This window comes from Equus asinus, chromosome 15 (assembly GCF_041296235.1).
Source record: "Equus asinus isolate D_3611 breed Donkey chromosome 15, EquAss-T2T_v2, whole genome shotgun sequence".
NCBI lineage: Eukaryota > Metazoa > Chordata > Mammalia > Perissodactyla > Equidae > Equus > Equus asinus.
In genome coordinates this window covers 21,787,095-21,859,183 of record NC_091804.1, presented here as the reverse complement: position 1 = coordinate 21,859,183, position 72,089 = coordinate 21,787,095, and the positions used below count along the sequence as shown (strand labels likewise).

The following is a 72,089-nucleotide window of genomic DNA, read 5'->3' as shown; positions in this document are numbered from 1 at the left end:
GAGAGACCCAGGACTAACTTCTGGTCTGTCATTTCCATGCTGTGTGACCTTGGGCAAATGGCTCCACCTCTCTGAACCTCAGTTTCTTCATCTGTGAAATAGAGTTAATGGGATCCCCTATCTCCCCACGGGGGAGGCAGGAGGATGAAATGAGATCAACCACATAAAGCAAGCAGCTCAGTGCTTAGTGCTAAGGTAGGTGCTTGGTGAACTGGTACCTATTATTGTTATTGTTATCAATTATTTTAGCACAAGCCTGTTGTTGTGGAGTTGAGGAGGCTGTTGTCCAGACGTCAGGCCATGGAAAATCAGTGGGCAGGTTTCTTATTATACCTCTCCAGAGGGCAACCTTAATGAAATGCAAAACGAAATTCTGGGGAGCAGTCAGTCAATCATTGTCCTTTCCATTTCCATGTAAACGAGGGTCCCCGAGAAAGTGGTACCTTGAGCGCAGGGGGAGAAGATGCCTGCGCCCTTAGCTCCTTTATCAGAAGCTCAAGCCTAGTGGGGGAGGGGAGGTCGGTGCCTGTCCCCCCAGGACAGACAGAGGTGGCCGGGATTCCAAGCTGCCCTCCACACTTCCTGGCTTCTGCGGTTTAATCGAGCCCCATTAGTCCCTGCCAGTCTCAGAGCGCAGCGCAGGAACCGCAGACTCCCACGGCCTCTGCCGGGAACCGTGTGGCTAAGCCAAGGGGAAGTCTTTGAAAGGTAATTAGTGTCCTTTGAATCCAGGGCCCTTTGATTTTGCTTCCTGACTCTAAACAGTCACAGGAGATTTTGCAGCAAGAGGGAAAGACCAAAGGCGGCAGGAAGAGCCCCTTCCCCTGGGCCTCCTGCCGCGTCTCAGGCCGAGCCATGGCTGGAGGACCCCTGAGTGGTGGCAGAGGGTGGAGGGGTCACTGAGTGGTACCAGGGGCCACGCGTTCGGGCCTTCATCCCGGCTCACTCACTCTGGACCAGGCACCCTGCTAAGCAGCGGGTGGACAGTTTCCATTGATCATTCATTGAACCGTTTACTAACACATTTACTAACATCTCTGTGTCAGACACCAAGCTGGGCCCCAGGGCTGTAAGCTCTAAGCGTATCGTTTAGTGGGACAGGCAGACAGCAAACAAGAAAATAAATAAAAATAATTGCTGCTGTGAATCAAGTACCAAGAGCTAAATAAACCGGATATTCAATCAGAGAAGAGCAGAGGCATCGTCTTTACCACTGGCAGTTAGGAAAGGCCACTCAGAGCAGGGAACAGTATCAGAGGGCGCCACAATGCACAGAAGCCAGTTGTTTAATGCAGGGCAGTAGGGGGTAATGTATTGAGAGAGGCGTGTACTGGTTGCCATGGCAACCCATGGCCGAGACCAGCTCTGTTTGGGAGGATTAAGGAGAGAGCCGATGTGAGCCAGTATAGGGTAGGTCGTGCTATTGTTAACAGTCCTACAGTCTTCAACCACAAGGTGGGTTTGTTGCTCCACTTCTCTAACACGGCCTGTCTGTGGCTCTGCTAGCATCAATGTCAGCCTTGTTCCAGGGCCCAGCGGCCGTGGCAAAGGGAAGACAGAATTCTGGAGAATCTTGAACCTGCTGTTAAATGCTCCAGCCTGGAAGACACGTGTTACTCGTACACACAACTCATTGGCCAGATCTTGTCACAAGGCCCCAACCCAACCACCAGGGGACCAAGAAGTACCGTCCCACGTCATGCCCAAGAGAACCAGGCATGTCTGGTGAACAGCGTTAGACAACCTCAGTGGGGAACTGTGGACTAAGCCTTGCAGGAGAGAAGCAGGGCATGTGAATTGCAGACAGAGGAAGCAGAATGTGCAAAGGCACAGAGGCCTAAAATAGTCTGGAGAGTACAGGTAGCTAGAGTGCTGGCAGGCCGAGAGACAGAGCTGGAAAGGTAGTCACAAAACCCTATGTGATGAGTACTTTTATCATCTTCATTTTTGAGATGAGAAAATTGAAGACACAACTGGTGACTGGTAGGGCTGGTATTTGAACCCATGTGGTCTGATCCCAGAGTCTGAACTCTTAATCTCTATGCCATACTGTCATTAAGGTAGGGAGGGGCCAGATTACAAAAAATCTTCAATGCCAAGCCAAGGAGGTTGGCCTCCATAGTCCAGGCAGTATCATTTATAAACTACAGTGGTTATGGTTGTTTAAAATACATATACTTTATATGCATGTTAAATATCCAGGAATATTCTTCTCTCCTAATAAGAAATATGATCCCCCTGGTTTTTCTTAAAATGGGGGTACCTTTTGGTCTGTCTTTTCTTTGTCCTCTTTTAATATAGATGAGTTTGCAGAGAAGTACTTCTCTGCAGTAAGGAAACAGCCCAAGGATAATTATTAATGATCACTAAAATCTGTTTCCCTATCAAGGATCCATAAGGAATGGTGGGAACTGTGGTAAACTAGAAAGAATCATGCCCCCTGCAAAGAGGGACAGCTGTTGTTCACCTCCGTCCTGTTGTTATATGTGGAAATGTGGGATAATTTAAATATTTTAGATATTTTGTGAAATCTCCCCATTTAAAATATTGGCTTAAAGCATGGTGCAAACCTCGGAAACAACATCTGTAGATCAAAGTGCCCACGGGAGCATGAGTTTGCATCCTCCATCCACGTGGTGCCCAGCCTCTAAGATGGCCCCAGTGATGCCACCTCCAGGTGCTTATTCTCTTGTGTCATCTTTTCTTACGCGGAATCGGTGCTGGCCTGTGTGATCAGTGGAAGATGGCAGAAGCGCCAGTGTATGGCTTCTGAATCTGGCTCTTAAAGGCATCGAGATGCCATCTGTTCTCTTAAATCACTCACTCTGCGGACAGCAGCCACCATGCCATGAGGACACTCAAGCTATCCTGTATTGTGACCCATGTCAAGAGGAACTGAGGCCCCCAGCCTACAGCCAGCACCAGCTGGCCAGCCATGCGAGTGAGCCTTCTTGATAAGAAGCCTTCAGATGAATGCAGCCCCAGCCAACACCTAACTGGAACCTCATGAAAGGTCCTGCGCCAGAACCACCCAGCCGAGCTGCTCCCGAATTCCGGAGCCATAGAAACCATAAGAGAATAAATTATTATTGTTGGGTTAAGCCCGAGGTTGACAAGCTTTTTCTGTATAGGGCCAGATAGTAAATATTTAGTCTTTTGTGGATCATATAGTCTCTGTTAGAACTATTCAACTCTGCAAAAGCAGCCATAGACTATACATAAATGAATGGGTGTGGCTGTGTTCCAATAAAACTTTATTTACACACACAAGCTGCAGGCCACATTTGGCCTGAGGACTACAGTTTGCCCATCTCTATTTTAAGCCACAGTTCTGTGATTTGGTGTGCAGGAATGTAGAAGTTAGCCACTCCCTGAATTTGTGAGCTGAGCTGAATGCCTCACATTTCCAACAAAGCCCCCTGTCGGTGATTTGGAGGCTGGAGGAGAAGCTGCTTGCAGGGCGGGCATCAAAAGGTGATGGTCCCAGCAGGGGATGATGAACCCAGGCTTGGACGTGGTAATGTGTGGATCTAGGTGCTTCCTGCCGATCAGCATCACAAGAATGATGTTAAAGTGGTGATGGAGATGATTCCCTTTCAATCTCCCTGCACTGTCTGGTGCTGACCTTGAACTGTTGTGATAATGAGCAAGTGGGGCAGACAGCCAGGAAGTCTTTTCCCCCACGGTGCTGTGAAGAGCTGGCCTGGGATAAGCCCCTAAGCTGGTAACAAAGCTGCTGACGCCAACTGAGCCAGGAGCCCAGAGTAAAGAAACTCCCTGTGGAGGGTTCTAGGAACACTGCCTGTTACCCGGTCTCTCTGCCCCTTCCATGTGCCCTCTGCAGCCTGTGCCTTACAGCCCCGCTGAGGACCCCATTCCCACCCCTGCTGGGGTCAAGGCTGCAGCTGGGTCAGGGCACGACGCGGGACAGACCTGAGCCTGAAACATCTGCAGATGTGATGGGGAAGGCAGCAGAGGGGGCAAGATGCTCTGGGGCTGGGGGAGGTGGGTGGGAGACGAGAGAGGCATGAGAGGCAGAGGAAGGAGAAATTAAGGAGAGGAGGAGAAACAGGAGGGAGGGGAGGGAAGAGAACATCAAGTAGTCCAGGAGAGGCTGGATGCAAGTTTCAAACAGGGTCATCAGAATCTGGCTCTCTCTTGATCCATCGGTGTGGATCCCATTCCCAGCTGCCGCTTTGGGGTTCCAGAGCCGCTCAGAGCAGTGACAATCTCCCAGCAAGCCCAGCAGCAGCTTTGCGATTCACTCTAGTGGGCTCTCAGCTCACATGCCTGGAGCCTAGACCAATCACTGGTGAGGGAATACCTGAGTCAGGTTGGCTTGAGTCCCGTGCTCCACCCCAGCCCTCCTGGACCGAAGGAAGCGGGGCTGGATCCCCCAAAGGAAACCAGGACATTTGCCAGAAGAAAGGGGAGCATTTAAAGTTAGGGCAGGGTGGAGTCATGAACCATAAACACCCCGTTTATGGTTTACTGGCTGATCAAAAATTTCCTTTCTAATCCCTTCCTTGTACAAAAGGGAAGATTGGGCTCAGAGACGGAGAGGATGTGCCTGTCACCACACAGCTTGTCAGTGGTGCTATGGACTAAATGTTTGTGTCTCCCAGAAATTCACATGTTGAAGCCTAACCCCCAGTGTGATGGTACTGGGGGGGCAGGCCTTTGGGAGGTGATTACATTTAGATGAATCATGAGGGTGCAGCCCCCACAGGGGGATTAGTGTCCTTGTAAGAAGAGGAAGAGACCAGAGTCCTCTGTCTGGGCTGAGTGACGATACAGCAAGACGGCGGCCATCTGCAAACCCAGAAGAGGGTCCTCAGCAGACAGTGAACCTGCCAGCACCTTGATCTTGGACTCCCCAGCTTTCAGAACCGTGAGAAATAACCATTTGTTGTTTAAGCCCCCAGTCTGGGGTCTTTTGTTGCAGCAGCCAAGTGGGCTGAGACGGTGACAAAGCCCAGGCCCGATTCTGGGCCTTCTCCACAGCTGCCTCCTCAGGGGAAAGACACGTGAGCCAGGCCCCAAGGGAGCCGGTAGGCTTCTGAGGCCACCACGGAAGATCTGCAGGGCGGGGGGCGCGGTGTAGAGGGCTTCGAGCAGGGGCTTGAAGCGGGGGCAGAGTTTGCGTGGACAGCAGAGAGGAGGACAGGGCTTCCCTCAAAGGGAGTTCTCTCTCTGGCTGGCTCTTCCTCTGTGGACCCAACAGTCTGGTGCGGGGGACGGACGGACAGATGGACAGGCAGTAGCCACAGAGTGTGGCCAGGGCGTTACAGGAGAAGCATTATAGAAGGGGATAGGGGCCCTTGCCCAGCTTGGGGAGGTCAAGGAGGCATCCTGGTGGCAGTGACGCTTGAGCCGAATTTTGAAAGATGAGCACCAGTTAGCTAGGAAAAGAGGAAAGGCCTTTCCAGGGATGGAAACATCATGTGCCAAAGCACAGAAGCCCAGTAGTTCATGACACGCTTGGAGAAGAGTAAATAGCTCTGCGTAACTGGATGCACCAGAGAAAGGTAAGTGATGAGGCCGGGGATGTCAGCAGGCCAGGGGCACACAGCCCTGTGTCTGAAGCTGACCAGAGCCCCGAGGACCCCCCCAGCTCTGGGGGAACAGGGGAGGGCAGGGGAGGATGGTAATCTGGGCAGTGACCATTTGTAAATGTGCAGGTGGCTTTGATCTTGGGAGGGCTGGGGCCCGTGAACCAGGACTGCTGGTCGGGGGGGCCGAAGCCGACCAACTCAAATCACCTTGGCCCAAAGCGCAGTCGGGAAGGATCCTGGCGTGACTCGTGTTATCAATCCAAGTTAAGTGAAACGTCTGTGGGGAGGCGACTGCAACTCGGTACTTTCTTTCTGGAAGACAGCTGTGCAGCATGAGCTAAAGCCGAGAACATATATATTCTTCAACCTGGAAATTCCACCTCCAGGAGCTCTCCCAAGAAAATTAATAAAGATGAGGGCAAAGATTCAGCTTCGATGATGCTCATTGCAACACTGTTTATATAGAAATAACTGGAAATGGTCTGAATGTCCAACAGTAGGAGGCCAGTCCACCTAATGACTGGAAGTCTGGTGACGGACTGTCCTTCAGTCATTTGATGTGCTGCTGTGGTAAAGAATGACAATTCCCAGACATTTGTCCACAGGCCAAGGCTGCTCTGTGACAAAGTTGTCCCCCGTCTATGGCAAAATCAGAAAAATAGAGACAACAAGAAGATGTTCACAAGACTTTTTTTTTCTGTGACATTATCTTCGCTCCACTTCTTTGGCTTGACGATGATGATGGTTGTTAACTTTTTTCTTCTTTCCAAGCTGCAAATAACAAAAAGTCCAATTAACAGTGGCATAAACAAATAGGGGCTCATTTTTCACATAAAAAGGAGTCTGGAGATAGCCACTGCTGAGGAAGTTTCAGTGCTCACCAATGCAGGGCGGGCAGGGGTCTGTGTGATTCTTTTGTCCTTTCCCTCGTGGTCCCAAGAGGGCTACCACTGCTCTTGGCGTGGTATTCATGTTCAAGATAGGAAGAAGGGGGATGAGATAGTGCCAATGACATTTTCCCTTTTGCAGGAAGGTGAAAGCTTTCCCAGAAGTCCCGGCAGACTGCCTCTTAGGTCTCATTAGCTAAATTAGGTCACAGGGCCATGCTTAGCTGCAAAGGAGTCTAGGAAATCAAGAATCTGGCAAACGGAAATGGGATCACCATGTTGGGTTTACTAATGATGACTAATTGCCCGGGACAGGGTACACTGTCCCCTCAAATAAAACCAAGAACAAAGCGGGGAGAGTAGTAAGAAGTGGCTAGTGAGAGGGCAGCCAGCCATGCCTGCCACACCTGATGGGAAGAAGGCTGGCACCCCTAGGTCAGCCCCCTGAAGTTTTAGAAGGTGGAATTTACTGGTCCATGAACTGCTGAAGACTAAGAACCACTGGAATAGATGACCAGTTTTTAAACCGGATTCCTAGTGGCCCCGAGTTACATAGCGGCTGCTGTTAGGGTGAGAAGGTAGGGGGAAAGGGGAAGTCCCAGCCCCCAATCTTCCTCAACCTAAGCACTTCCTCTTTTATCGGAATATCTCATTGAGCATCCACATAAAATTATGCTCGATGTATTTGTAGGTATGTGTGTTGATTTGTATATATGTGTGTGTATACATGTGTGTATATCTTTATATATACATATTCATACATATACATATATATGTATTTTGCATAGATTAGAGAGAGGGAGAGACTTAGAAAGATACACAGCAGAGGTTTTAAACTGGTGAGCCCTGGAGCCTAAGCCAGTATTTAAAATCTCTGACTTTTCAGTGTCTTTATACTGGCTGCATACTCTCTGTTAATCAACAGATTCAAACATTCCTAATATTTTTGAATATCACAAGTCGCATATTTATATTAATTTTCATATAAATTAATTCACCCTACTCACACATTTATGTTAATTTTAGTACCATCCAATTCACATTTACATTAACCGCCTGGCGTTTAGTTTGTGACCCCCGAATACACCAGGGCGTTAACAATGGCTCCCTCTGGGTCATGGGTCGTTTTTAATTTTTTCTTTTTCCTGGTCTGGCCTGTCTAATTTTGCTAAAATAAACAGACGTGGCTTTTGTAATAAGGGGAAAAGACGCCATTTTAATTAAAAAGTAATAACAATGTGGCCTAGGATCCTGTGGGCTGTTTGGGCCACGCTCCATCGGCCCCCACGGAGCCTGGCTCTTCTGGGCTGCTGCCCCCGCCTCCCCATCCTGCCTCAAATGTGTCGCCAACCGAGTGACTGGGGTCCCGGCCTTGGCCTGGGCGGGAGGCTCTCCCCAGAGGTATGAGTGGGAGGTGGGGGCTGGACAACCTCTGAAGAACGGGCCCTGCCTGGAGGAGTTTGGAAGCCTGGTCGGGGTCTGAGGCCCTTTCAAATGCTGAACTCAAGCGTGGGGAACACGGTTCCTGCAGATGCCCGCTGCTTCACTCTGGCGGGGCTGTTGATAGATATGTTGCTTCAAGCGAATGTGGTATCATCACAACACAGTCCCACCCGGCTACTGCAAGTCACAGGACAGCATCTGGTTTGAATCTTTTCTCCTTATGCTCTACAAAAATAAAAGCTGAAATCTAAGCCACCCGTGGAACGCTCTGTATCTCTTCCCTCTTTGTTCTTCTCCCTTGCTTTTCTTCCTTCTCTTTCTCTTTTTCTCTTGCACTCCAGAAACTTCAAACCAGGTGTAAGAGTTTAGAAATTGCCCAACCTAAGGGCCCTTCTGCCCATGTTACAGATGGGGACACTGGGGCTGCAGGAAGAGCAGCGACTATATCACAAACCTTCTTACTGACCTGCTAAGTCACCTGCAGCAAGCTGCTCGAGCCCCTTGGTTTCCTAACCTCTAAGGCAGGATGGTGCTGACACCCCCTTGCCACCTCTGAGGGACTCCTGCAAGGAGCAGACAGGAGAGTGGGCAGGAAGCATCAGGCGATCAGCAAGACTATTGCTACTCAAGAGTTTCTGGTTAATTGGTGGCAGAATTTGGTCTTTCTGGAACTTGAATCCCCTGATTTCTAATTGTAGCATCCTCTACAATTTATTTGGGAGGAAGGACTGGGCAGATGATAACAGTAATGTCTTCTAACATAGGACATGCAGTGCTTCAGGAACAGTGCCACGTCATAGATAAGAGCATCATTCTGCAGTAAAGCTATGACCTCGAGCAAGCACATCACTCTCTCAGTCTCAGGTTCCATGTGTGAAAAATAGGGATGAGGATAGTGCCTCCCTGGTAAGCTTGTTATGAGGAGGAAATGAGAGCGTGCGTATGGGGCTAGAACTTACCATGGCGAGCAGATGCGCACAAACACTGCAGTCTTTGCTTTCTCCAGGTGATCCTGATCTCTTTGTCTCTCTGGACACGTGACAGCAGCCCACTTGCAGTACACAAGTGTGTGTGTGTGTGTGTGTGTAAAGGAAGCTCCCAGCGATCCTGCTTCCTCTCTCTACCTCTTATTCCCTGACTTCTCTCTCTCTTCCCTGATCTTCTTTCCTAGGCAGACAGGACATCGTTAACAACTTATCCAACTTATCTCAGATATTTTTCTACCTGTGGCTTATGGTCAAGATCCATCTTCCTGTCCCCCAGGCCAGGCTCTTCCTGTACTGATGGAACCCTAGGAATTGAGAAAATTTGTTTCTCCCTAAATAACACAGGCTTTCAAGACCATTTCCTGATGAGGGACTCAAAATTGCGATTTTAAGAGTCAAAGGCTGAACAACAACTTTTCCTTTGAGCTTCTGCTGTAACAATCCTGATCCCTCAGAAGGCAATGGATACCTCATTATACCCATGTTTAAAAATATTATACCCATTATACTCAAATTTAAAAAATGGTTTCCTTGAGCCATTTCACTCAAGTATAACGTATACAGAAAGATGCACTAACCCTAAGTGTGCATCTTACTATCACAAAGTGAACACACAGTGGAACTGTCATGCCCCGCGCTCCCTCCCAGCCATTTCTCCTCCCTCCTCCAAAAAGCAGCCCCCATCATAACTTCCAAAACCATGGATTAGCTTTGCCTTGGTTTTAAGCTTGATGTACATGGAATCATACAGCATGTGTCTACTGTGTCTGGCTTCTTTCATTCAAAATTATGCTTGTGGGATTCATCCATCTTGTCACATGAATTAGGAACTCACTTATTTTTATCGTTCTTTAGTTTTCTGTTGTACGAATATACCACAATTTATTCATTCATCCCACTGGCGATGGACGTTTGAACTGTTCCCAGTTTGGGGCTATGACAGATAATAATTCTATGAACACTTTGTATATATCTTCTGGCCCTCATGTGGACTAATTTCTATTGGGTATAACCCTAGGAGTGGAATTGCTGGCCATACGTTGTGCATACATTTGGCTTTACTAGACACTGTCAGTTTTCCAAAGTATCTGTACCAATTTAAGCCAAGATGCCTAGAAGGTTCAGTTGCTCCATATCCTTGTCTGCATGTGGTATTGTCAGACTTTCTCTTTTTAGCCATTTTAGCGAGTATGTGAAGTTATCTCATTGAGGCTGACGTCTTCATTTTCCTGATGACCAGTGAGGTTGGGTGTCTTTTCACGTGCTCTATTGGTCATTTGGGTATTCTCTTTTGTAAAATGTTTGTCTGTGTGTGTTGTCTCTTTTGAAATCGATTTGTCTTTTTCTTAGTGAGTGGACTCTTTATTTGAGAGATTCTGTATATATAACTCTTTATATGAGATACTCTTTATAATGAGGCTCTCGTTGTATGTTCTGGTTAACAAATCTTTTGTAGGTTGTTCATACAGCAAGTATCTTTTCTTGCTCTCTGGCTTACCTTTTCGTTGTCTTAGTAGTGTCTTTGGATAAACAGATATTCCTAATTTTAATAAAGTCCAATTTGTCAATCTTTTCCTTTATGGTTCGTGTTTTTCTGAACTGTTTAAGGAATATTTGTCTAACCTGAAGTCATGAAGAGATTGACCTATTATTCTATTTATCATTTTAACATTCACATTTAATTTTTTATTTTCACAAACCACTTGGAATTTTTTGGTATGGTGTGAGGTAGGGAAGCAAGATTCATTTTTTTCTTCCAACTTGATATTCACTTGGTCTATCATCATTTATTAAAAAGTTTATCCTTTGCTCAGTGCACCACACTGTCAGTTTTGTCCTCAATCAAACATCGCATACGTGTTCCAGCCTCTCTACATTCCATTGGCCTCTTTCTGCCAATACTACATGATCTTAATTACTGGTTTTATAATACATTCTGATATCTGCTAGAGTAAATTTTCCTAACTTTCTTCTTCAAGATTTTATCGGTTATTCTTGGCTGTTTAGATTTTCATGTAAATTTTAGAATGAGCTTGACATTTTTCACCAAGAAAAAAAAAAACAAAAGAAAAATTTGTTGCGTTTTGATTGAGATTGCCTTGAATTTGTAGATCAGATCGGGGAGAACTGACCTCATTGCAGCACTGCCCAAACATGAGCGTGGATTGTGCCCATTTTAGAGAGGAGAAAATTGTGTTTCAGTTCAGTAATGGAGAAGCGTGACCCAGTCGTCTCTGAAACAAGAGGATCACATGCACCTGAGGGGACACACTGTCGGGAATAACTCTTTGGGGGTCACGGAGGGGCTGAGGACTTGGCAAGAGTCGTCCTACACTCTGTCAGTTTGGGAAAAGAAACAGCCCTGAGGGCAGAGGGAGGTGGACTTACCACATACCTAAACCTGCACAGAGCAGGAGTGCCTTAGGCTCATCACCGGCCTCGCTGAGCCTCAGTTTCCTAACTCTGCGGAGCTAATGAACCTGGTCTAACCTCACAGCGTTAGTTTGCAGTTCAAGCGAGATCACAGGGGTGTTCATCCATTCATTCGTCCATTCGTGCAACAAATAGACATATTGAGCACCTGCTGGATGCCAAAAGTGCCAGGTGAATTAGACCAAGTATCTGCTCACCTAGAGAGGGAAAGAGACAAAATAATGAGGTGAATAAATAACCACGGTCATGATCAAGGGTCATAACTGCCTTGTGGTGGATGGGGCGGCTTCTCTAGAAAAACGTTCAAGAATGCTTTGTAAATTAAAAGGGCTGTGCACACTTGAGAGTCATTCTTATTGTGCTGCTTTTTTCCCTGCTTTTTCTTCTCTAGTAAATAAAGGTCAGCATAAGACAAATGGTAGTTCATTTATTCCCCCACCCTAGTAAGCCTAGTCAAATAAATAACTAACTAACAACAGCTAATGTTTGATGAGCTTGTCCTGTGTCTGGCACTGTTCTAAATCTTTTTTTATTAAGAGATAATTCACATACCATAAAATTCACCCTTTTTGAAGTGCACAACTCAGTGGTCTGTGCAAGCATTTTCACTATCTAATCCCGGAACATTTTTATCACTCTAAAAAGAAACCCTTCACCAAGAGTCAACCCTAATGTAAACTGTGACCTTTGGGTGATAACGATGTGTCAATGTAGGTTCATTGATTGTAACAAATGTACCACTCTGGCGTGGGGTTTTGATAGTGGGAGAGCCTGTGCATTTGTGGGGGCATGGGGCATGTGGGAAATCGCTGTACCTTCTGCTCAATTCTGCTGTGGACCTAATACTGCTCCAAAAAATAAAGTCTATTTTTAAAAGGGAAAAAGAAAGAAACCTTATGTTCATTAACAGTCACTCCCTATTCCCTCTTTTTCTAGTCCCTGGCAACCACTAATCTACTTTCTGTTTCTAAAGATATGACTATTCTTGACATTTCATGTAAATAGAATCATATGATATGTGGCCGTTTCCGTCTGGCTTCTTTCACTTACCATAATATTTTTAAAGCTTACCCATGGTGTAGCATGTGCCAGTACTTCACTCTTTTTTATGGCTGAATAATATTCTATAGTATGGATATAACACTTTTTTATCCGCTTATCAGTTGATGGACATTTGGGTTGTTTCCACTTTTTGGTAATTATGCATAATGCTGCTATGGACATTCACATACAAGTTTTAGTGTGAATATGTTTTCAGTTCTTTTGAGTGTATGCGTAGGATTGGAATTCATGGGTTATATGGTGACCCTACATTTAACTCTTGAAGAACTGCCAAATCATTTTCAAAGGGGCTGCATCATTTTACATTTCCATCAGCAATATAGGAGAGTTCCAATTTCTCCACACTTTTGCCAACAATTGTTACCCTCCACCTTTTTTATTTTACCCATCCTAGTGGGTGTGAAGTGCTATCTCATTGTAGTTTTGATTTGTATTGTCCTAATGACTAATGATGTTGAATATCTTTTCATGTGCTTATCGGCCATTTGTATATCTTCTTTAGAAAAATGTCTATGTAAATCCTTTGCCCATTTTTAAATTGAGCTATTTGGGTTTTTTATTGTTGAGTTATAAGAGTCCTATATATGTTCTGGATATTATACCCTCATCAGATAAATGATTTGCAAATATTTTCTCCCATTTTGTGAGTTGTCTTTTCACTTTCTTGACGGTGTTCTTTGAATTACAAAAGTTTTCAATTTTTTCTTTGGTTGCTTGTGCTCTAGGTGTCACATCTGAGAAAGCATTGCCTAATCCAACTTACTCCTAAATCTTAGCCTAAGAGTTTTATAGTGCTAGCTCTTAGATTTAAGTCTTTGATCCATGTTTAATTAATTTATATATATGGATCAAGATAGAGGTCCACCTTCATTCTTTTGCATGTGGATATCCTGTTATTCCAGTACCATTTGTTGAAAAAACTATTCTTTCCCTATTGCATTATCTTGGCACTTTTGTCAAAAATCGATTTCCTGTAAATGTACGAATTTGTTTCTGGACCATCAGTTCTATTCCAGTGATCTACATGTCTATCCTTATGCCAGTACCACATAGTCTTGATTGTTATAGCACTGTAGTAGATTTTGAAATAGGGAAGTGTAGGTCTTCCAATACTGTCCTTCTTTTTAAGATTGTTTTAACTATTCTGGGTCTCTTGCGTTTCCATTTGAATTTTAGGATCATCTTCTCAAGATCTTCAATATCTTCAGCTAAGATTTTGATAGGGATTTCAGTGTATCTGTAGACCAATTTGGGGGATGTTGCCAATATCATATCTTCTAATCTATGAACACAGCCTGTCTTTCCATTTGCTTAGGTCTTCTTTAATTTCGTTCAATGATGTCTTATAGTTTTCAATGTATAAGTATTTCTTGAAGGGCAGGTTTGCTAACAACAAACTGTCTGAGTTTTTGAGTACTGGGAATGTCTTAGTTTCTCTTTCACTTTTTAAGGAGAGCTGGATGTAGAATTCTTGGTTGGCGGTCTTTTTCTTTCAGCGCTTTGAATATGTCAGCTCCCTGTCTTCTGGCCTCCATGGTTTCTAAGGAGAAATCAGCTGTTAATCTTATCGAGGATGCCTTGCACCTGACGAGTCACTTCCCTCTTGCTGTTTTCAAGACTCTTTCTTTGTCTTGGACTTTCAGCAGTTTGAGTACGATGTGTCTAGGTGTGGCTCTCTGAGTTCATCCTACCTGCAGTTTGTTGAACAGCTTGGATGCGTAAAGTTTTGCATCAAATAATTTCTTCAAATATTTTGACTCTTTTCCTTCTTGGATTCTCGTTATGCATACAACGTTATACTTGATGATGCCCCACAAATCCTTGAGCTCTGTTTATTCCACTTTATCCTTTTTTTCTTCCTATTCTTTAGACTGGATAGTGTCAATTGACCTAAGCCCAAGTTCACCAATTCTGTTTCTACCTGCTACTATTTCTTTTTGAGGAAGATTAGCCCTGAGCTAACATCTGCCGCCAATCCTCCTCTTTTTGCTGGGGAAGACTGGCCCTGAGCTAACATCCATGCCCATCTTCCTCTACTTTATATGTGGGACGCCTACCACAGCAAGGCTTGCCAAGCAGTGCCATGTCTGCACCCGGGATATGAACTGGTGAACCCTAGGCTGCTGAAGCGGAACATATGAACTTAACTGCTGTGCCACCAGGCCAGCCCCTCTGCCTGCTACTATTTGCTGAGCCCTCTAGTGAATTTTTCATTTTTGTTACTGTACTTTTCAACTCCAAAATTTCCATTGGTTCTTTTTATATAATTTCTATCTCTATTGTAATTCTCTATTTGGTGAGACATCATTCTCACTTTACTTCATGAGACGTACTTTCCTTTAGTTCTTTGAATGCATTTAAAATAGCATATTTAAAGTCTTTGTCTAGTAAGCCTAACGTCTGGGCTTCCTCAGGGACAGTTTCTTTCTTTTTTTTTTTTTAAAGATTGGCACCTGGGCTGACAACTGTTGCCAATCTTCCTTTTTTTTTTTTAAGGATTGGCACCTGGGCTAACAACTATTGCCAATCTTTTTTTTTTTTTTCTGCTTTATCTCCCCAAACCCTCCTTGTACACAGTTGTATATCTTCGTTGCAGGTCCTTCTAGTTGTGGGATGTGGGACACTGCCTCAGTGTGGCCTGACGAGCAGTGCCATGTCCGCACCCACGATCCAAACCCTGGACAGCTGCAGCGGAGCTTGCGAACTTAACCACTCTGCCACGGAGCCTGCCCGTCAAGGGACAGTTTCTATTGATTGCTTTTCTCCTGTGTAGGGACAATAGTTTCTTATTTCTTTTCATGTCCCATCTTTTTTTTGTTGAAAAATAGACATTTTGCATAATATAGTGTGGGGACTCTGGAAATCAGATTTACCCCCATCCCCAGGGTTTGTTATTGTTGCTGTTTGCTGTTGTTATTTGTTTTAGTGACTTTTCTGCAGTAATTCTGTAAAGTCTGTGTTCTTGTGTGTGTGGCACTGAAATTTCTGTTCAGTTACCTAGTGGTCAGGTAGCAGCTGGGCAGAGATTTCCTTAAGTGCCTGGGGTAATGTCTCCCAGTCTTTGCTGAGGGGCTCTCTGTGCGTGTTGGGGCACACGCTGAACACTCAGCCTGGCAGTTGATAACTCTGCTATAGCCTTCACTTTCTGTTTGTGCAGAGCCCTAAGGTTAGCCAGAGGTGAGGGCTTAGCACCTTCTCAGACCTTTCCTGCGCATTTGCACAGCCCTGGGCATGCATACAGCCCTACACACGCACATGGCCTTCTAGATCTCCAGGAGTCTGTCAGAGATTTTCATGGCCCCTATGCACACCTCATTCTCCAGCTATTCCTTCTAAGCCTATTGTTTTCCTCAAATGTTATCCACCACCTCAGGCAGCCCCAAAGTTAAACAATTGCCTCTGAATGTTTTTGACAAATATCCCCAGGGAAAGGCTTTTTGCACTGGGTGAGCTCCTAGTCAGGACAAATAAAGACACCTTGCAACTGGGTCTTCCAGGGAACCACCAGACATGCCAGATAATGACAAATCCCCTCTGGGGATGAGGCTTTGAAGGAAATTCAGCCTATTTTGTCCCCTCTGGTGGCTTCTGGGCAGCTGGATGTCAAGTCTACAAAGGAGCTGAGGGTGGGAAGAGAGCAAGTTAAAATGCCACAAAGGCCACTATTTTTAATAAGATTTAGCCCTTTTCTTGAATAAATGCTCCCTTTATTGCTGCAAGCCTTTGATTAACTTCAAGAATTCTAAAAATGTTGATTCTGACCATTATATTGCCCATGTTGTCATTGCTTTTATAGAAGAGAGAATTTTCAGAAGTCCTATCCTACCGTCTTCTCTTTTCTAAACCTTTTATAGATATCACCCTATCGAATTTTTGCCATAAGCTTGCGAGGCAGGTTTTGTTCTTATCATTACCTCTGTCCTACAGATAAGGCTTCTGAGGCACAGAGAGGTGAAGTGACTTGCTCGAAGTCACACGACAACAACTGGTGGAGCCTGGATTCAAACGTGGAGGTTCACGCTAGGACTTGTGTGCTCTCTGAGCTCTTTTGTCTCCCCAGGATTGAGAAACGAGCATTGACTTTGGAGTCAGGGAGTCTGAATTCAAGTCTCAGCTTTGCTGCTACCCAACCGTGTGACCCTGGGTGCACCGGTTCTTCGCTCTCTGCCTCAGTTTCCCCATATGTAAAACGAAGCATTTGGCTGATATCTCCTATTCTCTCTGGCTTCCCGAGAGCCAAGAGTGCCCACTAGACACTCTCCCACAAAGTTATGGAACCTGGATGGGGGCCAGGCCTGGGTACTCCTGCTACAGAGAGTGCCCTGTGCACCCGGAGCTGTCACAGACTGCTCTGGTCCAGCCTGGTTGCCTGGGCGGTTAGGTGACTCCAGAGGAAGCTTTTGCCTGCCGGGGCTGTTACTGATGACAGGATCCCTTATCAGCGGTGCTATGGAGCCCAGGCCACAAATTCCCCTTCCAGCTCCTTGTCTGGGCCTCCCAAGGCCAAGGAGGGCCAGGCTGGGAAGGGGTGGTCTTGCTTCATTTCCCTCTCTCCTCATTTCTCCTCCCACCCTATTCCCCCTCCTCACCAAAGCCCGCAGGAACCTGACTCTTCTGTTAGGCCATGGGATAAAGAGCTTTTTAAAAATAACTTTCTAAGTCTTTTCCTAATATTTGGCTTTAGGTGAGCTCTCTGATCTCATCTCCCAACTCTCCCTTCCCTCCTTGGGCTCTGGACACATATGCCAGGCGCACTCCCACCTCAGGGCCTTTGCACTTGCTGTTCCATCTGTCTAGGACATCCACCTGGCTCACTGGCTTACCTCTTTCAGGTCTTTTCTCTCATGTCCCTTGTCAGTGAGACCCTCCCTGTCCTCCCTAGTTAAAATATGCCCACCTCACTCCTACCCCTCTTTCCTCTCCCATTTCACTTTTTTCCTTAGGACAGACTATTTTGTTACATAAGTGAATAAATTGCGCTTTTTTTTGCCCCAACTAGTTTGAATTGAGTTTTCCCTCCTTTGCAAACCAAGCATTCCTAAGCGTTACAGCCCTTGATGAAGACTTGACAACTGAACCCCCTGAAGACAAAGGCCCTTCCTTTAGCCCCACCAAATGACTTGGCATAGAGCTTGGTGCTTTGGAGACCCTGACCTAGAGGACACCCTACCTTGTGGCTGCAGTCAGTACAGGGGTGCTCTAAGATGACGGCTGTGTGCAGGATGACAGATGGGCCACGGGTAAGGCAGAGGGAAAACACTGATTCAGACAGAGCTGGCCTGTGCCCGCTCTTTCCCATTCGTGCCAGCCTGGGGTTTGACCCAGCAATTGGGAAACTCCCTTTCCTTTTTCCTCGTTAAAGTCCAGCTGGGGCCGGCCCTTTCCAGCAGGCCATGTGAGTGAGGTGGAAAGAATGGCAGTTCTGGATGGGCTGAGGTTTGCACCCCAAGGCTGGACCTCATCCCTGCCACGTCCCTGGCAGCCAGTCTCCTTGACCTGCCACTCCCATGCCACCTGCCCACCAGGCCACTCCCAGAGTTGCTCTGGCCTGGCCAGCTGGGTAGCTGTGGAGCACCCCACAGAGCGGACGGGATGAGAGACGTCATTCAGAGGTCGGCCGATCCAGCCCTCCTGGAGAGATGGGCAGACAGAGGCCAGCCCAAGGTCACACAGGCGCTCAACAAAATCACACAGTCTGCGTGTCCAGACCGACTGGGTTTTAACTCAGTTTGCGCTTATTTTCAGAGTGGCTTTGGGCAAGTGCCACCATCTTTGTGAGCCTCAATTCTCTAGTCAAAGGCAATAACAGCCTCTCCTGCATGGGGTTGTGAGGAGGATGAAATGAGACAACGCACACAAACAACAAGGGCCTGACCCACGCGGTCCCTCAGCACGGGTGACTCCCCTGAGAACAGTTCTGGAACAACAGAGATAACAGCTTGCTCTCTGCAAGGCCCCATGCTAAGCGCTCCACTCTAACGGCTTCTTTCCTCCTCACAACAACCCCGGGAGAGGATACAATTAGTAACCCCATTTTACAAATGAAGAAACTGAAACCCAGGAAAGCTAAGAAGATGAGAAGCACTTCTCCAAGACGAGAAGCCTGGCATCTCGGGGCCAGAATGGGCTGCAGAGAAAACTACAGCGTACCCTTCTGCTGTCTGATTCTAGCCCTGCCCCCCATCTTTGAGCTATTTTGCATCTTTTTTAGGTAACTGATTGATATGCAAACTCTGTCTTGTCTGGTAGAATTGGCTTCCATCCGCTTCATAGAAAAACTAGTTCTGCTTCCATTTATAGTTCAGTTTCTTTACTCCATACAAATTTGTGCTTTTTATACTGTTCCTTTGAACCAGTTATAATATCGGTCTGATTTCCTCACTGTTCAACAAGTAAAATAAAATCTTTAACACATATTCACTTTTAGATTTATATGAGAATCATGAATTTACGTTTTTCTGTCTTTTAACAGGACCTTAGAAGTCAATGCCTGATCCTTATGGCAGTTGTCCTGCAAACCAATGCTCCTGTTGCCCCTTGCTTACCTCCAGTGCTGGGACTCAGCCCTTCCATGTGCATTTTCTGGAAAATTCTCATACGGAATACTACTTATCACCCTTCAGTTTACAAGTGAGGATTAGGGCTCAGAGAGGCAAAGCAACTTAGCCAAGGTTACACAGCTAAAGCCCACACTTTTTCCTTCTGGAGCTCTGTGTGTATGTGTATGCGTGTGTCCTACCTCCTTGACTAGAGTGTGTTTCCAGGTCACATGTAGTCCAACGAATACATTTGAGAACAGTCTGGTGCGTGATGGGCAGCCAGGTTAAAGGGCAGACCCAGAGGCCTCAGCAGGTGGCTCAATTTCAAGGGAATGAGGCTGCAGCATTACAGTTTGTTGTGTCTTTGACCCCTCTAAATCCTAAAGAACAGGACAGCCCTGTGTGGCGGTCTGCCTCTGTCCCTGCCTACATCTTCCCACTGGGAAACCTGCCCAAGGCCCAACTGCTTGCAAGTGATGGAGCCAGGACTCGACCCCAGGAAGTCTGACCTTGCGTGCTATCGTCTTCAAGACCTGGACTTGAACCCAAGTCTGTTCTTCTCAACTGTGTGAACCTGGGCAAGTAAGTGATCTAACCTCGCTGAGCTACTTAACCTCTTATGAAGTAGTTAAGAAAATTGAATTAGCTAATGTAAGCCAAGTGCCAGACACACAGTAAATCTTCAATAAAGAGCCACTGCTTTCCAAGGCCTCATTATCTCAAATAATGAGCCACACATAGGAGCCCCTGCCATGTGCCAGACACTGTGGGAGGCACTTTGGTGACATCATCTCCAGCAATCCTCCCAATCACCCTTGGGGAGATGCCATTATAATCCCTATTTGACAATTCGATAATCCATTTGCTGAAGTTGCACAGAGAGTAAGCAATGAGGCCAAGATGTAAACCAGGTTGCTTGACTCCATGACCTAGACACTGTTCTATGCATTCCTTAATTTATTCAATTCAACAAATATTTACTGGGCATCTTCTATATATGCCAGGCACTGTTCTAGGAGCTAGAGGCACAGCAGTGAGCCAAACAGACACAAATCCCTCACGAAACTGATGTTCTAGTTAGGGGAGCATCAGACAAAGCTTCTGGCCTTTCCTGGTGAGGCTGGTCACCCACCCTACCTGCCTGACAAAGGTGGGGCAAGTGCCTGATGGGGCTTTGGGGCTGAAGCTGGACATGGCTGGGAGAGAGGGCAGAGGAAGGGACGAATGGCCTTTCAAGGCCGAGTCAATGAAACGATGGAGACGAAGATGTCTGCTGACATCTGAGGGAAGTGGGGGATGCGGGAAGGAAAATGGCCTCAGAAACGAGCACAGCAGACCCTCTGTGCCCCATGGGACTTGGGTTCTCTGACAACTGTCTCTCTCTCAGGTCAACAACACCCGGAGCTAAAAGCAGGCATGTCCATGTGTGAAGACTCTGGCTGCACTGTGGACACAATCTGCTGTGGGGCCCCCAGTCAAGGGCTCCCCTCATCCTCCTGGTAGAAAAAGTCAAGATAAAGGAAACAGGCACCTCATCCTGCATGGCCGCCCTCCGTGGGTCTTTGGGTGGGCCCTGGCGCCCTCTTGTGGTTTCCCTTGTCTCTGCAGGGACCCTCGATGCCTCACTGTGGTTGAACATGCTGCCCATACCTAGGCTATTTCTCTGTCCCCAGACTGGACCCTTTTCCCTGTTCCCAGCCTTTCCTGCCTCTAGCTGAGGCCTGAAAATCTCAGTCACATCTCTCTCACCTTTTCCTACGTAGACCTTGGAACAGAAAGCCCGGGTGCCTGCAAGCCCTTCTGATGCTCTCAGGGGGCACAGCCATGCCATAGTGTAGCATGCAGATGTACCATCTGGTTCAAATCCTGACTGTGTCACTTAGGGGCAGTTGTATGGCCTTGCTGTGCCTTAGTTTTCTCGTTTTAAATATGAGGGCCATGGAGCTGGCCCGGTGGCATAGTGGTTAAGTTTGCACTATGCTTTGGCAGCCCAGGGTTCCCAGGTTTGGATCCTGGGTGCAGATATAGCACCATTTACCAAGCCAAGCTGTGGTGGCATCTCACATAAAATAGAGGAAGACTGGCAACAGATGTTAGCTCAGGACCAATCTTCCTTACAAAAATAAAAATAAAAAGGAGAGTTATAATAGTTACTACCTTAAAGAGTTATGGGAATTAAATGAGATAATACTCATTGGCCAATTTGTCTGTTAAAGCCTCAACACCATCCCTGGCCTTCACCCCTCTACACACATCTTCTCTGCCCCTCCCCTGTAATGCAGGGGGCTGAGGCTTGACATTTTCTAGAATGACTTGCCAGCAGAGTTCTTAGTTAGAGTCAGCCAATGGGAGCAACAAAGGCACGTTATTCCTCCTCCGACAGCAGTGGATCCAGTTTCATGGTTCAGTTTAGCAGCCGCCTCTGCAGGTTTTTCTACAGAACGCTGCCTCAGATCATTGCTGGCACTTTCCTGCAGTTCCTGAAACTTCCAGACTCACTGAAAGCTGGTGGCAGCTTTCCGTAATCTTTCTATTCCAACCCATCCAATGGTGTGTAAACACCAAATTTTTCATATTAAACCCATTTCTGCTGGATGTGGAGCAACCAGGGCTTTCATTCATCGTTCATGGGAGTATAAAGTGATACAACCACTTTGGAAATCCCTGTGGCAGTTTCTTATAAACACACACTACAACCATATGACCCAGCAGTCCTGCTCTAGGAATTTATCCAACACTGGTGAAAACATATGTCCAAACCAAGCCCTATACATGAATCTTATAGTAGCATCATTCATAATCACCTGAACCTGGAAATGACCCAAGTGTCCATCAATCAGGGAAGGGAAAAACTGTGGTACATCCATACGATGGAATATTACTCAGAAATTAAAAGGAAGGAACTGATACACACAACAACATGGATGAACCTCAGACACGATGATGAATGAAAAAAAACCAGGTACAATAGAGTATATACTTTGATGCCAGCCATGGAGGGAGGCCAGTCTCTCCTCAAGAAAGAAACTGTGAATCAGCTGTGAGGCGGGAAGGTTGTCAACAGCCCCCAGCTGTAGCTCCTTTGGGATAATGCTGAGGCTGTGCTCTTCACGGCAGCCCACCCAGTGACGGGCACAGAGGGAGTACAGAGGGACACCTGGTCATTTCTGCCCATCATGGGGCTCTATGGGAATCTTTGTTCTAGGGCTCCATGTTGGCTGGCTGAGACCTTCTCAGAACTTCACTGAAGCCTCAGGCTCTTCCCGTCTAATCCTCATTCCTTGTCCCCTTCCTTCACAGGTGTCAGACCTGCATCATGGTGTGAAGGTTCTCCCTACCGACTCCTGTTTCTGCTCCCCTTTTTCTTTCACAAGCCTTATCTGAAATAAGTCTCTAGCACTGCTAACTCCATTCTGACATCTGCTTCCTGGGGCCCCCAACTGACATATAGATTTCATTTTTATGAAATTTTAAGAGAGGCCAAATGAATCTACAGAGACAGAAAACACATCAGTGGTTGCCTGGGCCAGAGGTTGGGAAGATTGACTGCAGAGGGAAATGAGGACATTTTTCTGAGTGATGTAAATGCTCTCTGTCTTGACTGTCATGGTGGTTACACTGGTTTATACATTTGTCAAAACTCACTACAGTGTACAATTAAAATGAGTGATTTTATTATATGTAAATTATACTTCAATAAAGATGATTTTTTAAAAATCTCTGCCTTCTGGAAATATCCAGAGCATCTGGTGGTTACAGGACTGTGTATATTTGGTGAAACACAGAATTGTACACTAAAAAGGAAGATGTGTACTATGTATAAGTTATACCTTCATGAAAAAAGAATAAATCAGGAAAATAGTTTATACTGATTATCACATGGCTGTTACTTAAAATAATTTTGTCATACAGATGGGGCAATGCTCCATTAGAGGACTCACACTTCCTGGTTTCAAAACTTACTAAAAAGCTACAATAGTCAAAAGAGCATAGCACTGGAATAAAGACAGACACATAGACCAGCAGGACAGAATAGAGAGCACAGAAATAAACTCTCACATATATGGTCAAATGATTTGAAACAAGGATGCCAAGACCATTCTTGGGGAAAGGACAGTCTTTACAATAAATGGTGCTGGGAAACTATTTATCCACATGCAAAAGAAAAAAGGTTGGACCCCCTACGTCACACCATACACAAAAGTTAACTCAAAATGGATCAAGGTCCTAAACATAAGACCTAAAACTATAAAATTCTTTGAAAAAAACAGACAGTAAAACTTCACAACATTGGATTTGGCAATGATTTCCTGGGTCTGTCATCAAAAGCACAGGAAACAAAAGGAAAAAAAAACAAATTGGGCCTCATGAAAATTAAAAGCTTTTATACTTCCAAAGACATTGTCAACAGAGTAAAAAGGCAGTCCTCAGAATGAGAGAAAATATTTGCAAATCATATATCTGATAAGGGATTAATGTACACAATATATGGAGAACTCTTAAAACTCAACCAAAAAAAACCTCAATTCAATATCTATATAAGGAAAACTCTATATGAGGAAAACTATAAAACTCTGGTGAAAGAAATCAAACAAGAACTAACTAAATAGAGAGATATTCCATGTTCATGGATAGAAAGACTCAATATTGTTAAAATGTCTGGTCTTCCAAACTTGATCTATAGATTCAGTGCAATCCCAAACAAAATCCCAATAAGTTATTTCGTAGATATTGACAAACTTATTCTAAAGTTTATGTGGAGAGGCAACGGACTCAGAATAGTGAACACTACATTGAATGAGAATAAAGTTGGAGAACTAACATTGCCTGACTTCAAGACTTAATATAAAGCTACAGTAATCAAAGCAGTGTGGTATTGGTGAAAGGATAGGCAAACCGATCAATGGAACAGAAAAGAGAGATTAGAAATAGATCCAAATAAATATAGTTAACGTATCTTTCACAAAGGAGCAAAGGCAATATCATGGAAAAATGATAGTCTTTTCAGGAAATGGTGCTGGAACAGATGGACATCCATATGCAAAACAAAAACAAAAACAAAAACAGAACCTAGACACAGACCTTACATCCTTCACAAAAATTAACACAAAATGAATTACAGACCTAAATGTAAAATTCAAAACTATAAAACTCCCGGAAGATAACACAGGAGAAAATCTAGATGACCTAGGGTTTGGCAATGACTTTTTAGATACAACACCAAAGGCACAATCCATGAAAGAAAAAATCAATAAGCTAGACTTCATTAAAATTAAAAATTCTGCTCTGTGAAAGACACTGCCAACAGAACAAAATGAGAAGCCAGCGACCGAGAGAAAATATTTGCAAAAGACATATCTGATAAAGGACTTTACTCCAAAATATACAAAGAATTCTTAACAACAATAAGAGTTGTTCAACAATAAGAAAACAAACAAACCAACTAAAAATTGGGCCAGAGAGCTGAACAGACAGCTCATCAAAGGAGATACACAGATGGCAAATAAGCATATGAAAAGATGCTCCACATCATACAGCATCAGGGAAATGCAAACTAAACCAACAGTGAGATACCACTACATACCTATTAGAATGGCCAAAATCCAGAACACTGGTGCAGCAACACCAAATGCTGGTGAGAATGTCGTGCACCAGGAACTCTCACCCATTGCTGGTGAGAATGAAAAGTGGTACTGCCACTGTGGAAGACATTTGGCAATTTCTTATAAAATTAAACATATCTTACCACACAGTCCAACAGTTGCGCTCCTTGGTATTTACCCAAAGGAGTTGAAAACTTATGTTCACACAAAACCCTGTACATATATGTTTATAGCAGCTTTTTCATAACTGTGAAAACTTGGAAGAAGCTGAGATGTCCTTCAGTAGGTGAGTAGACAAACTGTGGCACATCCAGACAATGAAATGTAATTCAGCACCAAAAAAATGAGCCATCAAGCCATGAAAACACATGGAAGAATCTTAAATGCATATTACTAACTGAAAGAAGCCAGTCTGAAAATACTACATACTGTACAATTCCAACTATATGATATTCTGGAAAAGGCAAAACTGTGGAGATGGTGAAAAGATTGGTGGCTGGTAGGGGTTGGGGGGAGGAAGGGATGAATAGTTGGGGCATAGGGGATTTTTAGGCCAGTGAAATCACTCTGTATGCAACTATAATGGTGTAAACACGTCATTATTCATGTCCAAACCCATAGAATGTACAATACCAAGAATAGACCCTAGTGTAAACTATGAACTGTGGTGATAAAGATGTGTCAATGTAGGTTCATCAGTTGTAACAAATGTACCACTCTGTGGGGGAATGTTGATAAAGGCAGAGGCTGTGCACATGTTGGGGCAGGGGGTATAAGGGAAAACTCTGTACCTTCTGCTTAGTTTTCCTGTGAACCTGAAACTGCTCTGAAAAATAATGTCTACAAAACCCTCTCCAAAAATGGGCAAAGGACTTGAATCAACATTTAATCAAAGGAGAAATACAAATGGCCAATAAGCCCATCAATAGATGCTCAACACTGATATCATTAGGGAAATGCAAAGCAAAACCACAATGAGATACCACCTCATACCCATTAGGATGGCCACTGTCAAAAAACCAGAAAATAAACCAGTGTGGGTGAGGATGCAGAGAAATTGGAACCCTTGTGTGCTGTTGGTGGGAATGTAAAATGGTACAGCTGCTATGGAAAACAGTATGGCAATTCCTCAAAAAATTAACAATAGAATTATCACTGATCAGCAATTATATTTCTGTGTATATATCCAAAAAAATTGAAATTAGGGTCTTGAATAAATATTTATACATCCACATTTATAGCAGCATTATTCACAGTAGCCAAAAGGTGGAAACAACCCAAGTGTCCATCTACAGATGAGTGGATGAGCAAAATGTGATATAGATATAGACATTCTATTGTGTATATATATGGATGAGTATAGATAGAGATACAAATAGAGAGAGATATACACAATGGAACATTATTTTTTTAATGAGATTCACAATAGTTTACATCATTGTGAAATTTCAGTTGTACATTATTTCTTGTCTGTCACCACATAAGTGCTCCCCTTCACCCCCTGTGGCAACCCCCCACCCCCCTTCCCCTGGTAACCACTGAACTATTTTCTTTGTTCATGTGTTGGTTTATATTCCGCATATAAGTGAACTCGTATGGTGTTTGTCTTTCTCAGTTTGGCTTATTTCACTTAGCGTAGTATCCTCCAGGTCTATCCATGTTGCTGCAAATGGATGATTTTGTCTATTTTTATGGCTGAGTAGTACTCCATTGTGTATATATATATACACCACATCTTCTTTATCCAATCATCAGTCACTGGGCACTTGGATAGTTTCCGTGTCTTGGCTATTGTGAATAGTGCTGCGATGAACATAGGGGTGCATATGTTACTTTGGATTGTTGATTTCAAGTTGTTTGGGTAGATACCCAGTAGTGGGATAGCTGGGTCATAAGGTATTTCTATTTTTAGCTTTTTGAGGAATCTCCATACTGTTTTCCACAGTGGCTGCACCAGTTTGCATTCCCACCAGTGGTGTATGAGTGTTCCCTTTTCTCCACATCCTCTCCAACATTTACTGTTTTTTGTCTTGGTAATTACAGCCATTCTGACTGGTGTAAGGTGATATCTCATTGTAGCTTTGATTTGCATTACAATGGAATATTATTAAGGCTTTAAAAGGAAAGAAATTCTGACACATGCTACAACATAGACGAACCTTGAGGACATTATGCTGTGAAATAAGCTAGTCACAAAATGACAAATACTGTGTGATTCCACTTAAATGAGGTGCCTAGAGTAGTCAGATTGCTAAGAGACAGAAAGTAGACTGGGAGTTTCCAGGGACTGGGAGGAGCGGGGAATGGGGAGTTATTATTTAATGGGTACAGAGTTTCAGTTTTGCAAAATGAAGAGTTCTGAAGATGAGAAGATTGAACAACAATGTGCATGTACTTAATACCACTGAATTGTACACTTTAAAATGGTGAAGAGGGTTAAATTTTGTGTTACGTGTATTTTGCCACAATAAAAAAAAATCTTTCAAAAAACTAATAGAGCTATATTAAAATTATAGTATTTTTTTAAAAAAAGAGTTCTCTCCTCCAAGTGTCAAATATGTCGGGCACCCCAGTGACAAGGGGAATGGGAAGTCTTGGGTTCGGGTAGTAATGAACACTATTAGTCACAGAGGACTTCCTGGAGGAAGTGAGGTGGTTGGAGGTGATGCTAGGCTAAAAGAGCAGAAGGACTCCAGTGGCTAATGATTCCACCTCAGCGCCTATCTGGGCTCTGCCTCTCAGCTCACATCTTCACAGTTTCCAGGGAGACAGTCTCCAGGGAGCTTGGAATGCCCACATTGCTGTCACTTGGCAACCAGGACCTGGCGGCTGCACCTGCCTACCATGTTCTTTCCACCATCCTGGGCCCTCATCTCTGGCATGGGCTCTGAGCTGCCCAGCCAGTGGGGGCCCAGCTAGGGAGGCATCTTCCATCTGCTTCCCTCCTTAGCCACTCACAGGCCTCACAAGGACAACTGAACTCTTGTTGATGGAGGTAAGTCCACAGAAAGTGCTAGATGGAGTAGGGGCAGGACTCAGACAACTTCCAGCCCCAGGGGACTTTCCCATTTGTCCCCATCTATGGAGGACCCTGGGGCCCAGGGCGGATGGAACACTGTCCTGCTCTCAGGGGACTTACAACCTACTGCAAGAGACAGAGCTCACCTTGTTCTTTCAATATACAGATGCTGGTGCCTACTCCATGCTGGCTCTCAGCCACAGACTTGCAAAGGAGTGACAGTGTAGTGCCCCACTCACTCCTCAGCAGTCACCTCTAAGCACCAAAGGCTACTTTCTCTAAACCCTGCAGTTCTCTGCCTGAGGGCTTTTCATGCCTCCAGAAGCAGCCCTCAACCAGAGAGCGAGTGAAAGAACACCCTCAACTGGGACAGCTCTCAGACATATGTCTCCCAGAGTTGCCAGACAAACCCGAGCTCCAGGTGCCCAGAAGTAACTGGTTTGATCACATACCAACTCTTGCCTGCCTTCCCTTCCCAGTCACACTCCCCCACTCCCTTGCTGCCATTTCCTGGAATCGGCTCCCAAATAAACCGCTCAAATCCTTGTCTCACGGTGACTGCTGAGGGAACCCAAGCTAACACAGGGAGGATGCTGTATAACAGCATGGTGTATAATGGTATAATAGGGAGCCAATGTTCTGTGAGATTCTGGCCATAAGTGATTGCATGAAAAGCAATGGCTGAACCAAAGGGGTGGGGATGGGGGAGCTGTCAGCCCAGGTGCAGGCAATGAGGGGTGCATTGTCGGTAAAAAACTTGAAAGTGATACCGAACCTGAAGTGAGTTCGCTCACCCGTTGCGCAGCAAGCCAATCTCTGACACTGGGTGTGGTGGAAGAAAGTAGGAATTTTATTTTTGCACAGCGCTGAGCAAGGAGAGAGGGCAGCTAACGCTGAAATCCCAAACTCCCTGAAAAGCTAAGAGGAAGGGTTTTTATTTGGGGTTTTAGGTAGGGGAGGGGGAGCATATGGCCTTGCTGGTCAGCAGCTTTCCCACCAGCCTGTATCTCTTTTCCGGGAGGAGAGAATCCGGGTGCTTGTCCTTGGCAGTGTCTGTCTCCATGGAGGATAGTGGACTCTGGAGCCAGGAAGCCGGAGAGTAAGCAGGGAATGAGTGTTTTGGTTTTAACCCCATATATGCTGGGTTTAATGTGGGGAAACTGATATCAGGGTCTGGATCAAAAGCACAACTAAAACTGACCAACAGCCAGTCTTCTTTTTATTATCACCATGAACCAGCCATTTTAATTGTCTTCAATGGTAACATTCTCCTCTGCACTGAGGCTGAGAGCTCTTGCTGCTGCATGCCCACCCCTTGGCTCCCCACTAACACCAACTGCACTCCATGGAGGAGAGAATAATTGCTTGTGAGCAGAGGAAATGGGGGAAAGCCTCAGGAGGTGGCAGGAAGTAGTCAGATTCAGAATACATTTTGAGGGTAAAGTTGACTGGTTTTGCTGTTGGATTAGACATGGGTGTGAGAGAAGAGAGGAGTCAAGATTATTGCAGTCAAGAGTGCTGGGGCTGAAGGGAGAGTTGGAGGAGATGATGTCAGAGAAAGGTGAGGGGTGGGGGAAGGCGGGCACAGACCTTATGCAGACTACAGGGAGGACTTGACTCTTCCTTTGAGTGTGATGGGAGCCCCGGGAGGGTTTCGAGCAGAGGAGGGATGTGATCTGGCATGCGTTCTAACAGAATCTCCAGTTGCAGAGTATGGAACAGACTTTAGGAGACAGAGATGCAGTAGAGCAGTTCAGAGCCTGGTGCAGACATGCAAGTGAGAGAGGGATAAGGGTGGCTTGTGTGTGTGTGTGGGCGGGGGGGGGGGGGGGTTGACTGGGATGGGAAAACTAAATTTGAGTAAAAACAATAAGTGGATTTCAAAAAAACTTGTTGAAGAAACAATAGGTGGCAAAAATCATGAAGGAGACAGGCAAATAAATGCTTGAAATTTGGTAGTGGATCAGGAGCTCCAACTCTGTGGACAGCAGCTGTGCCTTCTTGATGGAAGTGGCTTCAGTTCTCTGAGCTGGTTTTGTCACCTGCAAAATGAGGATGAAAATGGAACGTAACTCACAGAGTTGTTGACAGGGTGATGTAAAGATTTTGGCACAGGATCTAACACACAATAAACATTTAATAAATGTTATCCTAGGAGCCATACTGCTGGGTTCCAGTATCATCTCTGCCATTCACTGGCTGACTGTCATTTTGGTCAAATCTACCCCGTCCCTCTGTTTGCCCATCTGAAAAATGGGGCTATCATTAGTACCAACTTCACAGGGTCAGGTCGTGAGAATTAAATAAATGACTACACTATAGCATTTAGAACAACGTGACACGTAGCAAGCACTGCATAAGTCCCAACTATTATGATCAATATGCTTTAGCCATATTTCATAACCAGCATAAGCCCATTCCAGTCTGCAAACGGCAAGTCTGTGGCTCAGAACAAGGTGGCCTCGTCTCGAAGACCCAACACCCTGCGCGCAGCAGTCCTCCTATCTCCTGGGGAAAATGTGCGATTCCGGCTTTGAACGGCCGCGACCCTCCACTCCCTTGCGCTGCCTGTCGGAACCTTTAAGCGCGGTGCTCGGGTTTCCGGCCGGGCGCGCTCCTCAGCTGCGCCACCGCTTGGAATTAATTCCGGCGACCGCGCCCCCACCCCTGGGCGTCTCCATTTTGGCGGCTGGTGGAGGCGCGGCCAGGACGAGTCGGGTAGCTGAGCGGAGGCTTCAGTACGCTGAAGGCCGATCGGCTCACTGCCGTCTCTCCCTTCCTTCCTCCGCCCGCAGAGGCCGGGGGCGCGCATGGCGGGCTTGGAGGTGCTGTTCGCGTCGGCGGCGCCGGCCATCACCTGCGCGCAGGACGCGCTCGTCTGCTTCCTGCACTGGGAGGTGGTGACGCACGGCTACTACGGCTTGGGAGCCGGCGACCAGGTACGCCTCGGAGCCGGGCCTGGGCGGGGGGCGAGGTGTCAGCTGCGCAAACCCAGGTCCGGTCCAGGCGCCTGGCCTTCCCTCCACGTCCAGGCCCCGGGGCTTCTGACCCCGTTGGGTCTGTGGGTCTGGGGGGTGCCCTACTGCCCCAGCCCAGCGCCCCCGCAGCTCGGCGGACGCAACACGATGGGAAAGCCCAAGGACCGAAACTCGCCCCAACACAGCCTGGGGGCCGCCCCGGCCAGCATCGTGCAGACCGGGCACTCCTCACCTAGCTGAAAGTCCACACGGCGGGGGTGGGCTGGGCTCCGTACTGCCCTCGAACCTCCCCCGGCTGTCAGGATCCAAGCACGGGGGTGAACTTTGACTCTAGCGCCAGCCCAGGTCCTTTCTGCGCTCCTCAGCCTGAGCCCGGAGAGCTCACGCACCCTTTACCGAATGCGTGCACCCGTGCAGACCACTCGCCTCTGTCATCCCCGCCTCGGGCTCTGGGAAACCGCCGCCTCCCAGACGTACACATACACCCTGGGTGTGAGGGCCGGGTAAGGGTTCCTCCCCAGCAGCTGTCCCTACAGGGCTAGCCCCTCATGCTCTCCCATCCTCACGCTCTGCCTCTTACAGCTGGAGGTCTTGTCGTCATCCCCACAGAGCCCCAGGACTGCCGAGCCCGGCCCACCTCACTGATTCTTTGCTGTAGCATTCTCCCATCTTCCCTACCCCTACCCTGTGACTATCACCCTACATGTGAGCTTCCTGGGAGAACTGGGCTTGGCCCCTTACTGCCCCTTCATTTGCCTTCTCCTCCATCGGAGAACATATCCTCCCAGCCGCGCTCACCGCATACACACACTCGGCACTCCAGGCTGCCGCTCACGGTGTCTCTCAGAACCTAGACCAGCTCTGGGGAACAGGGCACCTCACCCCTCGCATCTTACAGTGAGTTTTAACCTTCCTCTCATTTCGAATTGCTTCAGTTCTCGAATTCCATGATCCTTTTTCAGTTTCTCAGATATGTATCCAGAGTCTTAACTTTTCCTGTCTTGACAGAGAGCTTTAGGATCCCTCCTCAAACATCCTGAGCCCTTAGAACTAGGTAATCCTCCCACCCCCGGCTGCCCCACTCCTCTGTCCCTGAGAACTACTGATCAAGACCACTACACCTCTCACGCTTTGCCCCCACCAGCAGGAGTCAAGACAGGAACTGTCACGGGTTTCTGGTTCGTTTATTTTCCAGACCTCAAGTATCTCCCTGGGACCGCAGATACACACTTAGCATCCCCTCCAGGCTCACCATACTTTATCCCTCCTATGGACTCTAGGACTGGAGATAAGGCTGGGAAAGAAGGGCCAGCCTTTCGCACACACCTGGAAGCAGGAACTGTTTCTTCCCCACAGATGCTTCTGTTCCTGGCCCCCCTGTTCAGCCCACACTTGGTTCCACTTCCCTTGCCTTTCAGGACTTCAGACCTTCGCACCAGGTGGACTGAGCTCCACTCACAAGTGTCCAGCTTCCCCTTTCAGAGCAGAGTCTCTGCAGTGGAGGCCTTGCGTCTCCTCACTTGCCTACTGCAGCTTTCCAGTGTTCAACAGCTCTTTCACTTGCCCCAGTCATTTCATTTCAACTCTTCCTTGGAATTTCTCCCAGGAAGCTGAGGTGTCGGATGGTGTTTGGTGGGGTTGGGGGGATGGGGTTGGAGAGGCGAGTAAGACCTGGTCCTGACCTTGGGGCTCCCCCATCGGCCCTCAGCTCCCCCGCCCCTTGCCCTGTCCTTCAGCTCTGTCCTGTTTCCTGTCCCTCTTCATGTACCTCAACTTATTTACTCCCAGCTAGCCAGTTCTGCTCTGACATCCTGTCAGAACCTTTCCCCTAGAACAGGAGCTTGTTAGAGGGGGCCTGTGTGACTCCCTTCTCTTCTTCCCATTCCGTTAATACGTGTCAACACTGCAGATGTGCTCCCACTGCTTCCCTCACACATCCTTTCGGCAGCTCCGTCTGAGTCAGTTTGACAGCTTAGGGACATCAGTTCATATAGGTCCTTGCCTCCTTCCAGCTGGCATCATCCCCTTGCCATATACTCCTGACCCAAAAATTTTCAGGTGAAATGTGCAGAAAGAATATGATCTCATTTTAATACTGGTTTAAAAAAATAAAGAAAAGATCCGTGGCTGATTTCCAAAGGTCCGTCTAACTCCACTCTGTTCGTGGTGCCATGTGTTGAGTTGATGCAGGCCAGAAAAAGAAGCTGGCTCCAGGGGAGGCCGAGGAGAGTGGGATGAGGGTTTTGAAAGGCGTTGCGCCCTGTCCGTCTGTCCACCCCAGTGCTAAATCATGGTGCCTCTGAGGGGATGGGGTTGGTATTGCACCCCGGAGTGTAGTTTTCCTTCTCTCTGTCCTTTCTCTTAAGTGCCGTGGGAGCTCAGGTTGCACTTGTCCTCCTCTCACTTCTGCTGGGTCTCCTTTCATTCAGAGTAGAAGCTGTTTGGAGAGGCATCTTTCCTGTTAGTTTATTTAAGAGAGGGTTTAATTTCCTAGTCTGAAACCAATAGTGTCGCCCAGCTCAGAGGATATTTATGTTGCCCCTCCAGCCACCTCCTGCTTCCCACCCTTTTGGGGTGATAAGAGAGAGAGGAAGGTCCCGAAAGTGTGTACTTGATCATATAATATATTGACAGTTAAACGGACAGCTAAGTTGTCTGCTTTTCTCTTTGGTGTTGTCTCCTCTGGTACAAGGGAGTTGTGTACATAAACGTTGATCAGGAGAGCAGTGCAGCCATCGGCTTCTATAAAAACCCAGTATTTGAATTTGGATTTCTTTTTTGAAGTCAGCACCACTCCACATAAGAGCTTTACAGCTGTGTCAAGTGATTTAGGTGGCAAGAGGATACAGATGACCATAGACTTAAGTTAGAGAATTTTGTTTTGTGTTCTAGGAATCTTAAGGATTATGTTGAAAAAGAGAAAATGTCCCAGATGATCTGCTTGAGTTTCTTTGAATGTCTCTCTTTAGCTGAGAGACACTGGAGTGAACTCTTGGCCACTAAAGAATGTTTCCAGCCCCAAGATTTTGCCTAAGAGGACAACTGTCTTTACTTTCTTGGGACCAGTCTGGTGGATGTGGCTGGGAAAAATCTCCAGCCATAGCCGAAGCCTCTAGAAGCTTTGAATGTCAAACCCAGCTCTGCACCTGACTTACTGTGACCGTGGGTGATTCTCAGCCCCCCTCAGCCCCTCTCAGCCCCTTGATTGTGCATCCGAGGGAGTTAAACTTCACAGCCATGCGCTTTGGCTACTTTCCAGCTGTAGCTTTCTGGGTGGCCTGATGTTGGATGTCAGGGCCTAGAGGCAGTCGAATGTTGTGTTTGGCCTGATATCACCCGGGCCAGTCCCTCTCAATTCCACCTGTTTTCCCCATATCAGGGCAGCCCTTGGGCAGGGGAACCTCGGTTCCACCACAGTGAGCGGCGCCAGCCTCCCCTCACCCCAGGATTCTCTCATACTCTGGAAGCCAGAGGTTATGTGATAGTGAGCGGACCAAATTATCTATATTCCAGGAAAGAATTCTAGTGGATTGAATACTATACATGAAGGATATAAATATAAATTCAGAGGCCCTTGCCAGAACAAGGACAAGGCATGTTATCCAATTTTGGCTTCCGAAGTAAACCCTAAATCCACAACACTAAACACATTACAGGAAATTTACCCAATTAAGGGTGATGGGATAGTTTCTTTCTCACTCAGCAGAGTGGTTTGATAAGTTTCACTTTTGTTTTTTGCCACTCTCATTTCTCTGCTTCAGGCCTGTGAGTTTCCTTGTCATCCAGTCGGTTTTAAGCCATGCGGTTGCACATCTTGAAATGTATTTGAGACTGCTTCCCGCATTGGATTCCTGAGCACCAGGGGCGACCAAAGAGGAGAGGCCCGTGGTTCTCCCCACTCCTGGCCTCCCGTCTGCTTGGTGTAGGACGGTCTGTGGTGCTGGGCCTTTGTCTTTGCCGTTGTCCTTCACCTGTGGTCCTACTCCCTCCCCTGTGTTCTCGTGAATACCGATCCTCCCAGTCCGCTTGCTCTGTGTTTAGCTATATAAATATGCATCCATGAAAAAAAATACAGGTTTTTTGTGTTTTAAGAATTTTTTACATAAATAGTATCCAGCTATAAATCTCATTTTTTCTTAACTTTTAAGTCATATTTTTTATATTTATCAGTAATACTACAATTAGATCTAGTTTATTCCTTCGAACTGCTATACAGTATTCCTCTGTGATTATATTTTGCATTTTACCTCCACTTTGGTGCCCCCAACAAGGTTGTGATGAAGATTCCTTGTCGCGTCCCCTGTGTCTCTGTGCACAGGGTTTCTTCCAGGAGTGGAGGTTTTGGGTCCTGGGGTATCAGGTCACCTAATTATACTAAGTACTGCCAGATTGCTCTCCAAAGAAGTTGTATGAATGCAAATGGCAGCCAGCAGTGCCTGGAGGTTCCCATTCTCCCCACACTCACACAAACATCTGGCAAAAAAATAGAAAAACAGATAAAACTGGTCCAATAGGTGTGACCTGTTATCTCGTTATTTCAGCCTGGGCTTCTTTGAGTGCTAGTAAAGTTGAACAGCCCTTTATACTCTGTTAGCTGCTGTTATCTTTTGCTTGTTTATATCCCCTGCCAGTTTTTTGAGTGGGTTCCCAATTTTGTTATTTATTTACCAAGCATTCCCTTTATTTGCTAGTTATTAACTCTTTTCACTTGCAGCCATGGCAAATATCTCGTCCTAGCCTGTGATGCCTGTTAACTTTGTGGTGTCTTGTTGAACAGAAGCTTTAAATTATGAACAGTCTCAAAGACAGCACTGTGTTTCTTTTGTGGATCTTATTTAAGACATCTTTCCCCACCTGGAAATAACTACATTAGTTTTTACTGTAGAAATAGTTTGAGAACTATTTCTCAAACTTCAGTGTGTAAAGAAAAATCCTAAGATCATTTAAAAAGAAAAGAAAGGAAGATAACACAACTCACAGTGATGCATTTTACTAGGTTGGCAAAAATTTAAAAATTGGGCCGTGGCAATGTTGCTGACCACACGGAACAAGAACTCTGATGCATTGCTCATGGGAGTGTAAATCAGTACCTCTTTGGAAAACAATTTGACTTTATCGTATAAATTAAAAGATTTTCCCCTAGACATAGTCTATAGAAATTTATCCACATGTGTACTAGGAGATGGGTACAAGTAAAAGCATTGTTTAGAATGGGAAAACAGATAAACTGGAAACACTCCACATATCCATCAAGTGAATGTGCAGCTTGCAGCATATTCGTACAATGGTACGCTTTGTGGCTGTGAACTGTAAAGCAATGCAATGCTGTGTAGTGAATCAACTACAGTTAAATGCATTCACATGGATAAATTTCAAAAAACTGTCAAATGAAAAAGGCAAGTGATAAAAGTGATGCCATTTATAAAAAATTGAAAAACATTTGAAACAATATATTTTTAGGGTTGTGTATAACTGTAAGGAAAAGTAAAGAAATTTTAGAAAATACAGAGTAGTGATTACCCCTGAGGGGGAAGAAGGGATATTCATTGGGGGTACGCTACTTAAGGCTTTAGCAGTATTGGCAATGTTCTATTTCTTCACGTGGTGGTACATACATCGGTGTCTATTTTATCATTCTTTTGTATCTTGTACATATGCTACATTTTGTGTGTGTATGAAAATTGTTCATAATTTTTGTTAAACCACTATGGTGGTCTGGAGAGGGATATATTAGAATCTGTATTTTCAGTCAACACTTTGGCGATCCTATTGCAGATGGCCCAAGTGCCAACTTTGAAAAACACTGCCTTAATATTTCACAGTATCCCTTGAGATGATTGGCCCTATTCTTGGCAGGGGGATGGAGAGGGGATTATTATTGAAGCAAGGCTGCAGATTCTTGACAGGTTCCAGGGCTGTTCCGTAAAGGCAGTCAGACATGAGGCAGGGAGCACTAGAGCAGGAGTCCAGAGACCTGAATCCAAGGCCTCTAACTTGCTGCATGCCCTTGGTCATTTTATTTCTCTCGGCCTCCCTGTCCTCATCTGTCAAGTGGGGGAGTGGGATTAGATTATTGGCAAGGTCTTTTATAGCTCTGTGTTCTGAGGTCATAGTCTTCCTCCTCTCAACCCTGGTGTCTTCTCAGCCGGGTCCCAGTGATAAGAAATCAGAACTACTGCCAGCCGAATGGAACAGCAATAAAGACCTGTACGTCCTCCGGTATGAGTCTAAGGATGGGTCCAGAAAGCTCCTCGTGAAGGCCGTCACTGTGGAGAACAGCATGATCATCAATGTGCTCGTGAGTTTCTGGGACCCATAGGGGTTCACTGATGGGAGTGGACATTGGGATCGCTTTTTTGAAACCCATTTAACAGTATGGATCAGGAGCCCTAAATGTTTATGAACCTTTACCCAGTGATCCTACTTCTGGAACTTTATCCTGAGGCAAGAACCCTAAATATAGAAAAGCTTTGTGCTCAGAGATGCGCAGCTCCCTGGTATTGTTAAAGGGGGACTTTCCATTACGGAGGAATGGTTAAGTAGATCAAGGTAAATGCATTTAGTGACAACATGGCAGAAAAAAGCTTATTGTCGTTCCAGGGGGCTACTTTGGGTAAGCCTGGCTCTCTGCTTCCTTGGAGCCTTTACACTTCTTGTTTCCTGTGCTGGGAAGCTCTTACCCCCAACTGTGGACCTCCTCGCACACATACACACCCTCCACTCTTTAGCCTGGCTAGCTCCCTCTCATTGTCATTTCCTCTGGAAGTTCAGTCCTGACTACCTACTCGCGCCTGCGAGAAAAATCTAAATTATGCCTTTCTACTTCATCATTTTATTTTCCTGCCTGGAACTACCCAATTTGTAATTATGTACTTACTTATGTTTTCATTTAATGTTTGCATTCTGCCACTGGACTGTAAGCACCACGAGAGCAGTGACCTCCTTTTTGTTAAGTTTTATGCTGGTTGTCTGTGTGTGTACAGATGAAAGCTTTTTTCACTCAGTATGTTTTGGAGGTCTTTGTGTGGGAATGTATATAGATATACCTTATTCATTTTAACTACTCTATAGTATTCCATAATACGATAATTTATTTATCCCTTTTCCTTTTGATGGACATTTAGATCTTGTATCAAACGGGGTTCTTATAAACAACAAAGTCCCCTCAGTTTAGTTTAAACAGATTGGGTTTATTAAAAGAACTGGGATGGGTCACTGAATTGTTGGAAGGGCTGGAAAAACAGGTTCAAGGCTGGGCTTCCAGGATAGTGCCCCAAACCAAGCCATGGAAACCACTGCTGCTGCCACCAACCCCAGGACATTAGGTCCTGGCCAATACTGCCAGCCCTAGTGCCCCCTTTCATGAGCCACTTATGTTGTGACCCCTGCTGCCTCCCTTATTAGCAAGATGTGTCTCCCCCTTGCTGGGCCTGCTTTTCCATGTTGCCCCGCTCCAAATTGAAGTTGTGCATCCATTTGGCACCTCAGTTACATGCCTGTGCCCAAGTTGCAAAGAGCCTGGGGGTAGGTTTTCTGGGCTCTGCCTCAGAAAGTCAGTATTCCCAAATCAGAGAAGTCCCCATGCATTGGAATGGCATTCCCTACATTACAGACAGTCCTTATATATGTCTCCTTGTGCATATATGTATTCCTTTAGGTTGAATATTTAATTTTCTCCCCGTACCCACCCATGCATTAACTAGGAATATCCCTAGTCTCTCATTTTCTGTTTTCATTTTTCTAGGAATATGGCTCACAGCAAGTGTCAGACTTGACCCTGAATTTGGATGATTATATTGATTCAGAACACCTGGTTGACTTCCACAGGTACTTCTAAGTGATGGCTTTCCTCTGGGAAAAAGAAGAGAGAACCAGTGGCCAGATATGAGGAATGGGGTAGAGGTGACCAGAGAATGGAGGAAGGCTAATGAAGGGATCTTTCACCCCTGGGCACAGTCACTTCTCAGTTTTCTTTGCTGTTTGTAATTTATTTGAGGAGAAGACTCACATGGGAAATGCCATGTGAAATAAAATGATGCAATCAAGAGTCCACAAGGGCGGCAGTGGCTACAGAATAGAGTTGGGGCCAGGTGAATGGGGTCAGGCGGGGTAGGCTCCTGGGAAAAAGTGTGCCTGATCAGGTTTCCACTCCACCCCCAACTTTTCTTTTTCCAATAGACTTTCTTTTTAGATCAGTTTTAGGTTCACAGCAAAATTGAGCAGCACATGCAGAAAGTTCCCGTGTCCGTCCTGCCCCACCTGACGCACAATCTCCTTCTCTCTCAGCGTGCTGCCCCAGAGTGGGGCCTATTTTAGGATGGATGAACCTACACTGACACACGTTGTCACCCGAAGTCCATAGTTTACATCAGAGTTCACTCTTGGTGGTGTCGGAGTATGTTTAGTTTTGTAAGAAACTGCCAACCTGTCTTCCAAAGTGGCCGTACGGTTTTGCCTCCCCACCAGCAGTGAATGAGAGTTCCTGTCGCTCGGCATTGTCAGCATTTAGTGGTGCTAGTGTTTCAGATTTTGGCTCTTCTAATAGGTATGCAGTGGTATCTTGTCGTTTTAATTTGCAGTTCCCTGATGATATCTGTTACTGAGTGTCTTATGCTTATTTACCATCTGTATATTTCCTTTTGTGGGGTGTATGTACAGGTCTTTGCTCTATTTTTAATTGAGTTGTTTTCTTATTGTTAAGTTTTAGGAGTTCTTTGTATATTTTGGCTAACAGACCTTTATCATATATGTGTTTTGCAAATATTTTCTCCTAGTCTGGCTTGTCTTCTCATTCTCTTGACTTTATTTTTTCTTTTTGAACCGTCTGAGAACTATTTCCACACTTTCTGAACCTTAACCCCTAGATATTTCAGCATGTGTCTCCCTGTTCCTACAAGGGTATCCTCCTGTATAAGCTTAATACAATTATCACACTCAGGAAATGTAGCACTGATACATTAATATCATTTATACACGCTCCAAGCTCAGATTTCTCAGTCATCCCAGGAATATCCTTTTTAGCTAGTCTTGGTTTTTGGTTTGAGGTTTTTTTTCTTATCCAACCAAAGATCACACATTGCATTTATTTTCATGTCTCTTTACCTTTAATCTGGAATGGTTTCCTAGACTGTTTTTCATGGCACTGGTATTTTTGAAGACTTGAGGTCAGTTACTGTGTGGGATGTTCAGATTGTTTCCTCATCATTTGATTCAGGCTGAACATTTTCGACAAGAGCACTGCATGGGCGAGGCTGTGTTCTCGTCAGTGTTGCACATCAGGCATGTGACGTCTGTCTCCTCGTTGGTTTGGTTCAGTTTGATCACTTGGTTATGACGGTATCTGCCAGTTCCTCTATAGTAAGGGCATGTGTTTCCCTTTGTGTTTAGTAAGTGATCTGTGGGATTATACTAGCAGACTGGATATTCTGCTTCCTAAAGGGCTTTCACCCCGTGGTTTTAGCATCTGTTGATCCTTGCCTGAATCAATTATTACTGTGATGATTACAAAACAGTAATTTTCTATGTTCATCATTCTTTCTACACTCACTAATTAGTATTTTTTAAATAAAAAAGTTTCCTTTTTAATTTTAATAAAATGGATTCCATTTTATTCAGTTTTAGTCCATTTCTGTTATTCTTTGCACAAGTTGTTCAGAGTTGACCCATGGGAACCCCTTCAAGCTGCCTCCTTTGTCCTTTTGACACGTCCTCATCATTCTTTGAGTGTTTTCATACTTTCTGGTACAATAAGATGTTCTAGCCTCACCTTGTACTTTACTTGCTCTTGCCTTGAAATCAGCCATTTATCTAAGGGACTGTGATTTCTGTTGGTGGGGAATAGTATTTAAAAACCAAAATTTGGGCCCTGAGTGTGCTTATTAATACTAAGGATGTTATTGCTTCCAGGCCTTTTCAGAGAGTAGAGCTAGGAAACTTTTTCCTTAAAGTTTTTTTTCTTAAAGTTTAAACTGATACTTTTATTTTTAATCTAACACCATAGGATTCTTGTTCTCTTATTTCATACTTGTATCTCTCTTCTGTGGTGAGAACCCTGATGCCCAGCGGCATCAATATATGTACTCATTTGTTTGATTTTAAAATAACACACACATAGTTTCTAAACTGCTGCATCAATACCTACCAGTAACAAATCTAAGTAAAGTTCCAAATACGATTTCTTTCCAGTTCGTTTTGTCCTTTGACCTTATCCCACTGAGGACATATATAGTCAGAGTATTGTGTTCAAAAGGTACTTAAATTAATGCTTGTTTTTCCATCAATGTAATGAAATTCTCTCTTTGATATACAGTTAGGCCCATTTATTTCCACTTTAGGGACTTTTCCCCCATCCTCATTGACCTTCTCAGGTTTTGGATGAAGCTTGACATCACTATAAATTCAGTCATCAGAACTGCCAGAAAACCCTGTTGCATTTAATTGCATTTAATCAGCAATAACCATTTTGAACAAGCTCAATTCCTCTCAAACTTTCAAACCACCTGCCTCCATCATTCTGGCCACCCATCTTTGTCTCTTTCCCTTTTCCATGCAACCTTTGTGTGAAGCGGTCCCAACTTCCGCTTCTGCTCGTTACCCTCCAGTCAGTTTCCCACACAGCAGTTGGACCAGCCTTTTTAAAACAGGTCAGATTGTGGGTAAAACCCTTGCTTGAAATCATTTGGTGATCCTACCTCACATACACTAGGGTGGCTACTATGAAAAGAAAACAAATGTTGGCAAGGATGTGGAGAAGTTGGAACCTTTGTACACTGTTAGTGGAAATGTCAAATGGAGCGGCCACTATGGAAAACAGTATGATGGTTCCTCAAAAAATTAAATTACCATATGATCCAGCAGTTCAGCTTCTGGGTATCGACCCAGTAGAATTGAAAACAGGGTCTCAGCGATATCTGTACACCTGTGTTCGTGGATGCATTATTCACAGTAGCCAAAAGGTGGAAGCAACGTAGATGTCCATGAATACCTAGGACAGATGACTGGATAAATACAATGTGGCATATACAGTCTGCCTGTGTCTGAGAGTTTCTCACCCACAGATTCAACCAGCCTCAGAGGGCTGATAAGAGACTTGAGCATCCGAGGATTTTGATATCCTTGGGGGATCACGGAACCAGTCCCCTGCCAGTACCGAGGGACAGCTGTACTTACAATGGAGTGTTATTCAGCTTTAAAAAGGAAGGAAATGCTGACACATGCTTCAGCAGGGATAAACCTCGAGGACATTATGCTAAGCAAAATAAACTGGTTACAAGCAGGCAAATACTGCATGATTCCACTTAAATGAGGTTCCTAGAGTAGTCAGATTCATAGAGACAAAGTAAAACAGTGGTTGCCAGGGGCTAGGAGAGGGGAGAATAGGGGATTGCTGTTTAATGGGTACGGAGTTTCAGTTTTGCAAGATGGAAAGAGTTCTGAAGATGGTGGTGATTGTGCCACAGTGTGGATGTACTTGATACTACTGAACTGTACGCTTAAAACTGGCTGTTGGTAAATTTTATGTATATTTTACAATTAAAAGTTTTTCAACTCTAAGAAACAAAACAAAACCCTTAGTGAATGTTCATTGCTCTTAAGATAAAGAACCAAATCTTTGATGAGGCCTGAAGTCTAGCACCCAGCCCCTCCAACGTCATCCTCTACCACTTCCCCCTAGTTCCTGTGCCTCAGCCACGGTGCCCTGCTGCCCCCGACATCAGGCCCTGTCCTTCCCCCTTCAGAGCTGGCCCTCTGCCTGGAGTGCTCTCCCCGACCTCACACAGCCAACTCCTCTTCTTTCTTCAATTCCCATTCAAATGTCAGTTCCTCAGAGAAGCCGCCCCTGGCAGCCCGTGTTGGATGTTTCGAAACCACCTTTTAAGACGTTGATAAGTAGGTATCTTATGATGGACTTCTTGGAGTTGGTCTCCCCCAGTAGCCTGTGATCTCCCTGGGGCAGGGCCTGGGGCTGTTTTCTGTATAGTGGACAGGGGAATGAAGGAGTGAAGTGAGAGGCCAGCCCTGGCCTTGGCAGAGCTGTGCACACCATTCCCCCACACCCCTTAAAGGGCTTGAGGGAAGGACATGGGGAGTATGGCTTCTCCTCCTTCTTCTGGAATGCCAGTGGGAGAGAAATTGACACAACCTGTGGAAGAACCCAGGCGCTGAACTAAGCTTTCATGCTCCTTAGAGCAGTTAGTCCCCCTCGGCAATACTGAGAGAAAACGGTGGTGTCTCCATTTATTTCTTTTAAAAATACATTTGCTGTTGGGATTTTGTGGGGGGAGGTGTTTTGTTTTTCGATTACTGTGAAATGAGGGAACTGAGAACAAAATGAGATGTCAGCAGAGAGTGCTTAGTGCTGGGCCCAGCTCTTAGTACAGACGCACGGGGAAAAAATGTGATACCAGGAATCATCTCCATGGAAACTGAGGCCCTGAGAGCTGGGGTGTGTCTGCCTCCGGATGGGAAGCCCCTCCCTCTCCTTGGCCTTGCTGCCAGCAGCCTGAGCTGCCTGCTTCGAGGCCCCTTCCCCTGTTAGGTCGTCACGGCGTGTCTTGCCTATCCTAGGTGGGGATTTGTGCCCCTTGGTGAGCCAGCTGGTCTGCTAAAGAGCGTAACCCTGCTCCGCCCCACTCCTTCTGCGTTAGACGGGGCGGCAGGCTGTCTTTTGCTGCTACCAAAGTGGCAGTTCTACTCAGACTTGGAAATTCTGCAAGAACTTCTCCTTCGGGACTTGGCAGTTTTGAATGGGACCTGAGTTCTGCAGGTGAACATCTTCCATGGGGAGATCAGAGGCCTTCGACTGTATCACACAGCGCGTCTGACTTGAGGAAAGAGGAGTTAGATTTATCCCCTCCACCCAGCTTGGACGGGGAAGCAGCAAGCTCCCTGAAGGTCTGTGTTCTAAGTAGGAACCTGATCTTTGTAGGGATGTATGGACTGCAGGCCCCCAGATCTTCTAAGCCATTGCAGATGTTACACTTTTTAACCCTGGAACTCTTTCTTTAAGCATAGTGTTTTAGGATTGGCATATTAAGCCAGTTCAAGTAGACTTGCTATGGTGGAAAGGACGGGGGTGGGAAGTGGAGGTCCCCGTGCTTCACATACTTGGCTTTCTCTGTTGCCCTCCCTGAGTCCCCTTGTAGCTAGAGAAAACCCATTAATTCAAGTCTAATATTCTCAGTTTATCTTATGGTTATATAATAAATGTATTTTTTAATTAAACTTTTGATTTTGAGGTATTTGTAGTCTTAAATACAGTTGTAAGAAATAATACAGAGAGACTTTGTATTGATAAAAATAGCATCATACAGATAATATCATACTAGATATTACAGCCAGGATATTGACGTTGAGACAATGATACAAAGCATTTCCATCACCACAAGGATCCCTCCTGATGCCCTTTTCTAGCCACACCCACTCCCACTCCCTACCACTGACCCCACTGGCAGCCACCATTTATTCTCCATTTCTAAAATGTTGTCATTTCAAAAATGTTACATAGATGGAATCATACAGTATGGAAGCTGTTAGGTTTGGCCTTTCTCGTTCAGTGTAATACCATTGTGGCCCCTCTGAGTAGTTGCATGCCTCAGTAGTTTGTTCCTTTGTATTGCTGAGCAGTATTTCATGGTGTGTATGTACCACAGTTTGTTGAACCATTCACTTGTTGAAGGACATGTGAGTTGTTTTCAGTTTTTTACTGTTTACAAGTAAAGGCGCTGTGAACATTCATGTACAGGCTTTTGTATGGACATAATTTTCATTTTTCTGTAATAAATGCCCAAGAGTGATTACAATCCAATGGTAATTGCACATTTAGTTTTTTAAAAAACTGCCAAATGATTTTCCAGAGTGTCTGTACCGTTTTACATATCTACCACCAGTGTATGAGTGATAAAGTTTCTCTGCATCTTCACCAGCATTTGGTGTTGTCACTATTTTTCATTTTAGTTATTCTGATAGATGTGTAGTAATATCTCGTTGTGGTTTTAATTTGCATTTCTCTAATGGTTAATGATGTTGAGCATCTTTTCATCTGTGTACTTGCCATCTTTGGCAAAATGTCTGTTCGTGTCTTTTGCCCATTTTCTAATTAAGATTGTTCGGTTTTTTAATTGTTGTATTTTTGAGAGTTCCTTATGTATTTCAGATGCAACTCCTTCATTAGATGTTGGTTTATAAACGTTTTCTTCCAGCCTTTAGGTTTTAAAAAATTTTCCTATCTGGGTCTCTTGCAAAGCAAAAGTTTTTAATTTTGATAATACCTATTTTGCTTTTATGGATCAAGCATTTGGTGTCAAGTGTAAGAACTCTTCGCCTGGCTTTAGGGCCCAAAGATTTTCTCCTATGTTGTTTCCTAAACATTTTACAGTTTTATGTCCCATTTAAGTCTGTGGTCTGTTGTAAGTTAACTTTGTGTAAAATGTGAGGTTTAGACGGAAGTTAATTCTCTTGTCTGTGGATGTCCAGTTGCTCCAACACCATTTGTTCTTCCTTCATTGAATTGTTTTTGCAACTTTGTCAAAAATAAGTTCTCTTCTTGTGTGGGTCTGTTTCTGGGTTCTCTGCTTTTCTCCACTGATCTTTGTGTGTCTCTCTCTGCCAGTATCACACTGTATTGATTATTGTTGCTATATAGTAGACCATAATGTTGAGTAAAATGATTCCCCCCACTTACTTCTTTGTTAAGATAGTTTTAGCTATTCTAGGGTCTGTGCCTTTGTGTATAAACTTTAGAATAAGCTGGTCTATGTCTATAAAAATCCTTGCTAGGATTTTAAGAGGAGTTGCATTAAACCTATAGATCATTAAACCTGTAGTGGGAAAAATTGCTGTTTTTACTACAAACAGGGTATGTCTCTCCTTTTATTTAGGTCTTACTTTGATTTCTTTCATCATCATTTTGTAATTTTCAGTATATATACTGAACATGTTTTTGTTATTTCTTTTGCAGGGGTTGATTATAAATGGTGGTGTTCTTAGTTTTCATTTTCAGATGTTCATTGTTAGTATATAGAAAGGCAATTAATGTGTGTTAATATGTGTTGGTCTTGTATCCTGTCACCTTGCTGAACTCACAGTGTTCTTGGAAGGTTTTTTTGGATTCCTTGGGAATTTTAAGGTAGACTATTATTTCATCTACACATGGGGGCAGTTTTATTCTTGCTTTCTAATTTGTATCCTTTTTCCTTTTTCTTGCCTTATTGCAATGGCTGGAACTTCCAGTATTATTAATATTGTTAATGTGTGTTAATTAAGAGTGTTGAGAGAGAAAATCCTTGCCTTATTCCCAGTCTTAGAGGCAAAGTATTAATCTTTCACTATTAAGTGTATTGTTAGCTGTAGGTTTTTTGTAGATGCTCTTTATCAAGTTGAAGAAGAGCCCCTGTCTTCCTAGCTTGTTGAGTTTTTATCATGAGTGGATTTATCATGTTGGATTTTATCAAATGCTTTTTCTGCCTCAATTGTTAGGATCGTATGATTTTTCTTAGCTTATTGATATGGTAGGGATTTGTGAATATTGAACCAGCTTTGCATACCTACAATAAATCCTATGGTATCATTCTTTCTATATATTCTTTAATTCAATTTGCTCACTTTTTTGTTCGTAGGAAATAGCTGGTCTGTAGTTCTCTCTTTTTTTGTACTGTCTGGTTTTGATATCAGGTAATACTGGCCTCATAAAATGAGTTGGGAAATATTCCCTTCTCCTTTGTTTTCTGAAAGTGACCACAAGTTGGTGTTAATTCTTCTTTAAATGTTTGATAGAATTTTCTACTGAAATCATCTGGACCTAGAGATTTCTTTTTTTGAGTGCTTAAGTATGAATCTAGTTATATTACTAGAACTATCCAGATTATCTGTTTCATTTTGGCTGAGTTGTTACAGTTTGTGGTGTTTGAAGAATTGGCCTAAGTTGTTGAATTAAATTGTTTTCAGTATTCTCTTATTATCCTTTCAATGGCAGCAAGAGTGTTGTAATATCTGCTCTTTCATTCTTGATACTCATGATTTGTGTCTTTTTATGTTTGCCAATCTTGCTAGAAGTTTATCAGTTTTAGTCATCTTTTGGAAGAACCACTTTTTTATTTTATTAATTTTCTCTATCGTTTTCCTGTTTTCCCTTTTATTGATTTCTATTCTTTATTATTTCCTTACTTCTGCTTCCTTTGGGTTGAATTTGCTCTTCTTTTTCTAGGTTCTTGAGGTCAGAATTGTGATTATTGATTTCTTTCCTCTTTTCCCATGTAAGTGTTTAGTACTGTAAAGTTTCCTCTCAGCACTGGTTTAGCTATATCCCACATATTGTAATATGTTGTATTTTTATTTTTATTTAGTGCTTTGTACTTTTTTTAAAAGACTTCCTCTTATCCATGGATTATCTAAAATTACGTTGCTTAATCAGAGACCTCCTCTCTGTTTTGATGTTTAGTATGATTCTATGTGGTCAGAGAACATACTCTCTATGATTTCAGTTCTTTTTAATTTGTGAGGTTTGACTCAGGATGTGGCTCTTTTTAAAACACCAGATTTTTAGGAACTCTAGAATCCTGCCCACTCTGACCTCAGTCTGCCTCAGCACCTCAGCTAGTGCTCACATTGCTTATTTCTCTCAGGTAGAGAAAAGAAGCCCAGAGCAGCCTTCTGAGGGCCCCCGAGTTAGTGACAAAACTGGGCCTGAGCCCCCAGAACCCTGCCTATCTGAACCAGGAACCTGATTCATCCTCCCCACAGAGCCTTGGCCTTCCATGACCCTTCCCATGACATGTGATGAACACACAATGAAGCTAAGGGTGGGGTGGGTGTGGGTGGGGCTGATACAGAGGAGTGGCCAGTGCAGGCCCTGTGCCCCTATACCCTCACTTCTTTCTAATGGGGTGGTAAATGAGGAGGGGCAACTCAGATGCCTAAGAAGCTTAGGCCCAAATCTCGGAGACAACCCCGGGCTGTTGCCCCCCTCACGCAGGTCCGCAGGGCGGCCCATTCCCACCCTTGCAAACCTCCCAAGCGCAACGGCAAGAGCTGTCAGAGTTGCCGCCGCCAAAATACCGTAAACACAGTTGCCAGCCAGCTGCAAGCGGTTGACGCCTCGTCTGCTTCCTGCAGGACCTACAAGAACAGTGAGGATCTTCGGTCTCGAATTGTGTCTGGAATCATCACACCTATCCATGAACACTGGGAAAAGGCTAGTGTAAGCACTCCCCACCGGGAGTTTCCCCCTGCCACTGCCAGAGAGGTGGACCCACTGCAGATTCACCCACAGCACCCACACACCAGCCGGCAGCCTCCCTGGTGAGTACAGAGGCCCAGCTGGGCAACCTATGCTTCTGCAGGAGGATTCCAGTCATGACCATCCTGCCTCTTGACCTCCTCTCTCGCCCCCATTGTCTTCAACAGAATTGTTAAGAGTCTGGTTGTACAGAGATAGAAAATGAGACATAAGTGGAGCAGTGAGTTCTTATACTCTACTAGTCACCCTAAGGTGAGGCCACACCGAGCTCCTGAGTCTGTCCAAGGGGCAGTGCCTCTGGGGCTTGTGTGCAGTGCTCAGGGTTGCTGCCCAGGTGATTCAGTTATTCATTCCAGAGCCCTTTGTCTGTGCGGGGCCCTGGACCAGGCTTTTTGGGAAAAATGCAAAGATGCAGAAGTGCTTTTCTGAACGGGGATGCATTCCCAGTGTCCTACCTGTTTCATTTCACTTCACTGTAGTCCTCTGACCTCTTTGACAACTTCAGAACTTTACCAAAACAGCATGGGGTATGAGCAAGTCACATCCAAGACCTTTGCAGATTACAATGACAGCATTTAGGACTGAAGACTTCTGTTCTGAGGGAGGAGACAAGGACTAGGGAGACCTTAGTCTCTGGCTGAGACATCGCTTCCCAATTTGGAGTCCACAGTGTGGTAGTAATGGTGGGGTTCATGGGGGTTTCACTGTGGGGCCATAATAAGCACTCACTAAGTGTTAACTGCCATTGTTATTTTATTCTGTTTTGCAATTTATACACCTTTGGTTAGTTTTTTAAAAAATGGGAAATTGGTTTAATTATTACAATAAGTAATAAGTTGGCAAATCTCTTTGGCAGTCTTTGGAAATATTGGGTCCTGTGGGGAGAGTGGAGAATAATAAAAGTGGTTGAAAGGTTGGAAACAGCTTGTCTGATCTGACCTGCTTATTTTACAGACAGGAACAGATGTAAGTTGACCTGCCTAAGGTCACCAAACACTAATAAAGAGTCTGACTTACCGAATGCACAATTTCAAAAAGAATCAGTATAAAGTCCTAACTATAATATAAATGAGAAATAGCAAGAGTGTAATTAATAATAAGGTAATGTGTATTTCATCGTGTAGATGCCTGAGCATGATTTCACTGGGAAACAGACATCTACACTCGTATATGGAATTATCTTGAATTCAGCAGTAACAAAAGCTGGCACATACAGATGTGTTGTAACAACAACTCAACTACCACAAACTGTTGCTGTTACTAACATGACTTTTCTAAAATGGTGAATGGGCCTTAGGCGAATGGCAAACAAAAAGTAGATGGACAGTGTTTCTTCAGTTACATCGTAGTTATATTCCTAGAAAAATTTGTTTGCATTAAAACAGCATAAAAAATACCTTGTGGGGCCAGCCCAGTGGCACAGCTGTTAAGTTCACGTGTTCCACTTTGGCAGCCCAGGGTTGCCGGTTCAGATCCTGAGTGCAGACCTATGCACTGCTTATCAAGCCACGCTGTGGCAGGCATCCCACATATGAAGTAGAGGAAGATGGGCACAGATGTTAGCTCAGGACCAATCTTCCTCAGCAAAAACAGGAGGATTGGCAGTGGATATTAGCTCAGGGCGAATTTTCCTCAAAAAAAGCAACTTTGTGGGGGCTAGCCCTGTGGCCAACTGGTTAAGTTTGTGTGCTGTGCTTTGGTGGCCCAGGGTTTCGCTAGTTCAGATCCCATGTGTGGACCTAGCACCGCTCGTCAGGCCATTCTGAGGCATCCCACATAGCTTAACTAGAAGGATCTACAACTAGAATATACAACTATGTACTGAGGGGCTTCAGAGAGAAGAAGAAAAAGAAAAGAAAAAAAGTACTTTGTGGGACCTGCCACATGGCATAGTGGTTAAATTCAGGCCCAGATTTGCAGGTTTGGATCCCAGGCACAGACCTATACTACTTGTCAGCCATGCTGTGGTGGCATCCCACATATAAAGTGGAAAAAGATTGGCAACAGATGTTAGCTCAGGGCTGATCTTCCTCAACAAAAAAAATACTTTGTGTTCATATATAAAATGGTCTTAGACTCAGGTAACTTATATAGGCTTTACAGCTCCATGAATGTCTAACAAGACTTTTGAAAGTTGTGTGGGATACAAGTCCTTCTTGGTCATGTGGAACTCTACTGTGAATGGTAGAGCATGCGCTTCTTTGGTGTCTGCCTGTAAATGCCAGGGCTTCTGCAAGGGCACCTGGAAGCTGGTTCATCCTAACTGGGAATCATAGACCTGGAGTCTATAATTGTGAAGGTGGAAAATCCTAGCATTGGGAGACCTGAAAGCATTAGAAAATCACCATGTTGCAACTTCTACTGAAATAATGTACCAAGGCACAAATTGTCAATGATTTCTAAAACCGTTAGGTCAAAGCTTGGTGGGGATCTTTATAATGGATGGACTAGGCTGATAGCACCTGAACCCATAGATCAATCTTAGCACTGAAAGTGGGACAGCCAGACATTACGTGTCTTCTAATGTGATGCGATAGTGATTCACAGTAACCTGAATCTAGATCTAACTCCCAGTTTAGGAGAAGCATGAGGGAGAGAACAACAAGGTAAACAGACACATGAGGACACGTGTTCCAGCTGAACCTGGAGCGTGAAAAATTTTTACAGGATAAATTGACCTTGTGTTTTCCATCAAATGAATGGCATGGGGAGGTGAGTGAGAAAGGGGGTTGTTATTAAAAGACTCATCTCAACTAAATACGATGTTGGACCTTGTATGAATCTTGATTCAAACAAACTCATTCTAAAAATCATTTTTGAGACATTTGGGGAAATTTAAACCTGGATCAGGTATCAGATAACATTAAGAATTACTGCTAATTTTGTTAGGTGAAATAATTAAATTCTAGTTATGTTTTTAAAAAAGTCTTTATCTGTTACACATGTTGAATGAAGTCTTTATGGGTGAAGTGACATGTCTGGGATTTGCTTTAAAATAATTTCACCCTCTAAACAAGTAAGACCTTGGGAAGTGAGCATAGGTGAAGTAAGAATGGTAGAATATTGATAATTATTGAAACCGAGTAGAAGGGTACACTGGGTTTCATAAATTACACTATTCATACTGTTTTTTGGTCCATTTGAAAATTTCCTTAATAATGAGTTTTTTATTGATATCAATCCTTCACAAACTTCCAAAAAAATAGAAGAGGAGGGAATACTTCCCAATTCATTCTGTGAGGCCAGTAGTGACCTGATACCAAAGACATCACAAGAAAACTGCAAACCAGTATCCCTTATGAGTATAGATGTAAAAATCCTCGACGAAATAGTATCAAAACAAATCCAGGATGTAGAAAGGATTATAGGGCATGACCAAATGAAATTTATCGTAGAAATGGTTGGCTTAACATCTGAAAGTAAATGAGTAAAATACACCATATTAATAGAACAAGGACAAAAAACCACGTTTATCTCAGTAGACAAAGAAAAAGCATTTGACAAAATCCAGCACCCTTTCGTGATAAAAGCATTCAGCAATAGAAGGAAAGTTCCTCAACCCAATAAAGAGCATCTGCAAAAAGCCCACAGCTAACATCCTACTTAGCTGGGAAAGATGGAATGGTTCCCCCTAAGATCAGGAACAAGGCAAGGATGTCTGCCCTTGACGCTTTCATACAACATTGTGCTTGATATTCTAGCCAGGGCAATCACTCAAGAAAAAGAGGACAAGAAATCCAGATGAGAAAGTAAGAAGGAAAACAATGTCTATCTGCCAATGACGTGGGATCTTATACGTAGACTATCTGAAGGGATCCTCTAAAAACACTTTTGGAACTAATAAATGAATTCAGCAGTGTGATAGGATACAAGATCAATAAACAAAAACCAATTCTATTTCTATACATTAGCAGTAAACTATCTGAAAACACTACCACTCAGTTACTTTTGTCTCATCCCAAGATTATTGGCTTTTTAAGTGTGTATCCCCTCTTCTCCCCTTTGCCCTACTTTTTCACATCTTGTGTCTGCTGGACCTGTGCCTTGCATGTTTTTGACGAGTTTTCTCTTCAGCACTGTTTCCCTGTGGGTTCAGGGATTCTTAGGGCTTGGCGCCCACTCTTGAGGCACGCACTGTCCCTTTAGCATGGGAGACAGGTGAGTGAATAAGAGTGGTAACTGCCGGTAAAGAGGTTAGTGCAGAGATCCTTCCTGGGTAGCCTGGGAGAGCTTCTTGGAGGAGGAGCTGCGTCTTCACGGGGAAGAGGAGAAGTATTCCTTGAGCTCCTTTTCATGTGTCTGCATTATTTCTTAACATTTCTTTCAGGGGGAAGGTTGTTCCAGGCTGAGAGAGCAACAGGCCAGAGGCATCAAGGTCTGAAAGCCTGGGACTGTTCCTGAAGTTAGGCTAGAGAAAGAATTCGTGTTTGGACTCGTAGGATGTAACAGCTGTGGAGGATGGGACTAGACTTTCAAAAGCCCCTCATACGAAGTACATGCATCTCTCCATGGGTAGCTGGAAACCACTGAAGGATTCTGATGAGGGCAGTAGTGCCTTTGACTAAAGAGCCCGGTGGGTTGGGGGGCAGAAGGCAGAAGGGACAGAGCCTTGTCACTCCTGCATCCCATGTCAAGGAGAGAGCAGTTAGGATCACAGGTGTCCGAGGTTGATCAGCTGGGTTCACACCCTAACCTTGTAGCTTTACGTCTCATTGAGCACATTTAACCTCTCAGAGCCTCAGTTTCCTCATCTGCACCTTGGGAATTATAATGTCTGTCTCAGAGATTTCTTAGGGTTGACTGTGATGATGGATGTCACGTGTTGAGTTTATTTCTCAGAATATAGTAGATGTTAAGTAAACATTCAGCAGATCCCATTCAGGTAGTAGGCATAGATGAAAACAAGACTGAAGGTAGAGGGTCTCCCAAAAGAGAGAACCTTGTTTTATTTTTTTAAATACGTAGCCTTTTCCCTCCAGGAGAGGATTTAGTGTGGTAGAGCTGCTTAGGTGTGAGAATATCAACCCAGAGGGTGTGTTGGGCGACTGTCTTTAGGCCCAGGCCCTTTATGGACATCGTTTGCGTTATCAACATTGGCCTCATTTATCGAGAATAGGAGTAACTGCCTTTTCTTGGCTGTCCACCATGTGTTGACCCCTGAACAAGATGCTTTCATTTATGGTTGCTCATCTTCCAGACAGCCCTACAAGATGATCAGTGGCATCTCTACAGGGGGAGGAAATAGTGGATAGGGAGGTAGCGTAACTTCCCAGAGTTATCTCTCTGGGAGGGTGAAGACTAGGGTTTACCCCTGTCCGGGTCTGATCAGAAGCTTATGCTTTCCCCAATGCACCCTTCAGTTTTAGCTCAAGTAATAACCAATTTGTGTACAAGGTCAGTGTAGTGAGTGCACACTGATAATGGAGAAAAATCCATCTGCTGTTCACCTCTCAGTTAGGTCTTTCTCAAGCAAGCCTCTCTCCCAGGACTAGGACGTGAACGGGATGAGATGGTTGGCAGAGGAGGTGGAATGTTTAGCAGGCCTTTGTCAGCCACTAGCGAGCTGACAGCCTGTCAGGTCTTCCCTCTGTAGTGACCTCACCTCCCTCCACCCCCACTCCTTGCAAGCCCCCTTCCTCTGTCAGCACAGATGTCTAAAACAACACCAATTCCTTTAGCCCCCACTACCGCCATGTTGCTGGGCAACGAGGCACTCACACTTCCACCTTTTCGTTTTTCCCTCAATGCTTGATTTGGGGGCGAGGCTGTAGGGCAGGAAGAAGGGAAAGTGCAGCACAGCAATGGGCCCATCTGGCTGCTGGGGCGTTAATTACCCCAACCCTGAGCTTAGCTTGTGCTCCAGTAGTAAGGGGCAGCCTCTGCCCCTTCCCACAAGACACAGTCCTGTGTCTCACCCCTTGCCTTCCACACCCCCATCTTGCCTGTCCCACACCTGGAAACCTCCAGATGCAAACCGAAGTTGGGATGTTCGCCTCAGTGCATAAAGAGATTTGCTTTCCTAAACGTGTGGTGACGTGTGTCCAGAGCTTATCAGAGTACTGGATCTGCTGATTTGATGCTGAATGCTTCTAGGCTTTGGGTATAGATGGAGAGGGTATTCCATTGTGTTGGAGAATTGAGGGTGAAAAGTAGGTCTGTCCTACTCCTGAGATCTCTAGGGAAGAATTAACTGAAAACAGCCCATCTGTAAGGGAAGTTTTTTTCATCTAAGCCTGACTTTTTTTTGTGGTTGTCATTACAATTCTAATCCATTTCCCTTTCCTCCATCTGTCCTCAGTCAGGAGACTGTATGCCCCAAATCCTGTTCCTTGTTTTGCAAAACCAGTTTTTCCTATGCTTAACCAGCTTTGCTAAAAATAAATCCTCAGATATAAAGCTCTTGTTTATGTCATTCAAAATTCATTTTCAATCCCAATCAGTCTGGATGTGTATTTTTTAAATGCTATCAATATTTTGTGATTTACATTTTCTTTTTGAAATTTAACCATTCATTTACTAAAGTGCTGAACATATGTTTTTTAATATCTGATATTTTATTTTACTGATATGCCTAACCTCCATGGCGTATTTCAAGCCTGTCCAGTTTTTCATTTTAAATAGTACACTATGAACAATCTATATAAATTTTTCTTTTACTTCCTTGAGTTATATTTCCTATGGTGACAGATCTCAAACTTTTTGGTCTCAGGAACCCTCTTTCACTCTCAAAAATTAATGAGGAACTCAAAGAGCTCTTGTTTGTTTGGGTTATATCTATCAATATTTATCGTGTTAGAAATTACAGCTGAAAAATTTTTTAAATGCACATTTATTCATATGTTTAAAAATAGCAGTAAACTCATGTGTTAACATAGATAACAAATTTTATGAAAGTAACTATATTTTCAAAGCAAAAAACTTAGTGAAAAGAGCGATATTGTTGTATGTTGCTGCAAATCTCTCTAATATCTGGCATAGAAGACAGCTGGATTCTTGTTTCTGCTTCTGCATTTAGTCTCCAGGTGATAATGTTGTTTTTGTTGAAGCCTTAACACAAGTAGGTTGTTGGAAAAGAGAGGGGTAGTTTAATAATCTTTTCAAATAATCATGGATACTCTGCGTTATAGTAGTCCCTCCTTATCTGCAATTTCCCTTTCCGTGGTTTCAGTTACCTGTGGTCAACCTCAGTCCAAAAATGTTAAATGGAAAATTCCAAAATAAACAATTCATAAGTTTTAAATTGTACACCATTCTGAGAAGCATGATAAAATTTCGGCCATCCCACGCCGTCCTGCCCAGGACATGAATCATCCCTTTATCCAGCATGTCCATGCTGGGTGTGCCACCCGCCTGTTAGTCACTTAATAGCCATCTCTGTTATCAGATTGTGGCAGTATCACAGTGCTTGTGTTCAAGTAACCCTTATTTTACTTAATAATGTCCCCAGAGCATAAGAGTAGTGATGCTGGCAATTTGGGTATGCCAAAGAGAAGCCCTAAACTGCTTCCTTTAAGTGAAAAGGCAAAAAGTTCTTGACTTAATAAGGAAAGGAAAAAAAATCACATTCTGAGGTTACTAGGAGCTACAATAACTTTTATTACAATATGTGGTCATATTGTTCTATTTTATTATTAGTTGTTAATCTGTTACTGTGCCTTGTTTATAAATTAAACTTTATTGTAGGTATGTACATATAGGAAAAAACATAGTATATATATGGTTTGGCACTGTCTGTGTTTTCAGGATCCACTAGGGCTCCTGGAAGGTATCCCCTGTGGATAAGGGGGGACCACTGTATACCAAAATTTGACAGGTGATGGTTTCTTTAAGGGTTAGTGGCAATGTAGAATCTGAATCCGTATCAGTGCATTATTACGTTAAAACCAACTGGTCTATCATGCCTTTGAATGGGTCATTTTTTACCCATGCATGATATTGGAAAATCATGTCTTGGTCATTTGGAAAATATTCACTGAGGTGTACAGATGTGCCTAACATTGACACGTTTTCTTACACAATATCAAAAAATCACAGTCATTGGTATCACGGATCTCATCAGCATTAGCACTGAGAAGCCATCAAGCTAGCAGTAAACACAAATTTCCAAATTGCTAATTTTCATTTGAAAGCTTGAATTTTATCATTGGCAACATATACTGTCAGTTGTTTTCCTTGAAGTAACAGGCTCACATTGTTTTTGAGAAAATGTCTACTGTGTAACCAAGTCTGAATAACCATGGTTTGTTTGTCAGTCATTCTTTCAAATAAAAATGTTTTTCATGAAAAAATGGCTACTGCAGCTAGCAATTTAAACAACTGCAGAAGAGCTTTTCTTTCAGACAGCCATTGTATTTCTGTATGCAAAGGAAATGTTTTATGCTATTTTCCATTGCATCACACAGAACGTTAAAAGAAGTGGACTCAATTGCTATTTTAGAACACTTGGTAATTTTTGCTACTTCATCAGGACATTCTAAAGCAAACTGGATGTGTGTGGGGGGGCTGGCGAGGGAGGAGACAGGTCCTGCTGGTTTAGTGCCACCACTTTGATTCCTGCCAAGGCGTCAGCAGTTCCACTCACCATTGGTTCTGCACCATCAGTGAAAATAGCAGTCAGCACTGTGAAAAAAGTAGATAGCTTCCAACGTGAAATAGTTTTGACCTCCTGGACCCCCTGAAATGAATGTCTCAGGGGTCCCCAAGGGCTCCATGGACCACATTTTGAATCTTCTTTTTTTTCATGTCTACAAGCCATGTGGATTTCCTCTTTTGTGAAGAGTCTGTTCAAGTCTCTTGCTCATTTTTCTATTGGGTTATCTTGTCTTTTTATGATTTGTAGGCATTGCTTATATATTGTGGATTTAACTCCTTTGTCGGACATACGTACTATAAATATCTTCCCTCTGTAGCTTGCCTTTTCACTCTGTTAATGATGGGGTTTTTTAATTAACATCTTCTTAATATTTTATGTAATCTAGCTTATCAATGCTTTCCCTTTATGTTTGGTGCTTTTTTGATCTGTTTGAGAAATCTTTGCCCTACCCCGAGATCATGGAGAATTTCTCATATATTTTTTTCTAGAAGCTTTGTTGTTTTACCTTTTATTTAGTTATACAATCCCTTTGAAATTAATTTGTATGTGTAGTGTGAGATATATTCATATTTTACCATTTTGATAGCCAGTTGATCCAGCACCATATTTTGAAAAGAATTATCCTCTACCTGTGCCACCTTAGTAATTAAATTTTTGTTTTTCATCACTTGTGAAACTGTTATTTCCTATTAAAATTTGCCCTCATTCTTTTCTTGGAGCCAAATAATCTTAATCTGTTTGATTTTTTTTTACCGTGGAGGCATGGTTAGTTCAATAATATTTATATACTGTTTATTGAGTGCCAAGTATTTCAGACAACATGCTAGGCATTTCATCCACATGCTCTTATTAAATCCTCTCAACCCCGTGAGATCAGGAAGAGCTATCCCCGTTTTACAAGTAAGGAAACTGCGGTTCATGTATAATAATGAACTTGATAAACCAGTAAGAAGCAGAACTTGTGTTATAATACTAGAATACTGGATACCACTTGTTGAATTCTTTATCATGTACCAGGTGTTATGCTTTTATAAACATTCTCATTTAATCTGTCTAACAACCCTGAGAAACAGGTACTATTGTCTGTATACAGGAGAGAAAGCTAGGGCTTAGAGGTTTCGTGACTTGCCCAGCTCACACAGCTGTTAAATGGGAAAGCCGGAATTTGAATGTGGGTCTTACTCTAAAGCCTTTGCTTTTATCCTGTGTGCAGTTTCTTATCCCCAAGTGGTCTGTTTAAGTGTCCATTATGTGTGAAGCACTGCACTCGGCACTGGGAGTAGATGATGAGGTGTCGTCCCAACCTTCACGGAGTTCACAGTCGATTAGGGCTGATTGCCCTTTTCATTCCAGGTCCTAAGTGTTTTTAAAGCAACGGCAGAAGTATGTCTGAGGTCTGCTGAAGCACAGAGAAGGGTGGTTCTTCTGAAGGCTCACGTGGGACAGGGTAGAAGGAAAGGCTTCACAGAGATAATGCCTGATGAGCTAAATTTTAAAGGACTGATACAAATTCAGTGGTTTTGGGGGTAATTGGCATTTATGACAAGGAACAGTGGGTCCAAATGGGGTTATGAAGTCATCTCGTGTGGTGGAGAGCAGGGGGGTTATGTTTCACTTGTGCTGGCCTCTGAGGGGAGAACAGGTGAATGTGAGCACCACGTCACAAGGGGCCTTATGTACAAGGAGCTGGATTTGATTCTGGGGTGATAGGAGCCGTCAAAATGTTTTGGGTATAAAGTGATCTGGTTGGGACCCCTTTAGCCATTGACTTTTTTCTCTCCATGAATCCCAGTTAGATTGTGATAACTAACATGGTTAATAGTTGTTGAGCCCTTGCTGTGTGCCAAGCACTTACATTAAGTGTATAATCTCTTAATCCTCATAACAAGAGAACAAAGTAGGTGCTACTGTTATCCCCATTTTATAGAAAAGAAAACTGAGGCACAGAGAGGTTAATTAACTTGCCCAAAGCAGCATGGCTTATAAATATTGGAATAGGATTCAGCCTTTAGTATTTCCTCCTTTTGACACATTTATCAGCAATTGCTTCAAAAGAAACTGTGTTGGCTTAGATTGTTCCAAGAACAAAGAGGAAGCTGGTGTGGGTGGAGCACAGTAAACCGGTGGGGTAGAGATAGGAGGTGACCCTGTAGGGGTAAGCACGGACCAGTTCATCTAGAGCCTTGGGGTCAAGATCAGGAGCAGTGGGAAGCCACTGGGTGTGTTTAACAACAGAGGGGCTTCATGTTGTTTACATTTTTTAATCCCTCTGGCTCCTTTGTAGAGAGTGGAGTCTAGAGGGACAGGAACGGAAACAGAAGACCGCGTAAGGGTCTGACACAGGCACTCAGGCAAGCAGTAATGGTGGTAGGTGCTGACAGACTGGGGAGATGATCTGCGGTGTATTGGGAAGTATACCTGACAGGACTTGCTGATGGGTTGGCTTAAAGAAGGGAAGAAAAATCAAGGATGATGCAAGGGTTTTTTTAGCCTAAGTCATTTCTAATTTTGGGCTACCATCGCTAACGCGTCAGGGAATGTTTTATGCAACTTAGAGCACATCTCTGAATATTTCCTTAGCATGCATTCCTGAGAATAGAGTTACTACATTAAGGACTAAGCCTCTTTTTAAAGATTTTGATACATATTTCCCAGTTCCCCTCCTAGACAGTTGTATTAGTTGGCATTCCCACTCTATTTTGATGTCATTTCTCTTGCCATTGCTGGAGTTAGTTTCCTTTTTCTTTTAAATTGTTTAGAAAAGCATCATCCCCATAACATTGTAAGTTAACTGAACCCAAATTCAGTGCCTTGTTGTTATAAGGCTGAGGTCCCCAGTCCTCACTGGCCGTTGGCTGGGGGCCTCTCTCTTAGCTCCTCCTGCCTTTCTTCTCACATGGCCTTCTCCATCTTCAAAGCTAGCAGCAGTGTCAGGTCCTCAAGTCCTTCTTGTGCTTCCAGTCTTCCCTTTTGCCTTCTCTTCTGCCTCCAACCAGAGAAACTTCTCGGCTTTTAAGGGCTGTGTGGTTAGCCCACCCAGATATCTCCCCCTTTCAAAGTCAGTTGTGCCATAGAACATGCAACAATCACAGGAGTGATTTCCCATCATTTATGGGTTCTGGGGATTTAGGGGTTTGGAATATTGAAAGGGGGCCATTTCTAGAAGGTTTCCCTACCTCACAGTCTACCCTCTCGCCTCCCAAATGCAATATACATGCCCCCTTCCCCAAGATTCACAGGAGTCTCATGCCATTACTGCATCAGCTCAGTCTAAAATCTTACCGAAATCTCATCAGCTTGAAGGACCCAAATTTCACCCTCTAAATAGCACGACTCAGTGAGCACAACTCCTTTCTATCTGTTGACCAGAGAAACAGGTTGTATGTTCCCATCATACAGTGGTGGGACAGGCAGAAGATAGCAGTTATTGATTTCTAGCATAGAAGAAACTGTGTGCACAAAAGTTATTAATTACAGCAGCAGTTATAGTTATCCACACCAGAAGCAATACCAGTACCTACAGTAGAAGATTAAGTAAATTTTAAAAATTTTCTTCACTTGAATGAATATTACTTGGCTATTAAAAAATTTAATATCAAAGGCCAACAACTTGGGAAATATGGGACATAGTGGAGGAAAACACTGGGATCTAAAATTATACTTGTAATGTTACAATTATATGAAAACATGCTGATAAAAGAGGACTAGGAAAGACCAGGACAAATCATTGTTAAAATAAGGTTATGGTCACATTTTTCTTAGAATTTTTTAGTGTAATTTATGCATATCTTTTCTCTTTTTCTCTCTTTTAAAAATCTGTTCACTTAGTCGAAATGCAGTATTTCCCAACCATTCTCAGTCCCTGATTCACCTTTGAATTCATAGAACATCCTCGGGGTGGGAAGAGGGAAGGTTTGGTGCCCTGCTTGTTCTGAGCACTCTAACTGGGGCTCTACATGCACGTGTGCCCACACTTCTTGTCTACACTCAGCAGCATCTCCAGTTCCCCAGTCCTGGATTTCCACACTTGGCAGAACAAGGTAAATAAACCCAGATCACAAAAGTTCGCCAGCTTGAACTTGTACCCTGACCAGGAAGTAGCCTAACTCTTTGTGCTTCCCAGACTAGCAAAGTCAGATCACCTGGGAGATCGTGGAAAATGCACAATCTCAGATTCCACCCTTGATCTTTTGAGTTGGAACCTGCATTTTAGCAAGATCCCCTCCCAATTCATGTGCACATTACAGTTTGAGCAGAACTGACCTAGATGGTTCAGACAACACTGTGAAAACCCACCCAGGGATTAGGGTCTGGAAATCTTCAGGTCATTGCTGCTTGGTGCTCTGTGAAACCACAGCGGGCACCCCTAGAGAAGTTTGATGTGCGGATTAAAAGCTTCATGGGGCTGGCCCCGTGGCCGAGTGGTTAAGTTCGCGCGCTCTGCTGCAGGCGGCCCAGTGTTTCGTTAGTTCGAATCCTGGGCGCGGACATGGCACTGCTCATCAGACCACGCTGAGGCAGTGTCCCACATGCCACAACTAGAAGAACCCACAACGAAGAATACACAACTATGTACCGGGGGCTTTGGGGAGAAAAAGGAAAAAATAAAATCTTTAAAAAAAACAAAAAACAAACAAAAAAAAAAGCTTCATGTTCACACCCGGCAGTCACCTCTGGGTGCAGACCAGCAGTTATGTTAAAGGCAGCCATATTAATGTTCTGCCTTGGATCAGAGCCTGGGTTTAGAATGTTCTGGTTCTGGAGTAAACACACTCCATCCTGACTTTTCCACTGACTGCAGCTGCACAGAATGCATGGAGTGGCTATTTGAGGACTCTGAAAAGTAGTAGCAGGTAGATTGGGGAGGAAGACGAGAGTTTGAGGTACCACCAAAGTGGCAGTGAATTCACCATTGTCCCCGTTCAGTATCCTCTAGTCTAAACTCAAAGCCCAGGATGAGGCAGTGGACGTCAGCATGAACAGAGAGCACTCCAGGAGAGCCCTCCCATTCTGACTGGAGAGGGAGAAAGGAGTCTACTAATGCACGTCCCCGTTCAGTATCCTCTAGTCTAAACTCAAACCCCAGGATGAGACAGTGGACGTCAGCATGAACAGAGAGCACTCCAGGAGAGCCCTCCCATTCTGACTGGAGAGGCTGAAAGGGGTCTACTAACGCCCAGGGGGACCAGAAAAATTTCCTGTGTCTCTTCTTCCTCTTCTCCACTTTTTTTGCTCCCCAGCCTGTGGCAGTCCACAAACACCTAAAACTGGGGGAGAAGAACCTTCCTTTCCAGTAAGAAGACTTGTCTCAAGAGTATAGGGTGAACCATTCTTGTGTTTTTTCCTCTTTGTCCTCCCATCACTTTACACAGGCACGTGGACACAGTCATAGTCAGGGGAAGTGCATGGCAGAGCACGATAAATAAAGCCCCAGCTTTCTGGCCAGAGGACCAAATAAAGAACCCCAAGGAACTGAAAAGTACCAAGGAGGTCACAGAAAGGGAGAATCTCAGAAAGCAACTCCATAAAGTTGTTTATGGACTCCTGGCCTTACCTGCAAACTGTACGTAAGTGGATCTGATCCTAGACAGCATACCAAAGACTTTGAGAACAGAACTACGAGATAAAATAGCCTACTCCTGGGTCTCAGAGTGACCACTGGGTAGCACGTACACGGTACAGCACTGAACAACACTGCAAAAACTTTGAAAACAGTACTGACATTGAGATTAGAACTTGGAGCCCAAACCCAGCTGGGTTGACTGCCTGCTAAAGCAAAAGTATTGGGATTCTCCCAAAGCCTCATAACAAAATTTTCAAAATGTCTGGAATACAATCCAAGATTACTAGGCATACAGAGAATGAAGAAAATTTCAACTCAGAAAAAGACAGTCCATAGATAGAATACCAAGATGACAGAGATGTTGGAATTGTCTGACAAAGACATAAAGCAGCTATAACAAAAATGCTCCAAGAAGTGAGGGCAAACAGTCTTGAAATTAATGGAATGATAGAAAGTCTCGGCAAAGAAATAGAAGATATAAAAAAGAACCAAATGGAAATTTTAGAACTGAAAAATACAATGATCAAAATAACCTCACTGAATGAAGGAGTATCAGAATGGAGATAACAGAGGAAAGAGTTAATGAACTTGAAGATAGATAATAGAAATTATCCTGTCTGAACAACAGAGAGAAAAAAGATTTAAAAATAAACAGTTTCAGGGACCTGTGGGACAATTATAAAAGGTCTAACATTGGGGCCATCAGAGTCTTAGGAGAGAAGAAAGAGTGCAGTACAGAAAAATTACTTGAAGAAAATAATAGCCAAAAGCTTCTCAGATTTGGCAAAAGACGTAAACCTACAGATTCAAAAAGCAAATCATAAATAGGATAAACCCAAAGAGGTTCATGCCCAGATGTATAATCAAACTGCTGAAAACTAAAAATGAAGAAAAAAATGATGAAAGCAGCTAGAGATGAACAACACATTGCTTATAGAGGAATAAGAATTTGGACGATTGTGTATTTCCCATCAGACACCATGGAGACCAGGAAGAAGTAGACCAAGGTTCTTAACATATGGAGAAAAAAGAATTGTCAACCCAGAATTCTATATCCAGTGAATATTTCACCTTTCTTTTCAAAGCATATTAAGATATTCTTAGTGAAAGGAAACTAAGGGAATTCATAGTCAACAGATCTTCTCAAAAGGAATTGCTAAAGGAAGTTCATCGGACAGAAGGGAAATGAGACCAGATGGAAAATTAGAGCATCAGGAAGAGCATTAGAAATGATAAATACCTGAATGAATATAATAGACTGTTTTTCTCTTGAATTTTCTAAAATATGTTTTACAACTGAAAGCAAAAATTATAACATCTCAATGTATGTAGATGTAATATGTGACAAGTGTGACGTCAAGGGAGGATAATAAGATCTATGTATGCTGCTGAGGTTTCTACCTTCCCCTTTAAATGGCAACATACTTTTTCTAAGTAGACTGAAAAGTTAAGTGTGTATATTGTAATTCCTTGAGCAACCACTGAAAAAAGCACAAAGAGGTCTATTGAAAAACACTAATTCAAACTGAATTTTCAGAAAAGAGGAAACAAATGGAAAACAGAAGGAGCAATTGGAAAAACAATAATAAAATGGTAGATCTAAATCTCAACGTATCATATTAAATCACATTAAATGTAAATGGCCTCAACACACCAATAAAAAGAGCATGGGTTTTGAAGTTGGGCAGACCTGGTCTGAAATCTCTCTTGGCCACTTACTGCCTATGTGGCCTTGTGCAAGAAACCTTGCTTCTTGAACCTCAGTTTCCTCATCTATCTTTAAAATAGGAATAAAAATCATACATACTCAGAGGGCTGCTGCAAAGATGAAATAAGATAATATATGTAAGGAGCTCAGCACATCCATCTGTTAAGAAAGTAAGGGAGATACGTGTTTGCTCATATGTGCAGTGTATTGGAAGGACGTTCAAGAAATGGTGCTGTTCGTTGTCTGTGGGAAGACCTGGTAGGCTTGGAGACAGCGGTGAGAGGGAGATTTTTTTTTACTTTTACAGGTCCACTGTCTCCTATCTACAATTCTGAAATCAGAAGAGCTCTGAAAACGAAGTTTCTTTTCATAAGATTGGTGCCAAGCCTTATTTGGTAGCAAAACCTGACCTAAAGTGGCATGAAGCTCCTTATATGTTCATTTATCTCACTTACTTGTAAATACTCATTCATTTTGCAGAAGTATTAGGGTATTGGTTACAGAGTGCTGCTTGGGAGTGTCACACAGTGTATGTTAGGTGTACCCTTCTGACCTTTCTAAAATATGAAAAAGTCTGAATTCTAAAACACATCTAGCCTGAGATTATAGACCTGTATATCCTTTTTTTTACCCTTTAATTTTGAAACTGGTGAATGCATTACCTTATTTAGTAAATTATTTATTTAGTAAATAAAATTTTAGAAATTAATCTTTTAAAAACTAAATTTAGCATAGGCCTGACACCAAGCAAGCTGTCGGTAAATGGTGGCTGCTTTTATTCCATTCTTCGAGCCTTTCTTGTCAACAAATCTGTTCATGTCCACACTACATTTTACCATCATGGCAGACCCTGTGAGTGTTACAACTTAGATTTACATCTTAAAAGACTGAGGTTCAGAGGTTTCTGACAGACCTCTGCCAGCCAGCTAAGCTAATCGCCATCCAGAGTCCGAGGCCCATCTTCTGACTCCCAGTCCTGAGGCCTTTCCAGTGCACCAGACCTCGGCCATTAGAATGGCATTGGCTGGATTTGTGTGCCCAAGAGAGGCTTGTTTTTATGGAAGAGGAGAGGGGAACCCCTGAGGAGGAAGTTGTGTGTGGTCAGGATCACCCTCAAATCCCTTTTGGAGTTGGGACATACTGTCCAGTGGGCCCAGCCTGGCCATTTTGCCTACAGGGTTAGTTACAGCTCTCTTTCCTTCAGTTGATTACCAGCGCAAGTTGTAGGGGCTTGATTTTGGAGACCACGTACAAAAATTAGCATTATTTTTAATCCCCAGGACCTCAGCACATCCGGGACTGAGGCTGTTTTAAAATGGATTCTGAGCATGCACATAATGAGTTCACAGAAGTGTGCCTGTGTTACAGTGCAACTGTGTTGAGTGTGAGCCTAAAGGATATGCTGTGACACTTTCAAGTACACAAACTGTTGGGGCCGGCCTCCCAGCTGCCTTTCTAGCCTCCATTGTTCTCCATTTCTTCTCCCCTCCCCACCCTCTGTGGCCCAGGAGAGAAAAATAGAGACAGCCACATGGTCCAGGAACCATCCAGGCTCTGTTCTCCCAGGCGTTTTTATAGCCTCTAGAATCCCCTTCTCTTTGCTGCTCTGTGGGGATAGGTAAGATGCTCACTGCCCTCTGGCACCACCTGGTCTGTCCAGTGAGGCAGAATGTTGGAGGCCACTGGAAACTTTGAGTACCAGCTCCATGGACCGTGTCTTGGGAACACTAACCTAGGTCAGGAAAAATTTTTTCCCTTGGAAACCTAGCCACGTCCACCTAAATCACAATATCCTTTCCAGCCCATTAGGTAGAACTGACCGGAGAAGCACCTACTTTTGGATTTTTTCCCAGTTCTTTAATGAATGGCTTCTTACCTGTAAGCTTAGGTTAGCTGCTGTTTACAAGGCTGTCCTGAAGTCTGGCAGGAACTCGCGGTGCCCCCGAACTGGCAGGTTTGTACTGCGCGCTGGGGCTCCAAGCAGATGCCAAAGCGCACTTTTTCAAATACTCAGTCTTGTTTTATTATATCCATATCCATGTGCTTTATAGAGAAAGCCGGGAGACTATAAAGAAGAAACTCACCACCCAGGAAAAACTGTCACTGTTTATATTTTCAGTATGCTGCTGTCTAATTTTATTTATGCATACACGCCCACACACACATTTTTCACAGTTGATTTCCTAGGCTATTGATAATCCCCTTTTCCCCTACAGTTAACACTAGAGCATAAGCATTTTTCCACATTATTTTAAAGCATTCTAAGAACATTGTTTCCATGTCTGCATTTAGGGATGTACCATAATGTGTCTAACTGGTCCCCATTTAGGCCAGTCCAGTTCCCTTGATTCAAGTCTTTATGGTGATATTTTAATTTGAATTCTGTATTCTTTCCTTAAAATAGAAACGTTAAGTTATTGAATCTAAGGAATATAAAGATATATAAGACTCTTGGCAAGATAGACATATTTTGTGTATATATATTAGATAATATAAAATTGCTCTCCAGAAAGCATAGTCATTTATGGTCCTAGCACATGCATTCTCAATGAGGACAGAAATTGGTCCTTGGTGGGTGGTGAAAAGAATCTTAGAGATTATAATGGTTTGTGACCCTCCAGTGGGCTCCGGTGCATACACAGGGACACAGTAGCTGTGGTATTAAAGTCCCATTTAGGGGCCATAATGAATGGAAGGTTGAGAAACACTGTTCTGGCTGCGTGAGCACCCATCTCATTCCATCCTTGGACGCTTTTAAATCAGCTTTTGATTTTGGGTTTTAGAATAATTTTTTTTTTAACTTTTTTCTTTTGCTGAGGAAGATTAACATCCACTGCCAATCTTCCTCTTTGTAAGTAAGCCACTGCCACAGCATGGCTACTGACAGACAAGTGGTGTATGTCCATGCCCGGGAACTGAACCTGGGCCATTGAAGCTGAGCGCTACCAATCTTTACCGCTAGGCCATCGGAGCTGGCCCTAGAATAATATTTTTCTGATCTAAAAGTTCTTGGTTCTTTATACAAAGTTTAGGAACTTGAAAAAGGTGTGAATAAAATAAATTTCATCTGGAGGTTACCACTGTTAATATTTTATCTTTCTACAGATAAAATTTCTACAGAGATTGGGATTTTCCATGTTTTTAACTTTGTGTTTAGCTCTGTTCACATAATTGCCATTGTAATGTTATTAGTGTTAGTGTGTGCTAAGGACCACTCTGAAATAGCCCTTGGGTTATGGTCTCATGCAGAGATTTCCCCTGTCCCCATCCCTGGGAGCCCAGGCGCCCGGCTGCTCTGGGACTGTCGGTAATTGTCCCTTGTTTGTTTCAGGTGTGATCCCCTGGGCCCGTTTGCTGTCGGGGGAGAGGACCTAGACCCCTTTGGGTGAGTATTGCTGGGGCAGTGGCAGCAACGTAACTTGCTCTTGTGGCTTTCAGCCCCAGCTCATCGTCTAATTTTAGAGCTTTTCGTCAGTCTTCCTTTGGGTTGAAGGAGGCAGTTGTTGCTGAGCAGCTTAGAAAGAATTGCCACTTCTGCTCTGCCTTGCCCAGGGCAGCGCAGGAGAGTTCTCAGTGTTGGAGAGGGGCTGAGCAAGCCCAGCGGGTAACTCGTCTGTCGTTTTCTGGCCCCCTTTACCCTGCTGGAGGACAGTAGCCCTCCCTTGGATGGAAGGATACCGTGGGGTTTATCAGGTGCAGACTGCAGTGCACTCATTGGGCTACACACTTCAGGGCAGTTCAGGGCTATGCAGAGGTCACCTCACTTGATAAGAGGAGTCTCTGATCCCCATTAGACACTGTGTGACTCTTGTCATGCACCCAACAAAGTTATTGCAGCCTCCGCTGTACACTGTCTTCTCTGAATGATTCAGAATAGAGTTCAACCTCTGTTGCAAGGTGACTCCAAGTTGAGCATCTCATTTTTAGGCAGTGGGCAATTCACCGAAGCCTGCAGTTAAGCTTGAACAGAAACCTCAAAGTTTGGGGAGCATCAGCTCATTCATCCTAGTTTGAGCCCTGAGGTCAGGTCTCTGGAACTCCATGAGGGACAGATGCTGTCAGGAGCCAGACTTGGGCAGGCCACAGGCAGTCATAGATTGCCCCGGGGTCCTTTAAGAAAGTAAAGCAAAGAAGCGAGCAGTATGAATTGTCTGACTGCTGTTAGTTGTTAGATCTAAAGTAGTGCCCTGCAGAGCCACGTGGTGGTTCTGCGTTGACCTTGACAAGTTCTGGCACCTGTTCTCGATTAGCTGTCCCCTGTGGGTGTGGGTCATGGCAGAGATCTCAGTTTTACAGTCTCAGGGAGCATGTAGAGCTGAAAGTGCAGGGCATGTGTGCCAGGAAAGGTACTCTTTGTGTTCTTGCCCTTGCCCACTTCCTGCTGGCACTCAGGCACCCAACCACACATGTCTGCTTGATTCACCCAGAGTAGATATCTTAGTCATTCTTAGTCCATTCTTGCCTCCTTCACGTCTTCAGCAGCTCCTTGCAACACCTGCTTACCCATCGTTCCTTCTTGCCTCAGGTGTCGGAGAGGTGGCATGATTGTGGATCCCCTGAGATCCGGCTTCCCAAGAGCGATTATCGACCCCTCGTCGGGGCTCCCAAACCGGCTTCCTCCAGGCGCTGTGCCCCCAGGAGCACGCTTTGACCCCTTTGGACCCATTGGGACCAGCCCGTCTGGGTAGGTGTTCACGCAGGGCTGCTGAGAAGTAGGACCTGCTGGCAGCTCAGCTCAGTGTCGCAGAAACGAAGATGTCTGACACTAGGTGCAGAGTTGGCACTAGCTCCATCCCCTGCTGCCAGGAGAGCGGAGCCTCGTCCAGGCCCCTGCCTGATGCCTCTCCGGAGCCTTCCAGGAGCACCCCCTTCCTCAGTGCCTCCCTCCCCCCAGCTCCCCTCAGGGAGGACTCAGGGGAGGAGTTGCTGCTCACACTGCTCACTGGAGTTTTAGTGTGTGTCGGGAATTTACTGGATCCTTACATCAACACTCGTGGGTAGATATTACTATCCACATTTCACAGATGCAGAAATCGAGGCCCTGAAAGGTGAAGTAACTTATCCAAGATGGAGGATCAGGATGCAAGCCCAGGCGGTCTGGCTCTAGAGCACACGCTCTTAAACTCATGAACCACCATGTGATTCTGGAGGCAGGCTCCCTCAGCTCAGGCCCAGTCTGCCTGTGTGCCCCCGGCCTTACATCGCTCCAACTCACCAATCCCTCTTTCCATTCCAGACCTAACCCAGACCATCTCCCCCCGCCGGGCTACGATGACATGTACCTGTGAAGGCCTCAAGAATGTAACATCCCAGCCTTCCCTCCACTCTCCTGGAGCTGCCACCACTGGTCCCGTCAGCAACCGTGTTCTTGTGGGCCGGGGGCAAGGGACTCTGCCCATGTGTTTGCAGGCCGTCTGGGATTGCCTCCCCACCCCCTCTCAGAGCCAAGACGCCTGCTGCAGCTCTCCACCTGGCTGTATATAGGTCCCAAAGAGAAATCAGTGTGTCTCTCTCGCCACCAGCTCCTCCCCACTTCCCAAGGGAGACTCCGGCAACATATGCCCTCGGCCCGATGCAGTCCCACCTGCAGCGCTATAAGAACAGAACGCATTTTGGATGTTATTATTGAGAACCAAATGTCAATACAAAAATCGTGTTGCCGGTCTCCCACTCTTCTTTACTGCACAGCTCCTTCCAGTTATGAGACTTGAGAGTTTGAGTCTTTGTGGGGTTAAATGACTCTTTTCCTCCCCAGGGTCCAATCTTGCCTCTCGAGCACCTTCCCTTCATAAATTGCCCTTGCGCCTGACATCGCTAAGATGGGTCCCAGTCCAGCTGTGTGGATGAAAATGAGTGACTGGAAACTCCATAGCCACAAGGATGATTTTCGCAAGGGCAGGCACATTGCAGAAAGACTGCGTCATTCTGAAAAGGGCAGAATCCTCCAGTTCTGCCTGTCTCAGCCAGTCCTCTGGGTCTGTCTGTGCCTGGGCAATGGCAGCCTATAAACAGGAGTAAACAGAACAGACCTGAGGGCTAATCTCATTTTGGCCACCAACTTACTGAGTGACCCTAAGTCCTGTCCCCTCCCAGGGCCTTTGTGCCCTGCTGTGAAATCTGAGGTGCCTTTCCTACCTAGAATTCTGACGTCTGCTTCTGTGTATGGTGACCCCTAGGAACTGGTGCAAAAGGAAGGCAATGAAGGTTCAAGGCTTTGTGTGGTGCTTACCAACAAAGTCTGTAGCTCTCTGCCTCTCATCCCCTTTGGGGCCCAGACAGGAGTATAGGAGCATGGGCTCCATCTGAGTTTGGTGCTGAACTTCAGGAGGAGCAGGGAGCCCAGCCTCTGGAAGCCAGGGACTGGGGTAGATGGAGGAGCTAGTGAAGCAAGAAACAGCCCAGGAAGGCCTTTCACCCCCAGGGAGCCCCGCCTCTGGACGCCTGTGCCCTCCACTCAGGCCCACCTGACTTTAGTGTTCTCCGGATCCTTTTCAGCCCGAGGCCTGACAGACATGGTCAGTGATGAAGCCCTGTGCTGGAGTGGAAAGAACACCATAGAGCACCAGGCTCAGAGGCAAGAGATCAAGGCACTAGTCACTTTCGTTCCACAAGTAGCATTTCAGCCATGGGTGCGTCCTTTCACTTCGTAGTTCCTTGGGTTCCTTCCCCCAAACTAGGACATTTGTCTGTGTGCAGAGGGCTACTAGAGCCTTCCTGAGATGTCTGCTAATCTTCTGTAGCCTGGGATTGCCTGTCTGCCCTGCCTGAGAGTGGGTTAGTGGTAAGCTAAACTGGCACATGTGCCCAGGGTCAATCCAGGGTCGGGGCTGTGCCTGGGTGGGGAGGCCAGCATGAGTGAGCCCCCTGGGCATTTCTGGCAGACCCCACCTCAAGCAGTGATTAGTAAAAGACCACGTTGAAGCCTTTAGAACATCTCCGCTCTGGGGAAAGACCCAGAGGTCAGGCAGAGCTACAAATGCAACCATTAATCGTGGTCTTCTTCCTTAAGGGCTGGCAAGTGGGCGGAACGTTTGTGTTTTGAAATCGGACCATATCTGCTACCAAAAGGACTTGGGGCAATTTGCTCATGAAAGCATCCTTTACTGTAAGAGGAAGCATTTAAAGGAACATCAGACCAGAGACCACTAGACAATCAGGGAAGGGAGATAACTTTTAGGACCCTGAGTCAAGGAAAAGACAAGACTGAAACAATAAATTTGCCACTTAGATTTTCTAGTAGCAAAGATTGAAAGCATAGTCACAGACATAATTTTGTCTTCTGAAAACAGAAACTCTAGTGATTCATCTGCAGAATCAGCCATTTTCTGAGTAGGTCTCCTTGCATCCAGGACAGTGAGCAACACAGACAGTGTCTTAGGTGTTCTGTGGGGGGAAGGGAATGAGGCCGTTAGGAACTTCCAAGTCAGGCTGTCGTGCTTGTGGTCTGGGCCGCCTCCCTCCTTCCAGCCATCACCAAGTAATCACCAGCGGCAAATGGGAATAGTTCAGGTTTTGTGGAACCTGAAAAGTTGGAGCCTTAACAATAAATATCAGCACTTAATAACCTGTTCCTATTTTTGTAAATAACAGCTTTATTGAGATATACTTCACAGAATCATAAAAGTCACCCTTTTTAAAGTGTGCAATTCAGTGGTTTTTAGTATATTCACAGTGTTGTGCGTCCATCACCATATCTAATTCCTGAACATTCTTACCGCCCCAAAAGGAAACCTCATTCCCATTGACAGTCACTCCCCATTCCCCCCCATCCTATCCCCAGGCAACCACTAGTCTATTTTCTATCTAAATATTTGCCTATTCTGGACAATTCTCATAAGTGGAATCACACAATATGTGGCTTTTTGTGTCTGGCCTCTTTCATTTAAGGTTTTCAAGGTTCATCTGTATTGGAGTATGTGTCAGTACCTTATTCCTTTTTATGACTGAATAATGATCCATTGTATGGATATATACCATGTTTTCTTTAACCATTTATCAGTTGAGGGACAGTTAGGTTGTTTCTACTTTTTGGCTATTATGAATAATGCTGCTATGAACATTTGTGTACAAGTTTTTGTGTGGACATATGTTTTAGTTCTTTTAGGTATGTACCTTGGAGTGGAATTGCTGGATCATACGGTAATTGTGTTTAACTTTTTGAGGAACTGCCAGACTGTTTTCCAAAGTGGTGGTACCGTGTTACATTCCCACCAGCAGGGTATGAGGGTTCCAATTTCTCCACATTATTGCCAATACGTGGTAGTGTTCTTACAGATAGCCATCTTAATAGGTGTAAAGTGGCATCTCACTGTGGTTTTGTCCTCTGTTTTTTTAAAAAAAAAGAATTTTGACCTAGGCCAAGCAAGGCATAGACCAAAGACAGTCACCCCTGGGGAGCAGACCATGGCTTTGGATGAGCATGGCTGGGGAGCCACAGAGGAGCTGGGTTTGACCTTGGGGGAAAGTCCTGGGCTGGATATGGTG

General features: G+C 44.4%; 1 protein-coding gene across 1 annotated transcript; it reads left to right on the top strand.

The window, feature by feature from the left end:
• Positions 1–30,135: 30,135 nt before the first annotated feature.
• On the top strand, positions 30,136–69,270 carry PSMF1 (proteasome inhibitor subunit 1). Its single transcript, XM_014845005.3, has 7 exons — positions 30,136–30,466; positions 36,651–36,803; positions 38,250–38,332; positions 47,618–47,803; positions 66,937–66,990; positions 68,131–68,289; positions 68,842–69,270. Exons 1-7 carry the CDS (start codon positions 30,338–30,340, stop codon positions 68,891–68,893), a joined length of 816 nt encoding a protein of 271 aa, XP_014700491.2. The 5' UTR covers positions 30,136–30,337; the 3' UTR covers positions 68,894–69,270.
• Positions 69,271–72,089: the final 2,819 nt, after the last annotated feature.

Excerpts from the sequence above, each read along its gene's own strand:
- PSMF1 (XM_014845005.3), top strand. The coding sequence starts at position 30,338 with ATGGCGGGCTTGGAGGTGCTGTTCGCGTCGGCGGCGCCGGCCATCACC. Across the intron at positions 47,804-66,936 it reads ACCAGCCGGCAGCCTCCCTG|GTGTGATCCCCTGGGCCCGT; the intron begins GTGAGTACAGAG and ends TGTTTGTTTCAG. Across the intron at positions 66,991-68,130 it reads GAGGACCTAGACCCCTTTGG|GTGTCGGAGAGGTGGCATGA; the intron begins GTGAGTATTGCT and ends TTCTTGCCTCAG.